This window comes from Centroberyx gerrardi, chromosome 1, assembly GCF_048128805.1.
Source record: "Centroberyx gerrardi isolate f3 chromosome 1, fCenGer3.hap1.cur.20231027, whole genome shotgun sequence".
In the NCBI taxonomy this organism is placed as follows: Eukaryota; Metazoa; Chordata; class Actinopteri; order Beryciformes; family Berycidae; genus Centroberyx; species Centroberyx gerrardi.
In genome coordinates, this window is record NC_135997.1 from 13,820,583 (window position 1) to 13,881,530 (window position 60,948).

Sequence of the window (60,948 nt, forward strand, 5' to 3'; positions counted from 1 at the left end):
ACTGCCCTAACCTTGACAGAAATGATGGCCTTTATCCAAAGGATCCCTCTTAGATATAAAGCCAGAGTTTTTTCTCTGCCACCACCAGTGAGAAAGTCATTTAGATATATCTAATAGGAAAATAGAATAGTGGTTGTAAAACATAAACGGTTTCAAGATAAGATAAGATTCCAATAGAGATCAAATATATATTTGTGAACCCCTCCTAGGGTCTTATCAGATAATCCAACAGGGTTGTTAGAGTCTCATAAGACTCACAACTCAGAACAATGAATATGGGAAATAACATTTTATTTTGCTTTCCCATAGTGCTGAGGGTTTACAAGTGAAAGGTTAGAGAGCCCCATTCCCTACAGCCCTGCTAGCCTCATTAGGCCCTCTTACTTCTTACCTCTCACCTGCAGCCCATGGATTGTTACCATGGAGACGGACAACCCTCAGACAGCAGAGCTCTGTGTTGTATATTTGTACATACCCTTTCCCCTTTATACAACCCAATCACTCAACCCCAAGTAGTCAAATCTGCTTCTAGGGCTTCCAACCTTGACTTATACTTAACCTTATCCTTAGCCTCTCTGAACCTTCAATAGGCTTTTCCACAGAGGGTTGACCGTTGTTGATTTGTTGTTGTTTGTTTTACCTTTGAAGGGGTGGGGCAGTGGGGGGGCTTCCGTTCTACGTTTTTCACTGTTGTGGTGTGTTGTTTTTTTGTGAGTGGACGTTGTAGGAGCTGTTGTATGTTTTTACCTCTCTCACCTCTTCCCCCAGTCGCTTTGTGTTTCTGCTCGTTCTTTGTCACTACTCCCACTATCACCCATAGTAACCTAAGTGCTATAAGCCCGCCTTATAGATAAGAATGATGTGACATTTCAAAGTTTGGAGAGATATGCCACGCTCAATTTCTATGGGCAAACACAAAAAAATTGACATTTTCTGTGGTTGCTTTTTCTGTGCTCTAATAATTTATGTGAAATGCATATGGTGTTGTTAATTGCCCATAACCTTTTCATGTCTGTCAAACAACTTCATAATCATTACAATTTAATTGGCTCAAAATCACAAAATGCTAACAAGCTACCAAACGTCTGTTCAAGAGAGGAGACTTTTTGGCATTTTGAGATTCAAGGAAAAAAAAAAAAAGATCATGCTGTTGTTTGACAACTGTGAAAAGGTAATGACAAATTATTTACACCGTATACATTTCACATAAATTATTAGAACACAGGAAAAACAACCACAGAACATTTTTTTGTTCATAGAAACTGAATAAGGTTTCGCACCATTCTTATCAATAGCTCTCCTCAGTCTGGTCTTCTGAGCCCTGCTCTGAAATAGTTACACTAATCCATCATCTGCAGCACAGCAACTAAGTGTTTGGATGGTAAAATATCTGTTTCTCCTGCGGTGGAAGAATAACTCTTATATCATCAACTTTTATGCCGTCATTTTGATGCATTACACATGTCACTGAGGTATTAGGGTTCTTCAGCCTGCTCCCTCTTATCCTCTCTCATTCTAATTACACCTCACTTGACCTATTTAAAACCACAGCACAATCAATTACTCTATATCTGTGCAGTGACATTGAAATTGTTGTAATAATAGCATAATATAATGATATGGTTGGAAATCACCGTGATTGTTGTGATTGCATTGTGTAATGTTATTGACATAATTATTTAGGTTTGAGTGGCTTTGAATATGCCTCCTGAAAGAAGTGAAAACGTCATTTAATCAACCTTGCCGCATTTCTACCTGACTCACCTCAATAACTCAATTCTCTTTTTATGGCTTAATTTTGACTTAATAATGCTGTAGTGCTGCTATGTGAGAGTATCCTGGACATAGACTCTGTAAAACCAAATTGTATCGCAGGTAACTTAGTGTTCAGTGAGAACTCATTCAGTTTATCTTCAACCCCACACTTAGTGTCTAAATGTCACACACATGTTGTTGAAAGTGTTGTCCTGCAGCTGTGTCCTGTCTGGTGTGTCCTCGCTGAGTGGAAGGTCCTATAGTGAAGCTGCAGTGTTGTCTACTCATCTACTCGTACTCGTCTCCGTGGCGTCTCAGTGTAGGTGGGCTAGGTTACACCATGAGAGAAGGAGAATGTGTGCTAAAAAATTTTGTCTGTGCTCCTCACAAATAGGTGCAAGTAATGTGTCTTTACTATGGAAACATTTAAAGTAAACAGCCATATTTGTTTTCATTACAAGCGGCAGGCTAGTTGCTGTGAGATTATAAAGACAAACTAACAATTAGCGTTATGTTGACATCAACTGCATCTGCGATTTTAAAATTTGAAAGATGTCATATCTGCGTCATTACGAGGCCATTAGAGATGTCTCAGTGTAAATTACTTACAATGAGTAAAGTAATCCATTGGCTGTGAATTTTGTACAGATCCGAACATTGCTATTGTACTTAGGAAGTAAATCTTCGCCCATACCTCCTCACTGCGAACCTAGCACCAGTCTCAAGTTAGTGACTGACTGGCTGACTGTCTGTCTGGTTGACCGGCTGGCTGCTGTCCCGAGTTTCTGTTGTGTGCCGCACACTTGTCGCTGGATGGAGAGCTCCCCTATTGTCTCACTTCGTCTTCTGCAGAGGGGTTCACTTATCGGTTTGACTAACCTCACTGATAATACTTTTGCTCTCCGACTCTTTCTCTGTCCGTCTGTCCGTCTCTCTCTCTCTCTCTGTATTCTCTCTTGGTCCGTTTGTCTCTCTCTCTCTCTCTCTCTCTCTCTGTCCGTGTTTCTTTGTCTATGATCCACCCCACCGTTCCTCCCAGTGGGGCCGTGGATAAGGGTGGGCAGGGAGGTGCTGGACCCTCACCGGGGACCAGTGAGAGTGGGGGTGGTGCTGGCTCTGGGACTGGGGCAGGGCCCAGTCGCAGTGACAGCGTGCGAAGCATGGTGACGGGGGGCAGCAAGGCCGGGCGGTGGCAGACGATCCAGAGCCACATGCAAGCCGGAGGCCTGCGGTGCAGCAAGTGAGTGGCATGGTGACAGCGATGGGGGCACGCATGAGGGGCAGCAGGGGGCACAACAGCGGCATGGTGTGGACATCAACGACAAGTGTGAGCTTGCAAAGGCGTCATGAATGATATGGTTGCATGTACTCAGCATCTCAAAGATTATTGGACATTAAAGGAAGGAATGTTTGACAGCGTGTAGAAAAAGAAGAGAGTATTTAAGGAAGGCTTGAAAGAGAGGCAACATATTTTTGAGCATGTACCTGTGATGCATGAGGATCTGTTGGTTACAGGCTCTGACTAAAGAGAGCATCCTCGCTCATCAACAAATACCACCATTTTTTGTGTCAAGTGCCACCCTTCCACCAGCTGATGTCAAGACAGTCTAACACAAAGTGAATCACTACTAACACAAAGTGAATCAGCACAGGTAGTGTACTCCTCTCAGGTCCAAATTCGCTGAGGGTTGTGACAATTGTTGTAAGAGTTTCAAGAATTTCAAATGAAACAGATGCTGATAGAAATTCTTCAAAAATAGCTTGTTTGTTCCTTTGAAGTGACTTTGATACCTCAGAGTGAGTTCTGGGATGAGCAGCATTTGAGTCAGTGTGCTCAGCAGGAACAGCATGGTTAGTGTTGAAATTGATAGCTGCAAATGTAATCATAAACATACTGTGAATCATTTGTAAACCGCTCAGATAACCAGCTCTTCCATGGGATGTTAGGAGCTTATGTGATTAAGCATGGCCTAACCCTAAATTATAACAACAAAGCTGTGTCAGTGGAAATTTGCCTATGTATAATGATAAATGCAGGTATTTATGAAATTAGGAAAGGAGCTAAAAAGAAGTCTTTAAACCAAACTTGACAAAACATTGGAGAAAAGTTACCAGCTTGCTGGTGGGATGGTATCATTTGGTGTTTATAACGCCCTTCCAAAATAAGATAAAGACATGGCAATATGGCTAACGACAAATTCTGTTGGTGATAAAGCTGCATGTGTTTGGAGAATACCAGTAGCACAAGGGAAAGGACAATGAATAACTGTTCATTAAAATCTGGCGTTGAATCTTGTTGATTGGAATAATGAACCAGTGTGGTTTTTATGATGCAAAGTGATTGTTTAGAACCCAATAGGTGCAAAAATCTGACTTCAAAATCTCTTGTTTGGACTTTTGACATCATAAATTGCTTCCACAAATCTTGAATGGGTCATTTTTGCACGTTATCCTGATTTGCGCAAATTTCTTAGTGAATCTGACAATTTGCAGCTTTTTAATTTTGGAAAAAAAAAAAAAAAAAAAAGGGAATTAGCTCTCACAATGCATTCTTTGAGAATATGGGTTTGAGTTTAAACTTCAGCTCTTCTGTTCTAATATTCTTCACTCCTTTCACTCCTCCACGTTCCTCCCTTTTTTCTCCCCCTTTCAGATCTACCCCTATTTCCATTTCTCCTCTGGAATTGGTTTCTATTTTTGGGCATTCACGTCTCTCTCCTCTCTCTCTCTCTCTCTCTCTCTCTCTCTCTCTCTCTCTCTCTCTCTCTCTCTCTCTCTGTCTCTCTCTCTCTCTCTGTCTCTCTCTCTCTCTCTCTCTCTCTCTCTCATTGTTGGTATTTGTTTCTCATTCTGCCTCTGCCTCATTGTTTTTCACCCCTACTCAACAATCCTTAATTAGAAATCACTCAAGGTTTATAGTCATCTTAATTGACTTTCAAGCAAGAAGAAATGTGAAAATCCCTCCCGAAGTCAGTGATCGTGATGGGATGCAGCAGATAATAGGGCTCATGGCCAAGGCATTTGAATGGCAGGGGTTGTACGTATTACAAATCCTGTGCAGGAGGTAGAGAGGCCAATAAAGATGCATTTGAATGTATTCAGCCATGAGCAAATATAGTTCAAAGAGTAGAGGAAATCACAGCAAGGAAAGGCTGCATTACAGAGTCTGAGCAGTAAAATCTTATGCCAAATTTATGACACAGAACAGACTGGCAAAATTTATTAGCACATGGACTGGCTCCCAGATGTCTGGCGTAATGCCACTATGAATCCAACCAGATTTATTGATTTATCATGATGTCAGTTATGATAAAATGTTTGTTGGGCTAAGAAATAATGTTCGGTATAGTGCTTTCTTTGTGTGCCGCTCTCCAAGGACTTTTATTCATTCTCCATATCTCCAGCCTACTCTACCATAGCTGGAGTGTCCTGTTTACATTCTCATATATACTGTCTCCATGCTATCTCCATTATATGCTTATCTCCATGGTTTCTTTTCACTGTGTTGCATTTCATTTTAATTTCCCCACATTTCATGTCTCTGTCTTTCCCGCCTCAGTCCACCATTCCTCAATGGTTTTACCAGAAGCACATTGCATACAGTATATGTGGAGGAAACGTAGGAGGTCCTTTGTGAAAGTGACCTTGTGAAAGTGAAGCCACAGAGTACATATCACCAAGAAAAAATAGGACTGTGACATCTTCCTGATAACACCCACGCTCGACACAAATCCAGTGACAGAAATATCATTCATTAATTCACATGAACTCACTCCAACATTTTGCACAGTTTCATTATCTTCAGAAAACACCTAATGCTGTACAATATGTGAGATGTATGTCAACGCGCGTGTGTGACTGTGTGTGTGTGTGTCTGTGTGTGTGCGTGCATGCGCGTGTGCATGTACGTGAACTCTTGTCTTGTATTTATTTGATCCAGCCATGCTCTCTGCTCCTCCAGGGACTTGTCTCCTGGCGCTCCAGTAGAGTTTCAGCAGAGTTCATGCTGAAGAGTCCTGTTGACACAAACCCTAGAGCTATACATCCTCATGCTGCTGCCACTGCACCGCCAGGCAGTAAATCCTCCCGCGCAGCATTAGCTTCGGACAGAGCTGTTTAGCACAAGCTTACGGTAATCAGGCAAGGCAGAGATTGAGGGGAGGATAAGGGGAGAAGCACTATTAAATGATTGTAAGAGTAGCGGAGAGGTAATTAGAGAGCGGGGGGGGGGTTTGAGAATGGCGACTGGAGGTGGTGTGGAGATAGATTGATGAGGGGGGGGGGGGGGGGACCAGAGGGTGAAGAAAAGATGAATGGACAGATGAGATGGAGAGCGGTCGAGCTCCGAAGCATAAAGGAGGTAAAGGGAAGAGTGTGGAGAAGAGCAGAAGGGCAGCAGAAAGACTGGTGGAAGCAAGAGGCGAGATAGGTAGAAGTAGGTCAAGGCAATTTAGGGAGAGGGGTAGAGCGTAGAGAAACAATTTAGCGCTGTAGACGGAGAACAGAGACTCACACTAAATGATGCTGATACTTTAACTCCAGCTTGAATTTAATTCTGCATAAGGAGGAGATCCGTTTGCGGTGCCTAGATCAGAGAATAATGACCCGAAAGCACTGTATGATATTATTGTGATATTGTTTACACGTTGCATGCCAGCCCATCCACACACTCTCATACACTGTCATACAGTAAACGCTCAGAATTCTATACGGTTGTTTTCCTTATTTTGATTTATAGCTGTTTGACTCCTCTCTGTTGCTCTCTTCCCCCCCCTCCCCCTCTCTCTCTCTCTCTCGCTGTCCATATTCTACTGATCTTCTCTGTTGTTGGTACTCTCTTGATCCTCTTTCCCTCTGATATTCACATTGCGTTCCTTCTCAACTACATTCAATCTCTGCTGTATCTCCATGTTTTTTTTATCTTCTCCATCTTTTATTCTACATCACCATGCCCTTACATTGTGTTATCCTTTTTTCTACACATCCATCTTTTCTAAATCCCTCCACTTTTCCCTGTCAAATCTACCTGTCCCCTCCTGTATTTTCCTTCCCATATCTCATATACTCTTCTCATCTTTAACTCTGTTGTCTTCCTCGTTGTTACCATCTCTCTCCTTGGCGTCTGCTCAGTTTCGGGGACGCCTCGCTGTCTTCTGCCTCCACCCTGGAGCACATACCGTCCTCGGCTGTGGCGCGCCCTCGGCCCCTGGTCCGGCAGCAGAGCCTCCAACAGCCCCTCACCCACCAGCCCCCACCGGGTCCCAACGACCCCCCGGCCACCTCGCAGAGCCTGGGCCAGCTGCACACAGGCCCAGGCGGCGGGGGCCACCGCGGGGGCCCGCGGGGGGTCCGGGGGAGTCCGGCTGGAGCCTCCCGGTACAGAGGGGCGGGGGCGGGCCGATCGAGGTCGAACCCAGGCAGCTGGGACCACATGATGGGACAGATCCGCAACAGAGGTCTGGACGTCAAGTCATTCCTGTAAGTGTCATGGTGTCTGCTCTTCTGTACTATGTTGCATCAGGCTAGCTTGACAGTCGATATATTCTAACTCTCAATTATCTCTCATTATCGCTGGTGCTATGTGCGTCACTTTCAAATTACTTCTGAAGATATCAGCCACCCTCCTGATCTTATTTTCAGGCTTTTGATGACTTTGTCATGTGTGTCATTATGTATCACAACAAAGGTCACATTGACCTCTCGGTTAGCACATAGCCTCTGTGAATATGCTGCACAATGATTTTTGGAGGGTGCTTCGGTCCTTATTTGCATTTGTATATATTTGTGTTTTTGTGTGTTTATGTGTGTGTGTGTGTGTGTGTGTATGTGCGCACCATAAAATTAAACTGGACTCCTGTACAGCTCAGTACAGGCATATAGATAGTTCTGTGTTTGTTTCTGTGTGATTCTGTGTTTATCAATTATTGCATGCGTGCATCATGATGGCCGCACAGGTTGAGCAGCAGCATGTAGGGACTATTAAAAGGTTAACCGCGACTATATTGATCTCTTGTGTCCAGAATCATGACAGTACAATACTGATGGATTAGTATCATCAGTGCAGAGGAGGTATGAAAAGGCACAGGTAGTTAGGCAGCATTGGCCAGTTATTTAAAGGATAATTGTCGTTATTTTCAACCTGGGCCTTATTTTCCTAGTTTTTGCCATAATGACAATTGATTGTGTTCAAAATTTCGTCATTACTTCACTGTAGAGCTTTACAGGGAGTGCTGCTCTCCAGTACACACCCACAGGGCCAAAGCAATCTCCAACAATTGAACCCAAAAAGCGACTGTGTTCAAAATGTAAGAAATTCAGGAAATAGGAAAATAAGGCCCAGGTTGAAAATTACTAGAATTATCCTTTAAATAGTGAGACAAATGTTAAATTTGTTCATTCAAATACATTTTAGGTATTATTGTTATATATACTTGTATTTTCACAGACTTTCACAGACTGTAGTTTGCATACTATTCATAATCATACCATCATCATACCATAGACTCTATCTACCATCCCCCTTGATACAGTTTCTCCAACAAGAGCCCAAACAGAGTAATGCATAAAAACATAATGTTGGCCATCAATATCCATAACCCTAAACCACACCAGAGTTCCAGAGAATTTTTTATTCTTTTACCCCCCAGTCAGACAAGATCGTTGCAGGATCGATGGTGTCAACGATTTTCCGATTGATCTGTTATTGAACAGAATGGCTGTCGATGTGTTTGTTTGAGATACCAGGCACGGAGCGCTCTACTCCTCTGCCTGAGTAGAATGATAGATTACAGATGATGCGCTCTACAAAGCAGCCTCCTGTTAACGGTACTCTCCTCCGACCACCTACACACAAACACGCATATATAGACACACACACACACACACACACACACAGACAGCCTCTACCCTCTTCCACTTTTACTGTCTGCCCCATTAACAGCATCTCCTGGCCAGTGACCTCCTTCCCCAGTGAATCATCATTCAAATAAGGCTGGGCAGATATATAGGGCATGGAGAAGTGGCCTTGCCCCTATCCTCATGAATCTCCCTGGACCAAACGCATCAGTTGTTGACCCCGGGGGGGATATACACAGCAGACAGAGGGAATACCATTTAATGCGTTTGCGATCAGCGGGGCATGAACAACCAAATACTATCTGTTATCCACCACTTTCAGCTGCCGCGTGTCTCCGGGTGCGTCGCACACTGTGGTAACTGAATCGCCCCAATTACATTTCCAATCAATAGAACTAGTGTAGGTGGTAATGATTCCACCGCCCTCCGGTTGAAGTGCGCCCTTCTCTTCGGTCATCTATCCAAATCCATTCAACCTAATCAATGAGCCTCATGTCGGCAGTGTTAACACATCCCTGGTGGGCTGCTGTCTCTCATCTTGTCACCGATACCGCTTCACCAAACAGCCGTTTGTTAAAGAAGGAATGCACCACAAGAGAGAAAAAACACTCAGATGCAAGCTAGGAAAATATGTGATTAAGACACAGAAATTGGATGAAATAGAGATAAAAGATGAAGTATTTGGATCAGAGAGAAACTGAGGAGAAACAAATGTGCTGCACATAAAAAACACCTTATATGCTAATGAGGATGCATGAAGATGAATCAGGATATTAGAATGATGTATATCTTTGTACTATTTCATATAAACTATGACTTTTATACTAGGAGACGTGGTGAAAAACACTTTTAGCCCCATTAATAATACACAACCAAAGATGATAGATAACACTTATTCCTGAAACTTCATGTCAAAACAAAAATAAAGAACAATGAGAAGCCGCACGGGGGAAGGATGATGATTTAAAACGTACTGTGGGAAAAGAGAAAAAAAGAGGAGGTTGGAGAGACAGACAGTATGGGAAGCCAGAATAGAATAACTCACCTCACTGCTTTACAACTTTATAGAATGCCAAGTAGAGGAGCCGAGGCCCTGAGGATACCCAGAGGAGTGTGTTGTGTATGTATCTGTGTGTGTGTGTGTGTGTGTGTGTGTGTGTGTGTGTGAGCGCGTGTGTGTGTGTGTGTGTGTGTTTTAAAGAACAGTTGTGTGCAAATGTCTATTCGTTAAGGTCACTGTTTGCATGGCCTCTAGAATTCATGGTGCAGCATACTTCAGTAATACTTAATTTAAATTACTTCAGGCATGTTTAGCTGCGGAATAATAGCTGAAAATCAACAGGATATGTTTCTTTGTTGTTGTTTTTTTTTAGTTCATGCCACCTCAATTTTCATGGATTTGTTTTGCTTTCACTCTTCTACTTTCTTTTCTTTTTTTCCCCCCATTTCATTTCAGTTGTCTACTTGTTTTTTTTTACTCTCAACCAATCCAACTACCTCTCTCAAGCTCTTACCTTTCTATTTTTACAACTTTCTTTGTCTGTGAAACAGAAAACAGAAGATGATAGAGCTGTGAATGCATCAGTGGATCTCAACCTTTCCGTTGCCGAGGCGCACACCTAAGCGAAGCAACACATTTTGTAAACACTGTCTGGCACTGCCGTATCTATAGTGCATTAAAAGGGCGCTCATAAAAAATTATAATGCACTCAAAATGCTCTATTGTCAGAACACATAATGTTTACTGATGCATTATATCACCACTCATAAAATATTATAACTTATAATGAATTAGAAGAACTTATGGTCTTATGGATGTTTATGATTAGTTATCTATCCGAGGTTGTCTGATGAAGGATATCATTTATTATCATCACTTGTATTCCAGTGAGACACCTTATGCTACAAAACCACCACCACCAAGTATTATACGTGCTTGTAGTATACTAACATGATCCATACAGCATCATAAGTTACTATTGTCTTTATTAAGAGAAGTGAAATGCAAAATAATGCATGTGAAATAAACTATGGAACATTTACTGTAAGTTTCCACTGTCTTCTAAAGTGATAATGTTGAGTGACAGATCTTAAAACATGTAACATTAATAAGATGTTTGTACTTATAATTCCTTATAGGTTACATCTACTGTTTGGCTTTGCTGATATAATGAATCAGCAAGCATGTGTTCTTATAAGCCTAGTCATAAGGCATTGTGAGTGCATCTTAATTCCTTACAGGTGTCCTTATAATGCACTATACATATGCCAGTCATAGAAAGTGTTACCTAAATTTCAAAGGCAGACAAGTATTGATTACCTGCATAATGCATGTAAAACCTTGTATGATCATACAAGGAGCAGCAGCACACGGTCTGCTGGATTTGACCCACATTGCATGAACTTGGAAGAAGATTAATGAAGACAATATTGTAATTTTGACTTCAAAATTAGTGTGAGCAAAATCTCAAAGCACACCTGAGCTCACTCCACAGCACACAGGTGTGCCTTGTCACACGGGTTGAGATGCACTGGAATGGACTGAGCCACTGTTAACTCAAAATAATATCTTCACAGCAGTTTACTACCTCTCCCCACTCTCTCCTTGTACTTGCAATGCATGTTTGTATGACTGTTGTGTGTCTGTGTCTGTCTGTCTGTGTGTTTGTGTGTATGTCGGCGTATGTGTATGTGTGCGCGCGTGTGTGTGTGTGTCCCTGTGCCTGTTTGCCTATATATCTGTGTGTCCTGTGTTGTGTTGTGTGTCTGTGTGTCCAGTGAGGGGAAGATGGTTGTTTTGTCTCTAGCAATTGGGCTGGCTGAACAGGATGACTTTGCCAACCTGCCAGATCTACAGGAAGCACCAGCATGCCAAGAAAACCAAACCACACCAGAAAAGAGGTACTGGCTGAGAGAGAGAGAGAGCGAGAGAGAGAGAGAGAGAGAGAGAGAGAGAGAGAGAGAGAAAATGAGAGAGAGAGAGAGAGAATGAGAAACCCTGGTGAAAATGAAATTGGGTTAGTTAGGCTCAAAAACAAGTTGCTGAGTTAGTTATCTGTCATAAAGTAGTGGAAGGGTGCGTCACGATGTAATGATGTAATGATGTGTAATATAAAGTATAATGGGACTATTTGTCTCTGTCGTGCCGCTGCAGTGGTCCACAATGGGGGATGACCTGGAATTCAATAAGGAAATGAAAAGGAAATGAGAGCTGATGCCCATTAAGTCAAGAGTTGACTGGAATGGCTGGGACGTTTTCATGTTACCGGCAACAAAACTGCTTTAAATATTGTTAATTGTACTCAGAGGAGGTATGAGTAGCAAAGCAGACCAGGACTGACTAGTTTTAACCAAACCAAACATACTGCTTTTTCACGATTTGAGTGTACATTTGACCGAGAAACAACTTTTTCATAAATATTTGAAAATCTTTAGTAAAGATATTAAAATGTTATTAAATAGATGATGTTTTGCTCACATTACCATTTCTGTCTTGTCTTGTCTGTCATATTAGATCGTTTTCTTTACCACTGCCTATAGCGTTGTTTTATTGCAACTGGACTTCCATCATTTATCTAATGGCTTTGCCTCAATCCTTTTCCTTCTGTTTACTTTTTCCCTTTGCCTTTCCATTCGCTTGTGTTTTCTCTAAAATTCTCCACATATCTCTACATGCTCTTTCCACTTCCAAATTTTGGGCCCTCTTGTCCCTTTCTCATATTCTCTAAGTCATTCATCCAGCCCTTCGTTAGTCTGCTTGGCTGCAGCTCTTCTTCACTGGCTCAAAGTGGGTTTGATCTGAGTCTTAGGCGCAGGAGTAGGGGCACGCTCATTATTTGGAAGTATGGTTCCTCGCATGAAACACCCGTCTAAAAATATGCCAACCTCTCATCTGCCAGTGATCCCACAACAGCTGTCAGAGACTAACACACGTTCTCTCAGCCAACTCCCTGCCGGGGGAAACAGTCAGGACCACCCTTATGGTGAACAAATGACTAAATAGGCTCTCCTGTTATCACACGAGACTGTTTCAGAGCTGGAGTGCCTCACCCACTGCTTCAAGAATGGTAGACTGAACATAAACCAACATAGACATCCCATCAGATTTTTCGGTGTGATGTGTTCTCGAGGATGCAGTGTGCTTTTTTTTTTCTCTAGAAGAGCTCCTTTTAAATTGTGAAGTTATATTTCTTAAAGTGTGCTAAGTTTTCTCGAAACTCCTCTGCATTTAAGTGTGCCGTTCTAACTAGGTCATCTGTGAATTTTTGGCACAAGAAGAATAGCTCTCTGTTTTAGAGGAAAAGATGAGATCTCTGTGAAGATGAATTCTTCATTTGTTTCATGTTCATGCAACGGCGGTGACCTTTTTTGTTTATGCCTACAACGATTCTCCGGCCTTGAAATGGCTGCAGCGTGGCCCCAGCGGTGAGGGCCGGCCTGCCCCTTGTTCCCCTCCATCCGCTCCTTCTCGCTGTATGGAGGTCTGTCAAGCACCTTAGCTTTAATCACAGCCAGCCGGTGCGCGCTACTACCCTCAGGGGTCGCGTGGGCCAAGTTGTCTAGTGTCCTTCCACAACTAATAACAACTCTCCATCATCATCTCTGTCCATCTCTCTGTTTCTCTAGTTACCCCTGTGAGCTCCCTGTGCCCCTCCGCTTGCTCGCTCCCGGCCGTTTGATAGAGCCCAGTGGACTGAGGATGATGGAACACGATGATCCCACCAAGAATATATGTGAAAAGACAGACAGTGTCAGACAGTGAGAAAGAGAGAGAGACATAGAGAGAGAGACAGAGACAGGGAGAGAGAGAGAGGGAGAGGGAGGGAAATCTTTGCTCTCAGCTTTCTAGAAAAATGTGCTGTGAGACAAAAATAGACATTCCCAGAGAGATTTGAGATTTTAATGCTTTATTAATGAAACCAAATACAGCTTGGAACACAAATATCTCCAAACACCAAATCTAATGATAGAAAAACAATAACCAGATTAAAGCATAATATAAAAACCCTCTGCACTTTTAGATCAAGTCTGTATTTGTTCAAACAGTCAAACATGGACAATAAAGAAGCAGACCGAGTGGCACCTTGTTGTCATGCAGCAGCTCCATCTCTCCCATTCATAAATGCAATAGTAAGAAATATTTAGATACAAGTATTATATGAACACATAATAAATGTGTCATTAGGATTCAATCAATAGTCACTAATGTGTCTTACAGCTGAAACTCTTAGGCATTATGATTATCTTGTAGTTCAAATAAAGAAACTTCTCGTCTCTCCCTGTCAGAGGGAAATTTGTTTACATAAATGGAGAGATAAATGCCTTGTCTATTCTTAGGGAGGGTCTGTGCAGCAGACAGAAAGACAGTGGTGTGCACTCAGATTTTGAGAACTGTTCAAAGCTTGGTAGGCAACATAACATGGAGGAATAATCTTTTATTTACCTCCTGTTGCTCAGTTAGAAACTAAAACTAATCAGAGTTGCAGCACGGCCCATTTCAGTCAATGATAGCTGAGCTCTGTCTGCTCACAGATACGTGTGCAAATCAAAGGGGTGGGGGTGGGGGGAAGGGGGGTTGACAATAAAATCACCCCTGAACAAATTTGAACAGTGTTCATTATCATCAAAGTATTGGGTTGTGTGAAACATTTAGTGTTAATCAAAGATTAGGGATGCAGCACCAACTATAGCTGTTGCCTACAAATGCTTTCTTCTGTTTACTCATAAGATCCCATAAGACACTGGAAGCTGCGATTAGTGGTAATTATGTTATTGTCAAAGGACACAGCTGATCTGTTATCTACTGAGAATGACAGTGTTCTTATTGCTGAGTGTTAACTGAATGCTCTTCCAAGCTGTTATGTGGAGCTGCTGTTCATTGAATTATGTAAGTCACTGCACTGGTGGCTTTTGGCCACTGTTAGACTGACCTAAGCCCCGCGGTTGACTGGACACAACCACCCACCTGCAGAGATCTATGATGGAAGCTCTGAAACTGTCAGTGTTATTATCATCTCAGAAAGCTGCTGTTGCATGGCAGAGCCAGGTCTTAATGAGCTTAGAGAGTCACCGCACACAGAAGCCCATCAGAGAGATGAACATAAATAAAGCTTATACTCAGAGAGCTGTCCTAGGTCTCCTACTGGCTCTGGACAACATCCATTCTGAAGGTTTAGTTTGTAGAAAAAGCTGCTGTGCACCAGTTCCTGAAGTGGAGCATATCAAGGTCTCCATTCCTACACAACAAACTAGAAATGTGTTGTGGCCATACAGAATGTGAATGGGATGTTTAAATAACCAGCTGGATAGAGTGTGGACCATTGTTCTCAAACATTGGTATACACTATAGGGCTGCACAATTAATCATAGATAATTATATATCGCAATTTTGTGTTTCCGTGATTAATAATCATGTATTTCGGCGATATCTGAAGTGTATTTTCAATTTCCCTGAAAGTCCCAGTGTGGTACAGTGAGCGCTTCCTTTGAATGATGAACCTGCACCAATGTGACCAAAGTGAAAGTTACACGGAGAAGCAGACAGCTCCAGTGGGAAAGAAAGAGAGAAACCTTACATAGACTGTCTTTGGAAAAACGTAGCTATGAGCAAAGTGGAAAAGAATGGATTGGCCTTTTCCCAAGTCTGAACGGGAAAATGTTGCTAAAAGTGGATCGTCCGTCATTTGGAGATACTTTGGTTTTAAACCAGATGATGACAAACAAGTACAGATTGTGTGCAAAGTTTGCCTTAGGGTTGTAGCTGTGCCACAAAGTAATAAAGTGGTAATAAAGTATTTAGTATTTGAGTTTTGTAAACAGTAAGAGTGAAAACAAGACTTTCTAGCTGCTGCTACTTTGAGAAAGACTGCACTAGACAAACTGAAAAAGTGCAGTTAAGGTTAAGTTAAGTTAAAATAATGTTTCCGGAAACCACAATTTGAGCAAAATAATCGGGATTATCTTTTTTGCCATAATCATGCAGCTCTAATACAATATATGCCATTCGATGGGTGCAGTTTTGCAAAGTGCCTTCCTACATTGTTAGTATGGGTGGCCACAGTGAGAATCGAATTTCCAGTCCTGGCATTATTAGTGCTATACTCCGCCCGTTGAGTTACACAACACCACACTGTACTGTACTGTATAAATCACGCAGGAAGTGGTTGCCACCCTCTATCAGCTAGCAGATCCAACCCTTTAAGTTGTGTGTCTGAGCCAGCAATCAGAGTGAGTCAAGCCTCCTAATGACTCTCCAGGCCGGCCACTGGTCCCCATGGCAGCCGCTGGAGCCGGCCGCAGCACAGGAGGAAAGATGATTGGGAAGGAGCAGCGATGTAGGTCAGCACAAACGAGGCATCTTTTTTAAAAAACCTGTCAGATCTATGTCTGGAGCTCATTCACCATTTCCCCGGTCGGTCGAGGCTTGTGGCTAAGAACAGAGAGCTGATTTAAGAGCGCCAGTTAAAGAAAAGTGAGGGGAACGTGACAGTAAAGGCGACTGGTGTGCAGTGGAAAAATCAACACCCTCAAACCCTTTTTCACCAACTTTTATGTTTATTGACTGGAAAGGATATGACCACTATGGGTTCTCTCTTATCCCTCTTTATGCATTGAGTGTGATTTGTAAAAGTCAATTGTTGTGTGCAGCTCCCAGGGGGATGTGGGTAAATTTCGAGAACAAGGCGGGAGAAGTGTATTCAAAGAGCATCAAGCGAGACGAGTGTTGTAGATGGCTCCATTAGTCGTATTAAGCTTGCGTGTCGAGGGGGGCGGCGGCCGAGCGATTTGTCCCTGTTGGCGTGGAGCGCTGAGTGGGCCGACATCGGAGCCCAGGCCTCATCCATCATAGGCACAGCGACCCCATATTGTATTGTATGGTCTCCTGGGGCAGCGTATGATCAGCAAGACCCATACATGTTTATGGATACACACTTCCAAGCCGGGCCCTGCTCTTAACCCTCATCCTTCATGTTCCCGCCCGTCCGTTCCCCTCTCCCTCCCACTCTGCTTCCCGTTCCTCTCACCACTCCCCTCATCAGCTTCCTCGCTCATGCCTTCCTTCTGTACCCCTCATTTTGTTTCTCACTAACAATCTGTCTCCTCAGCTCTCCCTCACTCCCTCTCTCCACCTCTGCCTGCCTTCTCCCTCAATCTCTCTTCCACGCTTTATCTAATCTTATCTATTAAACCCTTTTTTCTTACTTTCCCCCCCGTCGTTGTGTCACTCCGTCTCCCTCTCTTTCCCCCTCTTCCGTCGCTCTATCTCTTTATTCATCTAATCCACCCTCCCCTGGGGGTGTTGACTGGCGTTGTGATGGGATGATGTCAGAGCAGCGCTCCTCTGTCAGTGTAGATGACTGTCAGCTTGGCCAGACTTGGATACATCTGCATCATTGCTGAATATCAGGACAAGGGAATGAGATTCCCTCTGGACAGTATACACACATGGATATAGGCGTGCATTCACACATATCTACTCACACACATACAAACACACACACAAAGAAACACACACATGGGTTTGCTGTAACAAAATGGGATCACTTTTTAATCCCTTTGCTAGGTGTCTGCATTGATATTTGAGGTTTTGCTGCTATTGTATGTATTGAATATACAATATAATACTTAGTTCCGCCTCTTGCTTGGTTCATTCACTTGCATTTAAATGATAAAGAAGTAAAATATTATTTCCAGAGCATACTGTTTTCTCACATGGAGTCTGTCTGCCAGCTCGAAAAGTAAATGTAATAGATGACAGTCACTTCATCTCTTAGCTCATATCCTAAACCAGGTTAATTTAATTATGTTAGCATGGGGGCTAGATTATGAAAATTGAAATTGATGGAGTCTCCGTGCATTTTCTACTTCCATTTTTGGATCTAAGCACTTAAAGGAATATATCTTTGTTTCAGATAAGCTCTCTGATCAACTTGCCATTATTGGAGGCATGTTTTATCTCTCTGTGTTCAGGATTTTGTCTGCTATGGTGCTTTTGAAATGATTCAAAGCTAGCTCATACCACCCACTAAACATACACACTGTGCTAAAGCACAATATACTTGACACAGAGGTGAAATAGCTACCAGTCTTCTTGTTGCACAGTTTAAGTTGATCAAAGAGCTTATTTGTCAAAAAGTCAGATGTTTTCCTTTAACACTACTGTAATCAATGAATGATACATTTGAGCTGAGGTTTTACAGCAAACCGAACACTGCAGTTTCAACCACAAATTAAAAATTCAGCAAGTAGTTGTGTCCTGTCATGGAAGTTAAGGGTTTAGATTACAAAATGACTTGTGAATTTCTCATTTTGCATGATTTATTTGAAATGAATTTATTTTTTTATACACTTGACCGCAGATATTTCCTAGTTAGTGACATCAGAACTCAGTAAGTTCGAGAATTCGGGGTCCACAGCCATATGGACCTGAAAGCAGATGTAAACAGTATTTTCAAGTAGGGAACTCGTATCCATATTTATATGACATGAATACAGAATACGTTCACACATTGTGATTTTATGTAGTGTCAGGAAAACAAAGACCCAGCCACAATGTATCCATTGTTACAGTTGCTGTAATGTGAAATTGATGCTCTACTGATTGTTAAGACTTCTTTAGAGAAGGATATTGTGCATATTGATTCATTCAGCAGCTGGAAGATGAGAACATGCCACTGCTTGTTTGTTGTGCAGGTAGACTGTGGTTGCTATAGTGTTTACTCCCATTTGATTATAGCACTCACAGATCAGCACAAATAGGGAGGTAGCACTTTCGCTAATGGAACTGTTATTAGACCAGAGCTGTGAAGGATTGGTAACATTATAATATTTGTTATTACTCTAAGGCTAAGTTAACTTATCAGGGTTTCCCATGAAATCACAAGAACGATTCATTGGCAAATAACTAAGAAATTGTTAGAAGTGATGCCTAGTCAGTTGCAAAAAAAGTCAGATTTGGTGTCTGTGTAAAATCTACCTGTGGTGCAACCTGATACAAGGTGGCAGGATGTCAAAGGTTATCATTTTAGCACACTTTAATTCAGAGTTCATTTTAAATTTTTAGCTTTTGAACATAATATAATTTGCACAAATTGTAGACTCCCGTGTAGACTCTATTCTGCTATTGGTGGCATATTACACAATACTCATTCTGGGTATCTATATATATTCATGTAGCGTTGGAAAAATTAATGCAGTTTTTAGAACTGCTCAGAATCAATCAAATGGATAACTGAAAGCGACTAGCTGGATTCTGCCTGTGGGACACCAACTGAATCGCCCACTCCTTAATATTTGATCTAGATTTGCTCCCCTCAGCTCTCACCCATCAGACTGGCTAGATTTAGAAAATAGAAACTCTTCGTCTGCTCCACAAAGCGCACATTTGGATTCTTAAGTGCCATCTCTTAGCAAACAGACTTAAATAGACCCTCTCTTGCAGATGGCAGCTGGATGCTCCAGCACAACAGGCATCCTATTAGTTTCCTGTTACCCAGCTAGGAGGAAGCATGGAAGAGGACAATATTGTCACAATGAAGCAAGATTGGGATATATAACACATGTGTGTGAATACAGGAACACACTCGTGCAGCTTCCTGCAGGTGAGACGCTAACTGGGACTGCACGTCATCTTCCCAGCTTCCCTGAATCTCTGTGAAGATGTTGTCCTCTCTTGCTCTTCCTCCTTGCTGCCAGACCCTTGCTTGAATTTTAATTTTCCTAATCCATTCTCCTCTCCAGTAATCACTCACATGATATACCTTTATCACAGCTGGGTAAGTGGAGCAAGTTCTTTTCCCTTATTCAACGTTTTTTAATCATTGCTAAAAACCCATGGACTCCCCAATACACACACACACACACACACACACACACACACACACACACACACACATCCGTAGGAGGAGAGAAAATGTCTCTGTGTTGTCCCTGGGGATGTAACAAGCTGCTTTGTCCAATTACACGGTAGATGGCTTACATCTTTGTCCTAGATAGAGGTGATGAGGTCAGAAGTCAGAGTTTCAGCACTTCAAATCAAAGGGTTCTTTCTCTGGGGATGTTGCCCTGGACCTCCATAAAGTGCGTGTGTGGGTGGGTGTGTGCGTGTGCGTGTGCGTGTGCAATCATCTTAAGTACAGACGCGGTTCAGACTAAGGCAGGGTTTGCTCTGATAGCAGTGTAGCTTTACCGGGGGAAAGGAGTAACTCATAGATGCTCATTTCTGTCTTTGCCTGTTGTTTTGAGTATCATGGCCAAAGGTTATTCTGCACTTTTTTGGCATTTATGTACAATGAATCAGCCTTTTCCAGCATGAGCTCACATATGCCCGGAAGGGGGGTCGTGGTGTTTTTGCAGGGTCAGAGGGTTGGAGTGTAGGTATAAGGGAAGTCAAAGAGCCTTGTGAGTCTGTTTCAAAGTCTTTCATAATGTCTGGTCCCTTTGCCCTGGGGGCTTTTGCTATTTTCAATACACCTCTCACTATGGAAACTTCTTGATTTTTATTGCCCTCCTCTGAAGGTTCCAGTTACCATGGTTACTCTAACCCAGTGTAAAATACATGATCATGGTAGCGAGTACAACCTTAAGTGGGAGCGCACATTTCAGTAGTCATGGTTACTACAACCCCTAAAGGATAAATTATGTAACCGGTGTTGTGTTTTAGGCAAGGTAGTCGCGAGCGAGCATGAAGGGGCAAGTGGTCTGTGCATTTATTTTCCTACCTGCACAGCCACAAATATTTACCCTTCTATTTTCCAATAGCTCCAAAGTTTATCACTGTAGCTTTATACCTGTACAGCAATTCTTTACTTTTATTACATAGATGTGAATCGGGCTGTGTGTGTATGTGTGTGTATTAGTGAGTGGGGGTGGTCGGGTATCTCTTGACCAGCATGTGTGTGCATGGAATGAATGAGTGAATGCAGTGTGTATGTCAAGTCAAGTCATACATTTCATACACAGGAAAACTCAATGTGCTTTACACAAAAAACTATGAGAATAGCAGTAATAACAGCAAGAAATACATTTAAGATATAAAAAAAACCCTGCATATATTTAAAAAAATAATATAATTCAGCTATGTGTGGTGGGAATTTTGGGAATGGGAAAGGAGCTATTCTTCTTCTGCTCTCCCCAGCTTTACATAAGAGTGTTTTGCAACACGCCCCATTTTGGTCTCTAAACTGGACAAAGGTAATATGAGGATATTATCATGGGTCTGGATGAGATATTGAGCATTCATCATCCTCACCAACAGTGCCCTGCTGGTGTGTGCCTGTTTGTGTGTGTGAGTGTGTGTGTGTGTGTGTGTGTGTGTGTGTGTGTGCAGGTGTGTGTATCTGTACATATTTGAGTGTGAGTGAATGTGTACATTTACTTTGCATGGATGAACTCACCTCTCTGCCACAGCCAGTTGCCATCCCAATTGCTCTCTGTCCCTCAGGCCGTTGCCGTGTCAACAGTCCTCATTCTGGGATGCTCTGTGCAGCAGCAGGCTTATATCTGCCTCTCAGGGCAGCTTCATGTCACCATGGGCTCTATTTTCATGATGGTGCATGGCGCATGGCGGTGAAGTGGCATTTTCGTCCGGTGCAGACAGGTTTTTTTCTCACCTGCACCAGTTTTGTATTTTGGGCTAAGTGGGAGGAGAGGTGCAGTTGGGGGTGTGTCAGTAGCAATCAAGGGGGACAGTGCTATTTTGGTGTCAAAGATACCGGGATTTGCACTTGTGCCGCCCACCTGCTCTGCGCCCGCATTTAAAGGGAAGGAAAAGAGGTGATTTGATTGGTCATGATGACTCCAGCTCCTACAACACCTACTGATAATGTTTTCCTCCTAATCCCACCCCATTACCAGCTGCACCGCAGGTGCTTTGTGCACCTCTAGCCACGAAAGTCAGACGCTACGCCGCCGACTGCGGTTTGCGCCATTGATTTATTAAAATAGAGCCCCATATGTTAACATTCACATTATTGCGCAAAAACCAGGCTCTTGCACTATGCGCCGCTTTGTACAGCGCAGTGTTTACCCACTCCAGCACACTCGTGGTGCTGTACCAGCTTGCTAATAAGGAACTGTATGAGGCTAAATGATATCAGTAGCTAGATCTCTACCTGTAGGTCTACCCACTGTCATTGGCTGCGCTCTCAAAGGTCAGCGCATGACAAGTTCAAAGTTCAACAAATTTGAATTTTTGGCGCATACATTAGCACAAAGACATATAGCCAGCAAAAAATCTGTCTCCAACTCAATGGCCATGGCGCACCCAAAACCTTTATTACACAATAATATGAACACTCTTTCCTCCTCCAGGAGTGCAGCGTGTTTGGATAAGTGAGACAAGCAGATTATTGAAATATATTGAATTACTTGTCTTAAAATATGACACATGCATGTATTATTATTTTAATTCAATCACTTTGTATTTACAGCTTAGTCAAATTTGGGCTCTGATATAAAGAAATTCACAGAAAAGTCAATAAAATGTATACATACTGTGAAGAGACATTGGAGATGTAATTAATGATGTATTTTTAGTTGATGAATTAGGTCATCAACCTGAAGCTAGGGAATTCCTTTCCCCCCCTGGTTTCTTATTTATAAATCCTCTCTCTGGCTTTCATGTTCTAGTTCTTGACAGATCTCTCTTCCAATCCTCAAAGAATGAGGATATCTATAAAAATGGGAGACGCTTAATTGCTGTAACTGCATTCAGCTGCCTGCTGGACCAAATGACCAACTGTTTTTTTGTAGTTTGTATTAACTTTCATTGTATGTCATATTATCTTGTCTTTGACACACTGTTTTTCAATTATTCATCTCTTTTCCTGTCTCTGCCTGTTGAACTTCTGATCTTTTAACACAATCGTATCTGTCTGTTTGATCTTGAATAGACAGGACTTACAGTATCTTCATGTTCTGTTCATTTATTGTTCATTCAACTTCGTCCACTGGTTGCCTTTCCTATAGCAGTTGACTGTATTTGACTTAATGCTGTGAAATAACGATGCAAATGCTTCAAAGACAGACAGACGTGCTGGTTGAGTCTATGCCTCAGTAGACTGCAGCAGGCAACAAGCGGTGAATGTATGCACAGTTAGGAAAAGGCTTGCATAATATAAGCAGGCAGCAGCGAGTACATCAGTTTTTATTTGCGCTGTATAAGGTAGTGCATGTGCTTCTGGGCTGAGCTGATATATAGCCAAACCTTCACTGTAGCACAGTAGAGCGCGATGCAAGTCTCCACTGTAAATAATGGAGACATCGCCAGGCTGACTTTATGTAAGGTTCAAGATTGTTCGGGATTTATGTGGTTCCGCTCTTGTGTGTTGGGAGTTGATTTAGTACAGACCCACGACAGCCCAACCACACCTACAAGGAAGCATTTATAGACTCTTTAGGGAGAGACGGAATTGACAAGTATGTATTTATGTACTGTACAACCAAAGTGGCTGAAGGGACGTACACATAGCTGAACTTCAACTGAACTGAGTGGGTTACACATCTGCCAGCTAGTGGAGTTGGGCTGGAGAGCACAACGAGAGCAGTGCTTGACAAAAACAGAAAGGATAAACAGTAGGTTTGCAAGGAAAACCGTAATCAGCAGCCCCGATCTTAGTGTTGCCATCTCAGGAGAAATGAACAGCTGTTTTAAAACCTGACATAGTGACTATAGTTATTATCCTACATGCTAATATAACTGATTGAACAGAGCTTCCATATATATTTGACCAGGAATGGTGTGTATGTGTTTGAATACGGTGTATACAGTATGTGATGTTTTTTACTAGAGACTGTCTACATGAACGAAGATGTAGCTCCATCATAAAAACTGATACTCACCTGCACAAAAGTAGCATTAACCCTCACACTTGGGCCTTAATATATGTTCATATAGCACACAAATTTTAGTAGTAGTAACACATTGTAAAGTAACACATTGTTCAAGATTTATGGAGTCTCTAATGTGTTAGGGGTTGATACAATCGAATAACTGTCATTTTTAGCTTATAACGTTTACATTTTTGACTTGCTGGAAAAATGATCCAATCCTGTTTCAGACGTTGTTATCAGCAGATATTTGCATTAGTGACCTGTATCTGGCAAGTTTCCAATTACAACCCATTACATTTTGACTCCAGTCTACTCCTGTCTATACTGCACTATTAATGCTATGACCTGCAGATGAGAGGAAGTAAAGGCAAAGTGGGGAATCTCAATGTTTCCCTTCCACAACATATCGCTTTCTTCTCCTCTCTGCGTCTTTCTCTTTCACACACACACACACATCATACACTTGTTTGTCTCTTTGCTATACAACTGAGTCCATCTCCCTCCTCTCCTTCTCCAGCCCCCTTTCTATTTTGCTTGCCCATGTAATATGTCAATTTGCTTCCTTGTTGTGCTTTGGGGCTTGTCTCTCTGTACCAAAACCAAATCTAGTCTGTTTTGTTTCCAGGCTTTTATCCTCTCTCCCCTCCCTCGATTTCTCTTTCAGCTAAGACTTGTGTGTGTTTTGGTGTCTGGCGATGTCTCAGTCTCACATTAATTTGAGTCAGTAACCTCACTTTGTTCATTCTATTAATCCTCAGAGTCTTAACAAAGACAAATCCTCTCCACTCTTTCTCAACCTCTCTGCACAGATAAGTCTTCAAATCTATCTCTTCTTCTCGGCTCATCTTTCCCACAATATCCTCTCCTAATCTCACTTCTTCTTTTACCATTGTGTTTTTTTTTACAGCTCACCTGCTCTCTCTCACTATTTGTGTATCTCTGTGTGTCTCTCTCTCTCACACTCTCTCACTCTCTCTCTCTCTCAGAGATAAGTGCTCATTACTGTTGTCTTTCAGTATGCCTAGACTGGTGTCAGATGTTTGCCTGTTCCCTATTCATCAAATTGTTACACAATATGGGCCAGGAGCAATTCTTACCCTTCGCTCTTTTCTCTTCTCTATCTTTTCTTTCCAAAGAATGATTCCTGTTTTACTTTTCACTTTCTCTCAGTCACACTGGTGTGATTATTTTATATGATTATTATATTATGTTAAAGGTCCTTTAACATTCAAATATTACTCATACTGTAAAATAGTTTTTTTGTTGATGACATGGTTTTGTGCATGGGCAATCCTCAGTGTGTGTGAAGGGAGAGGTGGTGATGGATACACTTTCACATGTGTGTATGGTTGGGGGGGGGGGGGGGCCTCGCACATTTTTCTACACCTTCATACACCCAATTATGTGTGGAAGGTGTTTCACAAGATGTTGCACTGGTTGTGATCTGATTCCTAACACCAGCTGTTTGCCCTTACAGGATTTGTTGGATTATACAGTATATGGCAGAAATCCTACCTCATTTAGTAGAGGCCACAATGTTGATTCCTACTCAAGTATAGCAAGAAACTGTTTCTAGACCGTTGTTTGTCTATTTATTCAGTCCAGTACTGTGTCAGGCCACATCAGCGAGGCCCACTGCACTCTCTGTTGTTTGCGAGACGTGTCAACTTGTTGACTATGAGCATATGTGTGTGTGCGTGTGCGTTTGTGTGTGTGTGTGTGTGTGTGTGTGTGTGTTTGTGTCCATAATAACAGGACCCTGGGTAATAAGGCGGGCAGCAGCCCCAAAGGTCAGACCCCTGATGAGACCGGACGCCGCCACGGACCCAGCCACGATGCCAACTCCTCTGTTTCTGACTTGGCCAACTCCGTCACCAGCGACATGCTCATGGTAACACCATTAATCCAATATATTTACGGTAACAGCACTGACACGCCATGTTTGTAGCGATACCGTTTGGCACGAGACATGTTTATTGTCACATCACTAACTCATCCACCTGTCTGTTTGAACTCGTCTATCAAGTCACTCAGCAAGTCATGGTAGCACTTTACATTACGGTACACAAATGACAAGGTAATTACTGTGTAATTACATAGAAATTATGAGGAAGTAGCTAGTAATTTTTGGAAATAACGAGTAACTATTTGTGATTATAATGTGTTATTTCTCTGTTGAATGCTAGTCATTTCTGGTGATAAGTAATTATTAGCATGATAACAGTAGTACATTCATGTAGTAAGTTATGCAATCTTTATATAATATGCAATTAGTAATTAAGTAATTAATGTGTAATACTCTGGAAATATTTGCTTACTGGCCTTTCCAATACCTATTATGAAAGTGCTAGATAACACCATGGGAACTGTACTGCCAAGTAAAGTCAGACTTGACACCTCAATATTACACTGATTTTACTCTGTAGTTACTCTATTTATTGGTTGACACAACACTACCTCATCACCCTATTGAATTTTATGTAATTTGTGTACCGTAACGTAAAGTGCTATGAAAATCATAATAAATGAGACGGCTGCGAGACTTTACCATATCAGCATTCCTAATCTAAGGTGAGTGATACATACAGGTCCTGACATAAGCAAGGCCAGGGTGAGTGATAATATACTGTTTTGGTTCTGGAAAGGATAGTGAGAAAATAAAGCCAGCACACTGCGGTTCAGTTGAGCGTAGTCCTATGACACATGTTTCCTCCTCCTAAGTCTTTCATCACCAAAAAGGGTGTGAAGCCCTCACTCAGCTAACCCACCTGTAGAGCATTACAGTGACTGGAATTAATGGCCATATCTTACCTAACTGAAACATAATTATCACCGTGAAATGACACACACGGGGAGGGGGAAACAGGGTGAAGTATGCCTTATTCAGCAAAGTTGGGTAATTAGCAGTGGAAGAACATGCAGTGCTGGGAGTGCTGGGAGAATATGGCAGAGATGGGGATGAACAGTGTGTAATTATGTGGGTCTCTTGGTGTGTCTGAGGAGTTTGCGATGGCGATGCTTAATGATAATACTCATTCTGGGCGTTTTTTTTGCCAAAGGCAGCTATATGTTACACAACCCTTCTTTCATGCTGAAAATACCCATCCTGAACTCTAGAGCCACTTCTGCTGGTGTGAGAAAGGTAATGGCAATATGCAGACATTTTTCCGCAGAGTGATTTGAGTGAATGGTTGCTGTGAATAGGGGTCATGTCATTATCATAAGGTTCTTGTTAGAGTCAGGACAAGTACTGTACCTCTGCCACTGTAATGCCTCTGTAACATTACACTTTTGCATGCCTAAGTTTCTATGTGCATATTTGTATAACATGGTGTACAAGCCCTCATAACGGGGGAGTAGCTGCTGTTTCGTGCTGGAGGAGGTTTTGCATCTATTGTACGTGGGTTGTTTGGGTTTCAGAAAAAGAAGAGATTTTGAGAATTGAATGAGGGGGAGGACGCTGAGAAAAAAGAGAGCACCCAACGCAGAATAAGGAAAAAGCAATTTAGGCCAACTGTTGGTAGAGGAGAGCTGTGTAATGAAAGGCGATCGTATTTAGCGTGCAGAATGAGACTGTGCAACACCATCAGAGATGTGCGGGAGAATACAGAATTGGATATTAAATTCCTGCAACTGCACCTTGAGTAATGCCGCTGGCTCTTCCCCATCAGATAGCGCTCTTTTAACTGGATTTCTCTCCCTCCCTTCCTCCCTCCAGGCCAAGCCACTGTCAGTCAGGGGGTCTTCCTACCAAGGGATAATCTCCCTCTCATCTCCACACAGCAATGCACACTTTCTCCCCTTATCGCTCAGCAGACCCCGGCCATATGACATAACATTATGGTGGTTTTCCAGTCAGGAGCAGGGTTTTTATGGTGTTTAAGTGCAGAGTTAGTGCCCCCCTGTGGATTGGAGTCAGAGTTTCCCATTTAGTGTGGTACCACCTGTCTACTCGCCTGGAAGTGTTTAATCTGTGTGCGAACGTGCTGCGAATAGCGCCGACTTTGACCCAGTGGGCTGATGACGGTAGCTCCACTCTTGCGGTGCTACATGTACTATAGGCCTTATATCTATCCTGGTCCATTACATAACGAAAAAGCATCCTAAGAACAAGCTGATCTCTAGTAAAATGTGATTCAGTCTTGGCTAATATTGCTGAAGTGTGTTCATTATAAGCAGGGATAAAAGAGGAAGCACTGCTATACTTTTTCCCCTCTCACACCTCATGAAGTAAAACTGATTTCTAGTTATTCACCTAAAACATCTAGAAAACGTTTGGCAAAGTATCCCATTTCAAAATACAATAAAACCAGTAATAAAACCACATACAGTATGTATGTCTCTTACAATGTCGCTAAAAAATATCAAAGACCTGGAATGAAGTGAAAAAACATATTCTCCTTTTCCTCTTCTTCGTCTTTCTTCTTTCTCTTAGTTGTCTCCTGGTTCTGAGGAGGATGAACATGAAGGTCCAGTGTGTGAGAAGCTGGGTCGGATCCAGTTCAGCGTGGGATACAGTTTCCAAGACTCCACCCTCACCGTCAAAATCCTCAAGGGCCAGGATTTGCCTGCTAAGGACTTCTCCGGCACCTCCGACCCCTTCGTCAAACTCTACCTGCTGCCAGACAAGAAGCACAAGTTGGAGACCAAAGTGAAGAGAAAGAACCTCAATCCCCACTGGAATGAGACCTTTCTGTTTGAAGGTTTGATGGATTTTAGTACCTAAAGCACGTACTGTGCAAAATAAATACTCACAGTAACAGGCAGGCACACTCTAGTATGCTGTTTTCTGCTGTTTCATGTCTGTGTGCATCAACGCCTGGGGGCTGTTATGTGGTTTTATGCCTGTGGGTCTGTTTCTCTGTCAGGTTTCCCCTACGAGAAGGTGGTCCAGAGAACCCTCTACCTGCAGGTTCTGGACTACGACCGCTTCAGCAGGAACGACCCCATAGGAGAGGTGTCCATCCCCCTCAACAAACTGGACCTGGCCAACATGCAGACTTTCTGGAAGGAGCTGAAACCGTGTAGTGATGGCAGCGTGAGTAAGGAAGGGAGGGGAGGGGGAGGGGGAAAGAGGTAGAGGAAAGAAGAGAGGGAGGAGCGGAGAGAGAAGAAGATGGGACAGGATGTGACTGGTGATGTCATTCCTGGCTGCCGTGGCTTTCCCAGGGGAGATGTGGGCATGTGCTGCTGGTGGGAGAGGAGGTAGAAACAAAGAGAATATGGAGAGAGGCTGACAGGTAGATGGAGAGAACGCAGGCAGACCGAGGCAGAACAGAGACACACAGCGGGTTAAGGGTGGGAAGAAGCATTTGGGTGGGGGGGGATTAAGTGATAAACGAATGACTGTTGTGTTTATTTTCTTCCAGGGGAGTCGAGGGGATCTGCTGGTGTCTCTGTGCTACAACCCCACAGCCAACACCATCACTGTGAGCATCATCAAAGCCCGCAACCTCAAAGCCATGGACATTGGAGGCACCTCTGGTATAGATGCTCCTTCATCTTGTTGTTTCCCTTCCACATCCCAGCCTTCATAGTCTTCCTCATAAAATAAATCTGATAAGCAATATCCAGAAAATTAAGGTGTTTTTTTGGAAGAATTGTTGTTTTTTGTTCACGGGTAATTGGGGAAAACGCTGTAAAACGTCCATCTTAACAAGTCATTTAGTCTCATATTCAGCCTTCAAATCTTATTTTTCTTAAACGAAGACAAAAATTCTGTCAAAGTTGAGATCACTCTGCTTGTTTGCAATGCAGTTTCACTTGTTTCAGGAATTTTCTAGAAATGAGTGTCAATATCTTGAAACAAATCAGAAAAAGGCAGATTACTGCACTACTTTCAAGAAAATGGCTCTAGATTCTACAAAATTCTTGAAAGAAGTTGATTTGTTTGGGAGTGCAAGTGAAATTATCTAACCCCACTGGCAGATTTCTTCACTTATTTTCAGAAAAAAATGTCAATTTTAGGACTTGATAAAAGACTAAATGACTTGTTAAGATGGAGATTTCTTGCAGTATAGTTTCATCCTACATTGCACTCACCAGTAATGTGTCCAGTGAAGGGAAGCAGGAATGATACTGTCATTTGTCAGCAGCATGCAAACAGGCCCATTTCCCTCTCCCCAGACCCCTATGTGAAGGTGTGGTTGATGCACAAGGACAAGCGTGTGGAGAAGAAGAAGACGGTGGTTATGAAGCGCTGTCTGAACCCTGTTTTCAACGAGTCCTTCCCCTTCGACGTGCCCGCCCACGTGCTGAGGGAGACCACCATAATTATCACCGTCATGGACAAGGACAGGCTCAGTCGCAATGATGTCATTGGCAAGGTACCTCCTTCCCTCTTCTTTGCTCCTTCCCTCTTCTCTTCCTCTCTGTTTTCCGACTCCCAGACCAGACCGTCACCGCCGGATCACTTACCCAGTCTACACTGACCCCTGCTGGAACACACACACTCACAACTGACAGGCAGGCAAAACAGATGCAGGTTCTCATACATAAGTATGGTAAATCTGTCTGTCTGATTTTTCCATTTCAATAAATTTAGAAAATGTGCCCGGATTCCCACAGTTTTAACTTTGAACATCACTTCCAATATTAATGCAAGGAACAGTGTATTATCTCCCAATTGTTGCCTGGACACTTGTATATCTGTGAATACTTTCATGAGCAGAACAAATGTATTGACCTGAGGAGAAGATTCACATTTTCTGTGTTTTTCTGCAGACTGCATGTTATTTGTGGGCTTCCCGTGACTTCTTGAACTGCAGTATCACAAAAAAAATAAAATACATATATATATACAAATAAAAAAACATATACATGCAGCTATGCAACACATTTCAAGCTCTTGCTCAGGCAACATTTACTGCAGAATCACAGCCATTCCAAATTTCTCAGGGATTTAGTACACACACTATGGCCAAGACACATAAACAATACTTTGAACAGCTTGGTTGTTGTATAACCAACAGATTTTTTTCATAATAATTCTGTGTCTGGCAATCCACTATTTAATCCACATCCATTTTGTCTCATATATGAGTCTACATATCAGCAGCTTAAAGCTTGAGAAATGGTATAGTCCATTATATTATTGATGAAGTTGGGGAAAATGAACATAACTATGCATCTCCACCCAAACAGAGAGTATAAATACAACTTGAAGATTCAGGCTTATTATAAACCTAAATGGCCATCTTCTGCCTACCTAAAATACTGGAAGCACCATCAACCCATCCATCAAATATACTAACCCTGGGATATATTGCCACTGAAAAGTTGTCATACATCCTTACCCACAATATGCTCTTTGATTCTCGCACTTAGTTAATGACACAAGGAGATTGATACCAATTGATTCTGTGGCTTGTTTGCAGCTCCACAAGCCCCGTGCCACTGATTTCGTCAGACATTGCAAGGCTAATCTTCCAGCCTCATACTGTATATGGATGAAATATTGAGCTTTCTGTCATTCATATACACCTCATTCAGCACTCTTACCCATCCTAGCCAAATATATTAGCTCCCTAGACACAGCAGTCATAATATGTTGCCTATTATACCACACTCATAAATATCTTGGAATTGGCTGGGGGACAATGAAAGCTGCTCCCGCATTTACTGTGCCCATGTACAGATCAGCAGCTTGGGACTTTGGTTCTTTCTCGCTACATAAATGTAAGTATTATTTTTACTTAAAAACTCTGGGTTTAATCTCCATTAGTGTCAGCATTAGCCTTCCTCAAAGTGTTGCAGCAAGTGAAATCTCTCCCTCTAATGGCTCTTTTCCCGCTCTGGATTTGAGTTAAATTCCGATTAGAGTGGCAGGCTTAGTGGCGAAAGCACGGCTCAACTTAAGACTCACCGTGAGGTTTTTTTTATTTATTTTTTTCATCCCACTGTTGTTTTGGAAGGCTTTCTACAAACAACATCAATCTCTGTGTGACAGTAGATACCTGAGTCTCTCTCTCTCTCGCTCTCTTTCTCTTTCTCTCTCTCTCTCTCTCTCAGATATATCTGTCATGGAAGAGTGGCCCTGCAGAGGTGAAACACTGGAAAGACATGATGGGTCGCCCTCGTAACGCCGTGGCCCAGTGGCACGCTCTCAAGGCCTGAGACACCCAGCGATCCACCTGCCTACAAGTCTTCTCCCTCCCCCCACGACTCGGCATCGGCCTCAGCCCCTCCCCCCTCAGCACATATCTCCTAACCCCATACTGCGGTCTTTGGGCTGCTAACTCCGCATGTCATCTCTTAGTTCTCAGGCCTCTTTGATATCCCTCGCCCTCAGTCCCTGTGCCACCATCCTTAAATTTCAAGTCCCAAGTCCCACCAGACCACTCTAACCCCTCTCTCTCTGAACTTAGAGTGTCTTTGATGTCTCAATTCACATCCTCCTCTCTTCCTCCTCATGCCCTGTTTCAAAGGGATTTGTTTTTCCTCGCTACTCCTCAATAATAGATTCTTTCCTCCACCTAGTCCTGTCAGCCATTCCCACTGCTTAACATCTGAGCAGTACCTCTCGCCACCCATGAATACAAACTACCAACCAAAAAAAAAAGGATCAAACTGATGTTCCAACCATTCGTTCACTCTGAGGCGGCAAAGGGGGGGGGGCTGCCCTCAAATACACATCAGTGTGTGTGAATGAGGCACTGACCTGTGCGAGCCATTTACCCACAGGTAATGCTGAAGTCTTCTTTGCATCCACGTTGCGGCGAGGAGTCTTCCACTCTCCTCCTCTCCTGCGGTCAGGCTGCCCTGGCACTTTGTTCATGTCCTCTTCCGTTACCGTCACTCTCCTTCTGCACCCTAAAATGTCACCTGAAAAATCAGGAAAAAAACCGTCACAGGCAATGGAAGAGTGATGGACTGTATTCACAATGGAATCGGACTGGAATTGGACACTGTCACTCAACTCGTGTTTGATCTCTCTCTCTTTTTCACTCTCTTTCTCTGGCACCGCTGTAATAATTCTCCCTTGGCTGGAATCCCTCGTTGTCTGTGCGTGCTGTGGGTGATGTGCTGTAACCCCAAATGAAGTTCTTCAACAAAAAAGGATAAAATGACTGAACATTTAACTCTGGTCCATAGGGGGAAGCGTAAAAAAAAAAGAGACTATTTTCTCGGAGAAGAAACCCTTATGGACAGAAAAAGAGTAAAGTGATTAATGTTGTGTTATATTTTTGTTTTTAAAAGAACTTAATGAGAATCAACATGTTCTTCCAGAGACAGAAAATAAGCAAAAAGCCAGCTTCCAAAGGTGTGTATGTGAATGAGTGTGCGCGTGTGTATGTGTCTGTGTGTGTGTGTGTGTGTGCGTGTGCACGTGTGTGTGCATGAGAGAGAGGGAGAGAGAGCACACATACGAGTGTATTTGTGAAAGGCTGTGTGTGTGTGTGTGTGTGTGTGTGTGTGTGTGTGTGTGTGTGTGTGTGCGTGTGTGAAATGCTCAAGTGTGAGTATTTTGGGCTTGCACTGCTAAATTAAAAATACTGATGAAAACAGCATTGCCCTTGATAATGATAATGAAAATAGGTTATTGTTAGAATTCATTGTGTTGAAGGGAGCTGCAGACTTGAGGAGGTCACTGAGGTTAAGATCTCAGGCAGTAAATGACTTTGTTACGAGTGTGGCTGGCAATAGATTGAGAAATTAGATGGAGATTAAATAAATAAATCATTCAGAACGAACTGCCCCAGTCACCCAGGTTAGCAGCTGTCTGCCAACTGCAATCTGTGCAAATGACCTGGAATAAACGTCTCAGAACACTGTCAAGTTTTCATTTCGCTGTTTTTACAGAGAGCACTGAGTCAAAGGATGACATTACCTTTGGGATTACTTACCCAGATGTACCTGACCTTGTCGTTTTTTTCGGTCTGTAACTGATTGCGGGTCAGTCTTCCTGTTGTTTTCTTCACTGCTGCAGACAGAACCTGAATGTGACCTCCCCCAAGTCTCATGGACTCTTGATAAGTGGATGAATGACAACATACTAGAGTAATAATATCTGGAAAAAAAAAAAAAATCTTTTTACATTCCACTGTTTGTTTTTGTCTACTGGATGTGTGTGTGTGTGTGTGTTTGCACTGTGTATGAGTGTCAATATTTGAATGTTAGTTTGTGCGACTGTCTGTATTTACTGTGAGTCCCTCTGTGTGTATATCTGCACTGAGTTCTATTTTGCCAGTTTAATACAGAACAACATTGTTTACTGTTTATATTCTGTATGAAACGATACAGATGTACAAAGAGATATGTTATGAATTTTGTTTTTTTTCTCGTTTTTTCTAAGTTGTCACAGATTGTTCTAAAAGAATCACTGCACTTGTTGACTACAATGCTGGAACAAACCTCTCTTCATAGCAGCGTTATTTTCGTTTGGTGTGGTTTCTGGGAGGTTGGCTTTTGGGAGGAGGCAAATCTGTTAATACGTGAGCGCTGAGTGTAAAGAGTAAAGCGAGAATGTCACGAAGGAGCTTTACAACAAAACCCAGATAAAACATCAGTAAGACAGACAGAGCTTGAGTGTAGACAGAAGCTCCTGTCAACATTGGGTGTTAGTTATCAGGCGTATCCTCTCCCTCCAGTCCGGCCCGACTCACTGACACCGTAAAAACGAAGGGTGGCTCCTTAACGTCACGGCTGACGTTGCCCCAAACGCCCCGTCGTGCACACATGCTTTTTTGGCACAAAGTGTTCTGTGTGTGCCTTACGAAACCGCACCCCGCCCTGCTCTCCACCATATGCGCTCTCTCACCAAGTGTCAGGGAGAAAAAAAGGTGAGACAGAAGATGATCATCACCTCTTTTGCATCACTGTTAGCTACGTCTCAGGTCAGAGCAGAGCATCAGAGCATCCCAAAAATAACTGGGAACACAGTCACAATCTCTCTTTCCTGCTGGTCCTGTGTGTGTTAACAAGGCATTATTCTGAGTGCTGCTGACAAAGCATTACATTCCAACGGCTCAGTGAAAAGTCATTGTAGGACTTCAATGCAACTTAAAATATTGGTTAAATAACAGTCAGGGTTTGATACTTTTTGCTTTTGACGAAACTGAGCTAGAATTGTCTTTCTAAGATAGTCACACTCTTCACTGGTCTAATAATAGTTTAAGATACACTGGTAATTTTTACTGGACTGCTCACATTTCTGATCGAGGGCATTCTCTTGGGGGGGATTGCTTGAGACATAGAGAGGTTAACCAGCAAATGACAAAGTGTAATGGATATAGTGTAAAAATGATTGTGAAGTGTGCTGTATGTAAAAAAAAAAAAAAATCATCAGTATTAACTGGGGGTGTTGATATCTGTCTGTCCTTGGTATCTCTCAGCCCCCTCTTTCGCTCCCTTTTCTCTTTGTAGTTACACATTAGTGGGGTGCACAATGTTATATATCAACCATTTATTTTTTTGAAATCTGTACAGTGTATATAGATATATAAATGTGTATATAAAAAGAAGATACTACTGGGATTGTTATGAATTTTTCTAAAGCTTATTTGTCTTATTTCCCCAAGCTATATATTTGCAAACCTGTTGCAACAAAAGGTTTATTCAGGAGCTGTTCTGCACTGCGGTTGGTTCTGTACTAAGGATTCACACAACCCAACACCCACCGACTATGAAGCTGAAGAGTGTAAACTGAGAGCCTTCAAGTGCAGTATCATCAAAGTCACAAATTTCATGGAGGAGTGCATGGCTGCTGACTCCCTGTCAAATCCAGTTGGCTTACTTTGTTTGATTTTGGGTGTTGATTACCAGCAAATTCTTCTTTTGTAGAAGTTTAATTACAATACAAGGGCCAACTGATAAAGCTAATTAACACATCATAATTAACCTACCATTATTGCAGACACTGCTGGAAATACTTAGCCATATTCTCTCTCTCTCTCTCTCTCTCTCTCTCTCTCTCTCTCTCTCTCTCTCTCTCTCTCAGGCATGAAATAGGACCTAGATTTTAAGGGTAATTAACAAGGATCTTTAGAATTGCTGCTGATCTCTAGCATTAAGGAAATTGCCTACGCTCTGCCTCCTACACACTGCCTTTTCACTGCAACGACAACACATGATAACAGATCTTTTATCTTTTCTTAGATACAAATTGTGGGGCCGGGGGGGGAGTTGTTTCATGTTTCCTCCTCTTGCACGACACTTGAACTAAGTTGAAACTGGAAACTCTGCTCTCTCACCAGTGCCACCAGTCTCGCTTTGCACCGCTCTGCTCTCAGCTCATGGGAAGAGGAGATGAAGGCTGGGATGCTGGTGATGGGGAGAGAGGGAACAAGAGAGAATAACATAAGATTGAAATTCCAAGGGAGCAGAGGGTGACGGCAGGGCTAAGGATAAAAGGGAGAGCTGTCACGACACAGGAAACAGCAGTGGAGGATGACAGGAGCGCAGGTCTAGAGATAGGCAAAGTGGGTGTGCGTGGGCAACAGACGAAAAACACACTCCAAACAAGCTTCAGAGGAGCCACGGCATGAATTCCGCTACCCATGCATGTGGAAGCCACAGGTGCCGTCATTCTTCTTCCCGAGAAGCGCGGGGGGGAAAAGACTAATTGTGACAGACAGCAATGTTCACAAGAAACCACTCTCAAAGGAATGGTAAAGCGTATGCACATATTTACACACATAGGTGATACAATATGGGGTTTCAAGTTCCATGTTTGTTATAGACAAGAAGATTTCTTTTATATGAGACAGATGGCAGGAGAGCAAAGAGCACACAGAGGGGAACCCTTCTGACATCACTTTGGTCTATTTTAGGACAAGCTGAGAACGTACAAATGAAAGGCTGACATTGCCTTCCTCAACATGATATTTTGCTTCTGATGATGATGCACATGAAGAACATTTTGTGGACTTGGAATTGTAAGGTTTATTCGAATTGAGTTATCCGCATATTCATGATCTTTGAATGTTACTTTATGCTTGCGTGGGGTTATTTATTTTTTTTTAACAAAGAGCAGGTTAAAAAGAGGTTAAATACTCAAAAAGATATAAAGTTTTGCCAGATGAATGTCAAATCTTTGACGCTCAATATCTCAGAGCTGCACTCCACTCAGATAGACCCTTACAATTCCAAGCTCACGATTTGTATTTGTCCCATGCTGTAGAATAACTGCTTTATTTATGTAACACTTGGGTCATGAGTACATTATAATTCTACGGTCATACACAAGCAGACGGAGGGCTTGTCATCTGTATTGAGATTCTGTGCACATCCCCTGGCCAGAGGGCACTTCCCTTCTGCTCTCAGAACAAGGTTCCACTGAACTGACATGACACACAGCCAGGCAAGGAATTTTCCCCATAGTCAACACACTCTGATCCAGCGGGGGGTGGGGGGGTGGGGGGGTAGAGAAGGAAATATAACCTTGTTTACATGGCTAGGGGCAAAAATATCCGTAATTTAATTGGAGACTTGGCTTGACAGTCTGAAAAAATTCACTAATGCTCTCTCGCAAGTGCAGTAATAAAACACACACTGCATAGCCTATAGCCAGCATTCCTTGCATGCACAATATGACATGCACAAAAATAAAGTTATTGATTATTTTTGCGCCTTACGCCTCAATTTTTGACATCCCTAGAGCCGGTATGTAATGGTTCTCAACCCATGTGTCCAGGTTCACTTGTCACTGTCAGATGGATGCCGAGGAATGTCATCTTTTCACATTATATTGTGCGATATTGTGTTGCATAAACCACCGGCTATGTGGAGTATAATGAACTTCATAGGAGGCGACCCATCTGTCACAGAGATTAGTGATCAGCAGGTGAGACAATGGGCAGTCACAGAAAGAGAAGAGATCTACTTCCACCTGGTGTTCATGTATTGACACTACAGTCAACACAATCTCCATTATGTAACTTGCATTGTTCCTACCTTTAATCATAACATCTTCCCCTCATGCTATTCCACCTTCTGGTATGTGAAATGACTAATTAAATAAACGAAAATAAGCAGCAAGTCACACTACAGGATCAACATTTATTAAATAACAACCCACAAGCATTATAATAAACACTGTAATGTACTGTACACAACTATGGCCCGACAATTCAACAGGCCATGCTAATATCGAGTGAGCGAGTCTGTGTGTTTGTGGTTTATTGTCTAGTCTAGAAACAGATAAGCAGCTTGTATCTCTTAATCAATCAAAGATGGCTTATTCATTATGCCTCTTCCAGCTGACAGTTCAGTCAGTTCAGCTTCCGATCAGTTTTCATTTACAATCATTATTCATGTATGAAGGGATTGCACCTAAAGGTTTACAACACATCGAGTGTACAAAATGTCAAGAACACCTTCCGAATATTGAGTTGCATCAATCTTTGCCTGATCCATATCTTAATTGTCTCAGGGGCTAAAAACTCCTGAACTTGTCTCCTCTCCATCCTCATCTCCCCATCATGATTGAATGGATTTAACAGATGAAATAATAGATTTTAATAACAGACCATATCTTTCATGTAGATTTACCTGGTCAGTGCATTTCATGGAGGTAGTAAGTGTTCCTAATATTTTGTACTCCACAATATTTTGTACACTTTTGTACACTCTGCTGTGTATAACTGGAACAGAGAGTTGGCTTGATAGTCTGCTGGAGAACTTTTCTGGTGGGTTACGACACTGAAATTGCATCCAATGCCCCACCTAGCAGCAGTCTCTGAGAGGGTCCAGAGGGCCCAGAGCCTCATTGGCTTTCCTTGTCCAGGTACTCCAAGTTGGGGGCATCCAACCTCTGTTCATGGTCGCGATTCTTTGTGAACTCCTTTAGCAAATCCATGATCTCTCCTTGGTAAACATCTGGAGTGGGCTGGGCCTCTGCCGGCAAAAAAAGCAGAACAGAGATTTTATTATTTTCAGAAGGTACGTGGGGGCAAATATATATTACACAGTGGCACATCTGGCTGGTACAATGTCCAAAGCCAATGTAAAACCCTGAAAGAAACCCTAGTCCACCTGAGACCAAACACTGCAGTTTCATCCTCTGTGGAGGACATTAGATTCTGGTCTTGTCTCTGAGTGCTCACCTGCCATGATTCCCCTCGACTCTTTTAGGGGACATTAAGAGCTTTTCATTGATATGGCATGTGTAGGAGTGTTCAATTTTCAGTTTATGGATTTCAAAATGGCAAGTTCCATCTCAATTAACAATTTTAATGGCAAGTATAAAACTAACTGCAGATTGGCAGTTAAGTTCAAATGAAGAATCCCAACATTTTTCTTCCCAGAGTTGAGCTGCCAATTCGATAATGAGGCCTCAGGGTGAAGTTAGAGCCAAAAGGAGCATCAAAAAAACATCCAATAGGATATGTCAACAAAATTGAGCTAAAGGACTGTGATATATGTAGGACTATGATTAAATTCAGCATCAGCCCTAAAAGTTAGCTATTTACAAAAAACAGAATTTTCTCCCTGCATGACTTTTCCTGCATGTTGAGGTGTTACAGCCTGAATTCAAAATGGATTAAATTTGGATTTTTTTTTGTCACTGATTTACACACAATAACCTGTAACGTCAAAGTGGATGTTTTTATTAACAATTTGTTTTTACAAATTCATTAAAAATACAAAGCTGAAATGTTGCGAGTCAGTAAGTATTCAACCAATTTGCAGAGTGAAGGTGCATCCAAATTCCCTTAAATGTCCCAAAAATGAAAATTTGGTCATTATCTACTAAGCCTCATTTGAGACACTGGTGAAGTTCATATGTCAATATAACACACAGTTTCAATACATTTGCAAACATTTCTGAAAACATATTTTCACTTTGTCATTCTGGAGTATTTTCTGTGGATTGTTAATAAAACATCTCAGATTAATCCATTTTGAATTCACCACCATACCACAACATGCAGAAAAGGTAAAGGGGGTTGAACACTTTCTGAAAGCATTGTACAACTCAACTTATCTTACAGTCTACAGCCAACCTTATGACCATTCTATATTTTTTATGTTTTCTAAATGTTCCTATGACCTCAAAAGTCATCATGTGTTCAGCCTGGGAGTGTCAGCCCCAGGGTTGAGATCCACTGTGCAACTCCAAAAACATGCGGACCACATAGTTGCTAATAAAACAGGAATATTTCCCCTCACCTGTTGCCCAGTAGTAGATGTCCCAGTCGTTGCTTGGTTCATTAATCAGTCTGTCATACTGCAGCAGCTGGGTCTCACTCATTGTGTTCAGGTACCGCTTTGCAAAAAGGCTACAAGGGAGATACAGAATTTCATTTGAGCCTGTACACAAATCAGGATCCTTACCCCTTCATGACAATAAGCATGCAGAATTAAACCCATAATCCACATTTGAAGCATGTCATCCCTAGTTGAAACACTATTGCCAAACTATATAGCTTTGTTTTGATTAATTGAAATAGAATACCTTTTTCACTCACAAATTAATTAACTAAGCTGTTGATGAACAGACTGCATACTGGGGACTTAAACATTAGAAAGTGGGGACAGGACGTGCACAAGAAACGTCTCAAACTTGGATCTTGCAACCAAAATTGCCCCCACTCCCCAGATCTACACAAAAACTCTGCAGGAAACACAGCACAGTCTACCAACCTGAGTAATATGCAGTTCTCCAACATGCCCCTCTTACGACTCTCATAGAGCAAGCGGCGCCTCTTGATGTCAATGGGCTCTCCTATCTTCTCCTCCCAGGGGGGCAGTGGGATCTCAATCAGGTCTCCCTTGCTGTCCTCCGGCGCCTCTCCACGGTAACCACGACGAGGTAATATCAGCCCGGTCACTGCTGGCCTCCATGCTGCCTGCCATGCCCCATTCACCAGCTGACCAGCAACAAACACAGAAACTTCAGCACTAGAGGACCTAATAGCCTGGTACATCACATTCTCTTTCCAATACAATAGAAAATAGTCACAGATTGGGGCTACAGAGGACCAAGCACTAAATTTAGGCCTAAATATGGCCGTAGAAAATGAGAGAGGTGCTATTATAACAGTTCAGCAACTACTGACAGGACAGACCAGCTTTGTTTGTTGACCCAAGTTACTTTTTTCTATGATTTATAGTAGAACTAAATATGTTAAGGACAAAACACAGCCAGTGTGTTGAAAGTTTAATAACCACACACATACAACACAGTGAGGATTGTCCATGATAAGTACCTTACATGTAGATTTGATGATAGTATTACTGACATCCCAAAAACAGAATTACACAACTCCAACAGTGGCAAAAGGAGAGTTGCATAATATGTGCTGCCCTCTTGTGCCTCATGATTGTACAACTGTTTCTCCAGGCTTGTACAACTGTCTCTACTTCCTTAGACAGGACACATTTACACACAGTACAAAATTGAACTGCAAAACTCACATTAGTTACTCACAAGAATACATAGCAAACTAATTAACTGTTTAAGATTACATTTAGCTAACACAAAATCCTTTCAAGAGTCCTCAACAAGCTCTACAGCGTTACAGTTGACTAGCTAGCTCTGTGCTACAAACAACAAGCCTGCTCGGCAAACAAATCTGCTAATAACTGTGTGATTACTCACTCTTTTCGCAAGAACAGAAGATAGCATTTTAAACGTGTTCCTTGTAACGTTAGCTCCTAGCTGAAGTGTGTATCCACCTTGACAATGTGACTGATACCGGAATGCCAGACACACACACAGTAAAAATTACACAAGCAGATCTCAACGTCACAGCAAACGAGAAACTGAGGGAAGAGAAAAAAGCTGGACACACACTGACGCCATATTGGTGAGGTAGCGTTAACTGGGATCTGTACAAAACACAAATAATAAGCGTTGATGCTATAGCTGCAGTTTACTACTGGATTAATTTATTTGTAATTATCTTGTACAAATCCTTTAATTCGATTTGTCCTCACCACAGAATAAGAAGCGACGCTACGCATGGGAACCAACATTTTGTGTGTTGTTGTTAACCGGTACAATATCGCCAACGCACTCAAATGTTAACGAATAGATAGATTAGCATTTAGCTGGAAAACAGAGCGAGTCTAATGTAATCGGAAATTAGCTGTTTGTGTTCTCAGACAGGAAAACGTGCATGTATCGCCATACTGTCCGTTGGAAGATTATTTCTTGACCGTTGTCCTCTTAGCGGATAGTCGGTTTATCGTTATATTTCACGACTTCCATCATTTTCCGGGGAGTTGAGAGAGATGCGTTAGTTAACTAGCTAGAACCAAAACATGGCAAATTACCTGTCTTAGATACTGACAGTGCACCTATTGTTGTTATGTATCGATGATTGCTACAGTGTGTATGTGCCAGCTACATTGAAAATAAATTTAAAACAAACAGCCAGCTGCAGTGCCATCTCCCAGATCAATTTAGGCCTTCAGGATGGCTGCTGCACAACCTGCAGCCGGTAGTAGCTCTCAGAAGGATCTCATAGATCTCTACGGCGACCTAAATCAAAACGACGAGGTTAGTGGGGTTGACGTGTTGGGAAAGACAACGCAGCAAATGCATCAGGAACAGTACGGGAATATAAAGTTGATGATTTGAAAAACTATTTGGAAGTGGGCGTTTAAATTAAGACTCCTGCCCTTTTTCACCTGATTTCATAAAATCTGTGATGGGGGTGTCAAGCAATGATCGTTTCAGCAAGTTTAATTACAATATATAATTATGTAAGTTGATAACAAATCTTGTAGTGTAGTGTTATTGATTCATTTTCCGATCACCTGCAACCTTGCTCCGGCAGAGTTGAAACACCTTTGACTGAATGGAGGCTTATATATCGACATAATGGGATTCATACTCCTAACCCTGGCAGTGGCGTTGCCATGCTCTACAGAATATACAGTGTGCAGAATATAACGTGTATATATATTATAGAAATGACTGTTGCTCATTTCAATCCCATAGGATGGTGATTTCGACAAAAGCGCTGAGGCAAGTGATCTTTATGATGCTGTTCTGACCGGCTCAGTCGATCAGGACAAAAAGGAAGTGCCTTCGAATGTGGTCACCCCTGCCTGTAAGGAGAAACCAGCTAAAGAGGAGAAAAAAACACCAAAACCGAACACCCACAGTGGAGGAAACTCATTGAAGAAACTTGCTTTATACGTTGGCAATTTCCCCTGGGTGAGTCGCACACGAAAGGACCTTTTTGCCCACTTCTCTTTCTTAGTATTTGTTATTAACCCTCCATTCATTCTCTCATCCTCTCCCTCTCAACACCTGCTGCTACCTCCAGTGGACATCTGACAGAGACCTTATTACCATGGCCCAAACTTTGGGCGTGAAGGACGTCACAGAAGTCAAATTTGCTGAGAACCGAGCCAATGGCCAGTCGAGAGGGTGAGTAATTATGGAGACGGCACATTCCCTAGACTCTCGTGGGACAGCTCCTGACAAAATGTTTGCAGCATGCCTGGCTGCGTGCGGGATCAGGTGGGCAGATGACACAGCTGCTAACAGAGATTTCAGTGGTCTGTGCCATTAGTGTTGCACAATCAGTAACCTATTTCTTCTCCCCCATGTAATCCTCTCATCAGTTTTAGTGTAGGTATGGTTGAAAAATCCATGAGCAAACTTGAGCATGTTTCAATCAGTGAGACACAGCAATTTTAAGACATCACTCTGGGCTGTGGTAACTTTTGATGGGCAATTATCATTATTTTTGAACATTGACATTTTATAGACTAAATGATTAATCAATCGAAGAAATAATCAAGATTTATCGATAATGAAAATAATTGTTAGTTGCAGCCTTACAGTCTTGTTTGTTTAGATGTATCAAAGATGTGGCTCTTCTTTCTGTGACATGGCGCATGTTCTCTCCTTTACTCTGTAACACAGCTATGCAGAAATGGTGGTATCCACAGAAGAGTCATTGAAGAAATTGTTGGAGAAAATACCAGAATGTCAAGTAAATGGGGAGAGGATAAACTGTCGCTTTGCCACTCGCCAGAACCTCGCTATGTTTGAGGCCACAGCAAATAAACGTAAGAACACATCATGTCAGAAAATATTATATAAATATATAAATTACATCATATTACAAAATTGCCATATGTAATAACTATTATGCTTCCTTTAACTATAAAAACAATGTGCTCTCTATAGGTATACCCCTGCGTGTTAATTCGAAGGACTCCAAGGACTCTGAAACTACGGATAAGATTCCCTCATTATTATCACAGGAGTCCAGCCCTCCCCCTATACCCCCCATTTTCCCCACACACCCTCTTGCAAATAAGTTCCCCTCACTATCCAGCCCTTTCATTCGTCACCCGCCTCCTCCCTTCCCGCATCTTCCACCAAACATCCCTCCGCCCCTGGCACCCCACCTGTTCCCCCCTCAGCCGGTCCATGTTGCTAGCCAGCCGTCTCCCAGTCTTCACATCAATCCAGCGTTCTTCACCCCGGGCCATGACAGCCACAGCAGCAAAGCTTACAGCCAACAAAAGTGAGCACATCTACTGTTTGTTTTTTACGGGTATTGCAAACTACAAGAAACATGCATGGTTTTTTAATGAGATGAGATGAAACTTGACCCCCTTAGGGAATTTGGATAGTTGCTGCATCAAAAGACAAGGATATGGATAAGAATACAATAAAATAGAACATATGAAGATAATAGAGCAAATACAAATGTGTTGAAGATGATACAACAAATAGAACATATTGTATACAAGGATTCAGCGTCTTTGTCATGCAATGAAACAATTATTAATTAAAACTGTTAAGGTAATGGGTTATTTGCAGTACTAACAACTTGCATGGATGTCTAAAAAATGCTGTCAGCTAGTGTGATAACTGATCCTTGTTTCTTGCAGACACACGCCTCAAACTTCAGATGGAGATTTTGAGGAGTTAATGAACAGAAATAAAGCCGTTGCCAGCAGTGCCATCACCAAGGCTGTGTCTGGAGCCACAACTGGTAAGTACAAACAGCGCAGTGGAAGAGAGAACAAAATATTAGGAAGGCACAAGTAATCATGTGGCCATTCAGATTGTGGTATTATTGATGAATAAATAACCTTAGAGTTGGTAATTTTCCCCTAACCCACCACAGAAGTGGGAAATCACCACTGCAGATTCTTTTGATTTAAAAAAATAAAAATAAAAATCAAGAAAACTTCACCAGTACCGATACAGTAAAGCGACTGTTAACACATAGCTGTCCCTCATGTGGTAGCCACATCTGTTTTAGACTGTGTAAGCCATGTAGGGAAATGACTGGTCCCTTCTACTGGCAGGGTGGGCCTATTCCTTATTATTGGCAAAAAATTGAAATAAAAATCCACTTTCCTGACCTCTTCCCCACCCCATTTAGCTTAGTAATAACCATTTTCACTCTTTGGGTATGCATGGATGTTTGAAATGTTCCTCACCTTCATACCCGAACAGCTTGCTGCTGGGATGTGTACATGCACATGTGTAAATGCTAACTTTTAAACAAAAACAGTATTTTATTATCAAGACGTGTATTTCAATGCTGGGAATTGCTGCAAAACGTAATTTAATTTGTGTTCAATTTCTTCAAGATTGTTCTTACTTTAAAACACCAGTGAAGTGCTTGACTACCTTACAACAACCTGTCTGTTCCTAATGCAGGAGACTTGCGGGTGGCCATGGAGACTCTTTTGACTGCCATTGCGGTCATTAAGCAGTCCAGAGTGTATGGAGATGAACGTTGCCAGGCCCTGGTCACCTCACTCAAGGACTGTCTAGTCTCCATCCAGGGCAACTACGGCTACAGGTTTTTATATAATTGTATTTCAGGACTTCCATACATGATGCATCTTATTGTCCATGCTGAAATCATTCTGCTCCCACTGTTTTCTCTCACACTTGCAGTTGGTATAGGCGTCCAGATCAGTCAGTTCCATGTCAATGTGCAAACACAAGCAATGTCACAATATTTCTCTGCAGGGATGGCCATCGTTCTTGGGACAGAGAAAGAGAGCGGGACAGGGGTCGTGACAGAGAGCGAGACCGGGACAGAGAACGGGACAGAGAGGATTCCTACGGCTGGGAGGGGGCAGGAGTGTCCCGAAGACAGAGAGAGCGTTCCTGGAGCGGAGAGAGGGACAGGGACCGCATGCGGGAACGGGACAGGCATAGAGATCACAGAGACCGATACCGCTAGCTTGGTAAGCTTCCTCCTCGTTGTTATATTACTTCCGTTTTTAGCTCATCCTCACCAATCAAATCTGTGTTTCTTTATCAATACACATCTTTGTGGTTCTTTGTATCTTGGATCAAATATGCAAATCCTTTTTCAGCCTCCTCTCACTTAAACTTATTTAACACCCTCCAAACTTATTGACATTCTTGGCAAAAACGAGCTAAAAATGATAAACACAAGTAGGGCTGAAACGATTCCTCGAGAAACTCGAGTAACTCGATTACTAAAAATCATCGATGCAAATTCTTTGCATCAAAGCTTCGTTTAATCCATATAACTATATACACGCTCAGTGTTTCGCACGGATGATTATTACTGTTGCACAACGCGCTGGAGAAAGAGAGAGAGAAAATAGCGAGGGGCGAAGAGAAGAGACAGGCCAGAGAAAACGACAGAAAGTGTCCAAAGTTTCGGATCCAGTGTTGCCAACTTGGCGACTTTGTCGCTAGACTTAGCGACTTTTCAGACCCCCCTGGCGACTTTATTTCTCAAAAGCGACTAGCGACAAATCTGCCGACTTTTTCTGACCATGGGAAGCAATGTTAATGTGTTGAATCCCAAAGCATTTGGCAATAAATTGGTTCGGCTGATGCCGGTTTTCTCTACTTGCTTGTCTAATCCAGAGAGGTCTGACGGTCACAGCGCTTCCCACACACAGCGTAGCTCCTTCCCTCCGCTGAGAGCAGGGACTGTAGGATAGGGTCCACTTGTAATTGCTACCGGCTTACGCCGAAACTGGCCGGGTGGGCGGAGTCAGCACTTAATATTAAAACGGGATGAGATGAAGGCTAGTAAAGAATGCACGTTAATTATGGCTATATGTAATGGCTAGTTAAGAACGTAAATCAATATGGTGGCTAGTTATGATGTCCCTAAGTTAGCTAAGTTTTGCTGAAGAAAATAACCACAGAAAATAAAATGCTGCAGTCAATTTGTGAAAGCCTGAGCTTCATTCATGTTATTATTATGATAGTCACACACACACACACACACACACACACACACACACACACACACACACACCCCACACACACACACACACACCTACTCCCCTCACAGTGATGCATAAAATACCCCAGAAAGCAAAATATCAGGTGGTGTAAGTAGCAATTGGAGCCTAAAATGCACCAGTCCAATACAGCAGGTATATTCAGTTTAGTTTGATTGCAGTGAGTAGGGTCAGCAGGTGTAGGGCAACCCTTCAACATAGTAAATAAATGTACATTAGCCAGTCTTATGAACTTGTATGATATTTAGGCCTAGTAATAAATATCAATAATAATTATTATTTCACCTCGTTTTCAGTAAATCACAGTGTCGTATGGACAGCTTCGTGCGGACAGCTTTTCTCTTTTGTATATTTACTATTGCTCTTTAATAAAGCAAAAGTATTTCTTATCCGATTACTCGATTAATTGATGGAATAATCGGTAGAATACTCGATTACTAAAATAATCGATAGCTGCAGCCCTAAACACAAGTAACAGCTAAGGTAATGAGCTACATTCCAAGCACAAAAAGTTGAAGAAATTACATTGTTTGGTTTATACATATTGAAAATAATCTTTTGGATTGGAGATTCCAAAACAAATGGGTGTCGCATTCAGCTCTGCTTAATTTACAAATGTTATGATTCAGTGATATGACCTGGTTGATATGACCAGTTCCACCCAGAGGACATGACTACCTAAAACAACATTCACCTGTCATGTTATAAGACATAACCAGGCTGAGATCAGCTACACTAGATGTAGTGACAGAGACTCTCTGACTGGAAAAAGTAGTTTCGCTGGTAGTTGTTTCATACTGAGCTTCAGCTGAGTGGCATTAACCTCCATAGGAAGTCAGCGAAGCTTCTGGAACTGGCTCTCTCCTAAATGGTAAAAGGTCAGAGGCCCAGCACCACTCAGACCACACCTGCAGTTTGCTCCTCCAAGATCCAATCTGCAAATAAAGCAGTGCCGAAATGGCATGGTCAAAATGGCATTGTATCAAGCTGTATGCCAGAGTAACTTCAGAACGTCCCTCTCGTGAATCTGGCAAAGAAGTTACTTTTTGCTTTGACTTTCTGTGTTTGGTCCATGAGAGATTATCAACTTTTCGCACCTTGAGCTTTAACTCCGGTGTTTTATGTACATTAGGTCTAGAACACAACAGAATGGACTCAGATTTCCAAAATGTAAGAATAGTTTATTTTCAGAGAGCCATACATTGGCTCTGGTTAGTTTCTCTCACAGGACACCCTGAAGATTGCTTGCTTATAAGACTCCATTTATGCAAAATCATTAGCATACAGGAACAAATCTGTTACAAGCTGCTTAAGTGACATTAATATACAGTAATAACAACAGCAGGCACGTGCACAGATAGACCCCAGGTGGTGCTCAAGCACCTGCCCCTTTGGCCTCTGACTAGATAAGTGCCCTTTTTGCAAGACATTTGTTTTCTATTTCTTTTTCTAATTTTATATTTTAGTTTTTAAATTTGGCCCATGGCATCAATTCTCAATTAAAAGCGTGTTGTAATGCCCGACAACTGCATTTGAGTTCTGATTCTGCGAGACCGCACGAGCCCCTGCCCCTCCCTCTTCCACTTCCCTTGTCACAGCCACCACAGTTAACGCACGGAAACCTGCGGAGCAGCATCACGTCTCCCTGACCTGCCTTCATTGGTGACAGCCAGGTAACGATAGTGTTTGCCCTAAACCTCGGCATTGTTTGTCACTGTTGTGAAATTAAACCACTATTAAAACATCTCAATACAGCCAGCCTAACTTAGGCAATAGCCCACCATTAAGCTTAACAACAAGCAAGCTAGTCTGGCTAAAATAGCGTCATCAATGAAAACGAGTGAATTCCGGTAGGCTAGTTCCTTTGTCAGGCAACTGAAACAAATAAATATGCATTACGTGGTTAATAGTCTATGCAATCATATTTGGATATCAGAAACGTTAGCCGACCTGTCACCCGTCACAAGAAAATGTGCAAATATATGATTCGTCCACTGTACATGCTCATACTGATTAGCAAAAGCTTTAAGATATAGCTTAGTAAATTATCGATTCTTACTCCTGTGACACAAAATTTACTGTAGGCAAGCCAACTTATTGTCATTTCAATACAATAGTCCAGGGCCTTTACAAGCTCAGATTTGAAAGTTTAACTGTTCATCTAATGTGATTGAAATCTTATTATAGGCCCACAATGTATTTTAACTACACAAAGTGGTTTGGCGATTCTAAATCAGACATGAAGCTACTTTAGCTGAATATTAGTATTTTGTACTAACCTTATATAAGTTAGGTCTACATTACAACACTTGCAGTAATCTATATCACGTATTTACCTTAAATATTATTAAAACATTGCCAAATGACAAATAGTTCATTAACATTTGTCTGCAGAAAAAGTAGCTATGTGGTAGGGTACTTGAAGTTGGGCCACTGACAGTTACAGTCTGGTGAGGCTTAAGCCTGATTTATGGTAGGGCGCTCAACACCTTTGATAAGTGTCGCTCGACAGAAATGACGTATTTTCAACAGAAAAAAGTGTCTCGACACTTTCCCAACATGTCGCGCACCTGGAGAATTTTGTTATGTCGGGGACACCGTCACATTTTGTCGCGCAATGTGATTGGGTAGTCACATTGCGTCACACTAACGTCGCCATGGAGATTGTAGTTTTCACTGAACTGAACGTCCTTACTGATATTTTGGTCTGTAACTTTTTTGTCCTTGCTGTTGTAATGCATCGACTCTGTCACCAGCATTCTTACCCAAATAAACATCATATCATACTGTTGGTCTATTTTTGGGAGATTAACCCTTAAGTATCATGCGCAACATTGATTTTGCTCATTTACCAATTGCAGCATAATGCCAAAAAAGGACAGGCTAAGAAAACAGAAAGAAAGGGAGCTACAGCAGGCAGCCCAGGGTAGCAGCTCTCTTCTATCCTGGATCAGGCCATCTAGCAGTAAGGAGGATGAGGGAGATGTATTGCCACCTGATACAGAACCCATCACAGATACAGAACCCATCACAGATGTAGAAGAAAGGTCAGAGTCCAGACCAGAGTCATGTTGAAATAGTCATGTAGAAATAGTGAATGCTAAAGACCATCGTCTCTGTGTGAATTGATACAGTAATTTTGTAGAAATCTGTTGAGTATTAAACATCTTCATGAGTGTATGGGTATTGAAATAAATAAATACGTAAGTAAGTAAAAGATGTGCTACTGTATGTAACTTTATTTTTTATAAATAATTATGAGAGGGGTGCCCTTTTTTTTTCGCTTGAGCACCTGCCCCCCAAAATGTCTGTGCACGGCCCTGAACAACAGTGCACCATCCCCATAACCTTGAGGAACCACAAACTACAGGAATGGTAACTGAGGTTGTGTCACCAACCTCAACCCTCTGATCTCTCTCAGATGGGATGTTAAGACTCCAATCATGCATTGGATATTTTCGGTCTAATAATGACTCATTGTATACGCTATCAAAACCCTTCTGGAAGTCCAACAGACTGCCTCACAACTTCCCTTAATCTTTTTTTTCTGATATAATCAGGGAGGTAGAGAATCATGAATCACTGGAATTTGACTTTCTGAAACCAGATTAAAAATCATGTAGGAGGTTGAAGTGGTTAACAATTTTCTTTTCACAATGTAGAATATGGCAGAATACATGCGGACACTGTGTTCTTGCTCAGCTTTATCAAGGGTGCCAACAAAACCTTTCTACAATGTGTTAGTAGTTCTGGCCAAGCAATGACTTAAGTCCAAGAGGTGTTTTAGCCACGTGAATAATTTCCATAAAGCATTCTTGATTTCTCTCGTTTTCTTCCCCATGCTCATTATTTTAGCTGTGAAATGAAGGCAGCATACTGTCAGCTTTATTTTAAGAGTATGTTAAGCTGTATCGGATGATCAGTTTAAGAACTACAGGCCTTTTTGTTCCAGCTGTTCTGTTTCAGCGTACCCAAAACCATTTGGACAGATTAAGGTTCATTAAGGTCAATTTAAGTAGTTATTTTTAGTAGTCAACCATTTTTACTGTGCAATGATCTGTAGAAGTCTGCAACACAAACATCACCAGACTCTTCATACCGTATTGTCATATCTTTCCTGCCTTTTTGATTTCAGTATATGGCTATAAACTGCTCTGAGATAGTATGATAGTGAGGCGGAGTAAATGAGAACATCATGCTTCTTCTGCAGAGCTTTAAGATGAATACAAACATTGATACGAAGAGCATGGAGCCAAAACAACAAATGCCTCCAAATACTTTGAGCCCAATGTACTGTATGTATACTACTTTGAAGAAAGTGTTTCAATCAATACAAATGTTGATAAGCACTGTTAGAAAACCATAATATCAGTTTAGAGGGTGTTCTTTACTGTGATTATGGTTACAGAAGTTTGAAAAGTGTGTCCTTTTCTCCCCAGACTGCCCTGGCCTTGTCTCTTTAAGTGTGAAGCAGAATGAAGACAGGACTTTTGTTTCTGCACCAAGTTGTACAGGCATCTGGGATTATGGAGGAGGAACTGATGGTGAGACTGATATATTTCCAACGCATTTCATTGTTCTCCAGTCGTCTATGAGCACACTTGGACTCTTACCTGTTTTATGAAAAGATGTGGTTGGTTTGTGGTTGGAAAAGTCAGTTTTCCATACTTGCACGCGCAGGAGACCTTAATTACGTATAATATACAGTGTAATGTCTTCATCCCTTTCTTTTGTATAAAGATGATAAAATAACATTCCCTGAAAATATAATTTTAGTGTGTGATATTTCTTAAGGCATTGAACAGTTTTGTTGCATTTGCATACCAAGGGCTGCAAAGATGTTGCAGGAGGTTCCAAAAAGACCATTTGTGAATCTAACTTTTGAAACTGTATTTGCACTTTGTAGCAGTCTTCAAAATCTTAACGACTACCTGTTGCTAATCAGTGATAATTCTGATGCTGCCTGTGTACAAATAGCAGTACCTTTCCAAAACACACAATGTAATGAAATATCAGTTGAACAGATAAACGGGGTGTTTTCAGTAGCTTTTATGCTATTTTTTTGTAAACAACTGCCCTCAATAACATAGGACTCCTCTATAGAAAGAGGCTCCCACTGAGAGGAACCACATGACCTTATCAAGAATGCATTTATTATGTGCCATCAAATGGTCAGCACCATAGCCACTCTGTAACTTACTAACCAGAAGGCAGGTCATGACAAAATAGTTAACTATTTTTTTTCATCTAATGAAAAATTTTTGGTGCACCCATTCCTCCAAAGGCCTGGTCTAGGTCTCTTATTTTTCCCCAGAGGATGCCCAGCTTTGTCGCAGGCCTTAGATCTCTGAAGTTGAAATCCAAACCAAATGTAAACCTGGAATATGAATGGAATACAGCTTTGATCATAAGAGCAATTTACATTTTAAGCATTTGACAGTTGTATTCAGAGTGACTTACAATAAGTTTTGCCTTCTCCAAAACAGTGAGATGTTGCTTTGTCAGCTGGCAGGTGCACAGCACATAGGCAGTTTTGTTTAAAAGTACAGACATGAAAATTCTTTTTCATCTCAGAACCTTTTGATACTAAAGCTGGACAGATAAAACATCACTGCATAATTACAATTGGGTCTTAAACTTCCAATAGAACTAGACTGGTAAAATCTCTGCACCACAGGGAATATGATTTTGATAATCAGACAAGCTAGGAATGCAAGTAACAATGTCATTTAATAGCTTTATTTAGAAAAACAATGTCAAATCGGACACCCAAACTAAGAATGTTACAAAAATCTTCACTGTGGCCGCCGTTCCATCTCTGCAGTGCTACACACCAGTGTGATAATGTATTGTGGAGGCACTCCGCCTGTCCATGCCACAACCCAAGTCAGTCCATCTAACAGTTCTTGACGGTGGTCCTTCTGGTGAAGGCGGCCAACAACAATCACTTCTCCAGGGGAGCATAATTCAACAACTTCTCGATAAGATCCACGTGAGCGAGGAGCATCCTCCGACAACAGTACCTCTTCAAACCCAGGGCATCAAGGGCATCACTGCAAAGTAATAGGGGAAGAGAGGAGAATGGTCAGGAATAATGCATGGCATACAGATCGGTTAATGATGGAAGTGCACACGACATGTCATTGCAGAGAATAAGTCTGGGATGATGGTCTAAATGGCCTCAAGCAGTCTCCATTATTCATTTGTACTTGCATCTTGAGTCTGAATGCAGACAATGACAAACCTTGGAGGAAATCAGCACACCATGCGGCAAAAAGTGGATGGGCAAGAAGGCTTTCATGTGATGCTTCCTCCTCGAGGATATAGAAAGCATACGTTTGTTTCCTTTACTCGCTTATTCATATTCAGGGTTACAGGATGCTGGAGTCTTTCCCAGCATGCATTAGGTGGAAAGCAGGCAAACCACATTCATACCCATGGGCAGTTAATAGTCTAGTCAGAGAATCCACCTGACTTGCATGTCTTTGGAATGTGGGAGGAAATATGAGCACCCAGAGAAAACACACGCAAACACTAGGAGAGCATGCAAACTCCATACAGAAAGGACCAGGACTGGGAATCAAACCCTTCTTGTTGTGAGGAGACGGTGCTAGCCACCGAGCCGCCCTGATATAGAAAACAGCTCAATGTAAAAACTCAATCAAATGCTTGATTTCTTTATTAATAAAAATTACATTTTGAATTTTTCAACACTCACTTCCCACAATCCCCGACATACAGAAGAGGATTAGGGACAATCTTTTCACTTGTGGCCCTAATCTTCTTCCGTACTGACAAATTTGATGCCTGCTCTCGTTCAAATGAATAGAGAGCATTACCACACCTGCAAACTTAACTTTTCAATGGATATTCAGCCTTATTGAGTTCATTTTGAGAATTAAATGGGTTTAGAGTGACTTTTCTTTACACATCTGTTTTCTGTGTCCTCATACTGAAATTAGTTTTTCAACGCTGCTTTGGCTGCACAGAACGCAGTAAAGATTTCCCAAAAAGGTTTCTGCGGTTGGACTCAAGATGCAAGTAATCTACAGCGACATCTTGAGGCCGTTCGGGTGTGATTACAGCAGGTATTTGTCTCACCCTTCAGTGTACTCTGCTTGCAGCAGGCCGAGGTATGCCTCCCACTTGTTACCCACGATCTTTCCGCACGTGAAGCACCGAATTGGGATGATCATTGTCGGACACCTGTGAACAGAAGCACATCAAATTGTTAAAATCTCTGACCGGGGATTATAACGCTACATATAACATCACTCGATTAGATGTTAGATTACCTAGCGAACATGTAACGTTAGTTTGTTGCATGCTACACTTGTTTGCTAACGTCACACACCAGCAACTAAGTAACGTTATCGAATATAGCACAATTTGCGCCGAAGTAGAAACTTGTCTAAATTGTCTCATTAGGCAGCTAAAATATTTTTGATTAAATGCTACGTTAATACTCATCTCCCAGAGACGACTTATGATCAAACTAGAAGCAGGCAATCGATGTCTAGCTAATAGCTAGCGGTATTTATCTAGCATGCATGACGGTTGCGTTCACATTAGCCAGCATAAAGGTAGCGTTGAAGTTTAAAATTTATATATTAAATGGTCTGTTAATGGCACTAGCGGTAGTATAATTAATCAACGATTAACCAAGTTTGATAATTACAATAAGCACAATTCCTCCTTGTGTTAGTAAATTGACCTAAACGATGGGTTAGCTAACTAACGTTAATGTAACATGCTATCTTTCCCGTAGGTTAGTTGACTTAACGCCAAAGTTATTTAGCCTACTAATCAGGGACCAACACAAAGAATAATAAAATCAAAACTGTATTTGTTACTCACCACCGTCACCGACTAGTTTAGTTAGGGATGTTATATTGTGAGATAAATAATGCCAGATTTCCCACACCGCTACGCGCTAACCAACCACACCTGTGCCAAACCCGGAAGTATAAATAAATTACTTCCGGTAAATGTTTTTCAAAATAAAAGACGCCAGGGACAAACGCGTATTGGAAGGTTTTATACAACTTGTGGTGTGACAGATTCATTCCAAGCGATAGAAGCCAAGCTACTGGTCCAGTGTCAAAATTTACTAGATCCAAATCCTGGCGGTTGACGCTAGAAAAATGCGACAACGCATTGTTTCTAGTGGGATACTTATAATTATTTAGCACATAACGTATATGTAAATGTAAAAAAAGATATGCAAATAGACTGTTTCTGGTGAAACAGAAATATATTTGATATAACCCATATAATAGTCAAACGCAATATTATAGCCAATATATAAGTATTTATATAATACTATATACTATATAATATATAAACATATATATATATATATATATATATATATATTATATATATTTTAGTTTTTTTGGTAACCAACTAGGTAAATGTTATATAACCTCTTGCCCAGATTATGATGATTTACACAGAATGCATTAAATCAATATTACTTTGGCATGATGGGTCAGGAAATTAGGGCAATGGATAATCATAACGTTATGGAGTTGGTTCTCTGTGTGTAGCAGGTAGAGAGTCACTCCCTCTGATGTAGCTTCTCTTTTATAAACCCGACACTGAATCAGCAAACAACAGACCTTCTGTAAATATATAAACTATCTCTGCCTATTCACGTTAAGTCTGGAGATTTCTTGGTAACTGTGCAAAAGTATAGCTTTTAATACAAATTTGCAGCAGCTGGCTGTTTGTTTGATAATGAATGGGCTATTTGGCAGCTGTAAGCCCATTGGTTAGTCAAAGGCCCTCTAGTAAAAGTAAAGTTTCCCTCTATATTGACAACAGCAGTACCTTAGGTCCATTTTTTCTCAAATTCGACTTTGTTGTTTATGGAGCATATAACACACACACATTTAATCTAACAGTTGTTTCAGGGATCATTCCTAGGACATGGAAGGCTGCTCATGTGCTGCCACTATATGAGGGTGGCGATTAAATAACTACAGCCCTATCTCAAAATTGTCCTGCTTGGCTAAAACCCTGGAGGCTTTAGTAAACACCTCAAGGCCTTTCCCATTAGATGTTCTATGTTAAGCACTTATCAATCTGGATTCAGGGCTGAGCGTAGCACCTCTGCCACCTCTCTAGTTGTCAATGACATTGTGTCTGCTGTGGATGACAGACAACATTGTGCTGCTCTTTTTGTTGATTTGTCAAAGGCATTCAACATGGCTGATCATTCATTGCTGTTGAATAGACTTTCACTCATTGGTTTTGACATTGTTGCTTTTGTGTGGTTCCGACGGAAAGATCTCAATGCATAAAGGTGGGGGGGGTGCATTCAGAGTTTTTAAAGATAACTAAAGGGGTTCTGCAAGGATCATATTAGGCCCAATCCTTTGTACTATATTGACATTGCCTCTTTGATAAATGGCTGTAATGTACACTTTCAACACTTTTGAGAATTGGGCTCTTATTAGTCTTTAACTTGTGTCGAATGCCTATGAAACAAAATATATGTTGTTTTCAGAAAACTTGACTGTAGCAATGTCCAGTAATGTCCGGATTTGCATTCTAAATGGCACTCGTTGAGTGTGTCCCTTATTCTAATTATCTGGACATGTGGATTAATGATAAATTCACTCAAAATCCATATTGGAAATTTGTTCAGAAAGTTGTGGATGAAACTTGGCCACTTGACCAATGACTCAACGGTTACTTCACCAACTGTTGCTGAGATTTCTCACTTTCAAAGCTCACTTTCTGGCCCATACTTTTATTTTGGGGGGAAAAAACTCCCCACCCCTTGAATTTTCAAGACACTCCCAATAAATAAATAGAACAATTATACCAAGAGCTGAGGACAGTGTAAGACAGTTCTGCTACTATAGCTTTGGTGGTAGGCATGAACGAGTGAATCTTTTTGAAAGAATAATTTTTGACCCAGTTACCATATGCTGAATGAACTGATCGGCCTTGCTCACTTGCTTTCGGTCAAACCACACATCACACATTTCCTGGTATGCCAGCAAGAGATTGTGGCAAATAGCCACTTTCCAACTCAAAGTATAATCATATCAGTAAGCATACCTGCAGTAAATTATTGTATTTTTACACTGTACATGTGTACCATTTGTGGAATCTGATCAATCACTGACATTTCATTTTCATGATTGCGTTTTGAGGAAGTATTTTAAGAGCCAAGCCTAATCAGTATATTGAAGTCATCTAGTGCTGAAGAAGACAATACTGTGAAGCTTGCAGGTGAAGACCAGGCGATGTCAGAAAGCAGGTCATATACCGCACAGGGTATACACATCAAATAGTATACAATATGAGTAGTTTACATGTTGAGTAGAAGGATAATTGTACTCACTGAACAGTAGATGTACCAGAAAACATATAATTTGCAGAGATACACTGCTTCCCTCTCTATTGCAGTTTTAACAGTCATATTTAATTGTCACAAGGCCTAATGATTTTATCATGATACTGATTTTGTCTTACTGTTTCATTATTATGTGTTTGTTTTTTGTTCACTGATTGAAGATTGTCAATGAAGGCAATATTTATGACTTTATGACCTTAAGGGTGAAAAAACTGAATTTGACCAAGATATTTGCATCTGTGGATTAGTGATTAATTTTGCTCTGTGTATCCTACATGTCTATGTCTGACAGAACACATAAGACAACAAAATTAATATTTGGCAAGGCCTAAAGCTTAGAGCCAGAATGCTAAATAGTGAACCTCAAAGAGAGCGTTTTAGCATGCTAATCTAAAATTACACCCTCATTATTGTTTCTCTCACATCTCAAAATCTAATGAATGATCAGTTTGATAGAGACTAGTCTACTATTGATTAACTCACAAGAGCTGAAGCCCTATCTGTAAATGCATGATCCCTAATTCTGAATAATTATTTCATTCAGAGCACATTGTTATCAAAAAAATGTCGACTTGGCTGGTTCATTGCCTTTAATAAAGGTCTGATTACAAGGGAACCACTTCTTTTTTTTTTTACATTTAAGAGCTTTGGGGGCAGAGGAGAGTGTGCATAAGGAAAATATGTTGTAGGAATATATCAAGAATATATCATCACCATCATCATCACCATCATCATCACCATCATCATCATCATCATCATCATCAACATTATCATCATCATCATCATCATCATCATCATCATCATCAATGTCAATTAACTTGCTACAGCACATGTGCTAAAATGAGGAGTCCTATCTGAATTATTGCATTTATACGCTCTTGAAATAATGAAAATAAATAAGAGATTTTTTTTTTATTTAGTACACTGTATTGTACAATGTAAGGTGAAGGTTGTTTTGGTGTTGGCAAAGTATATTTTGTAAGTGCTAGGGGTGTTGACTGTGGTGAAGTATGCTCGTAATCGAGCAAGATTTTTGGTCACTGATGAGTTGAAAATCCTAGATGCCCTGACAACTATTTTACAAACCAAGAAAGTGCATTTGTCAGGACTTCCTTCTTGCTAAGTACCGATGTAACAGGGACATCCCAATGAGCTGTACATGTGAGCGGACTATATTCTGTGCAGCGACAACATGGGGAGCGTTCAACAAAAATAGTTTTCCTCTACATTAACTATACAACAGTATTTAATGTAAACCCCACTTTCAAAACAATCTAGGCTGCCTATGTTAGATATGGCTCATGTGAGGTTGTGAAAACAAGGATTTTTCCTAATGCCACATGAGGGGAGCACGGTGAGCACAGACAGAACTGTCCCGTTCTGTTAAAAACCATGTGTTTGGCAGCAGGTTTAAACTCTAACACTGCAACTCTACTGGCTGGTCAGGCTGCTACAGATAACTATCTAAGATGTAAACAGTTTGAACCAGCCATAACTTTGACTGTTGTGTAATGTATAAAGGATTATAGATTTGTGACATAATTTGACTGTGAAATGGAAAGCTCTCGCTTATTCTACAGTAAGAAGTAACTTCTCTATTCTTCTCTGCCACTGGCATATAACAGTAAACTACCACATGTTTTATCTCAAACGTCCACCAACAATCCATTCCTAATCCAGTGCATGCTCATGTTTTTTTCTCACTGAAAAAGTTGACTTATAATTGCAAATTTGCAGTTCTCTGTTGGACTAATTAGATCTGCAGGGACCACATGTCTCCCTCCCTGAACTCTGGAGGAAGGGGAACTGAATGCCATAACTTAGGTATTGTTTTAGCCAAAATGTATTCAAGACATCACAATGCACAATCCCAGCTATTTTTATGCTGACCTTGTCTATTTTTTCATTTAAAAGTAAAATCAAATCTAGATGCCTGCAACTCTGAGAACTAGTTTTAATCTCTGGCGAAAGAAGTTTCAGTGTTACAAATTCACTTTTTGAATAACTCTTAGCAAAGTGAACCAAGCTCATTTCTGGTGCAAGAATGAACAAATATTGTGTACTTCTCTCAATATTTGTGCAAACTGGATTAAACAAGATAAAGCAGTTGAATAGGCTAGCTTTAGAGACTTTAGGCATGTAAGCTCAGTACTACAGTGTGAGTTTTTTTATGAAACAGAATGAAGTGAAGCAAATTCATGCATATACTAAGTATACTTATGTCCCCATATAAGCCTTGTTCAAATCTTGTATGATTCAATTCACTACAAGCGAAGTCAGACTGAAAGAAACATAAGATGCACAGTGGCTCCCCATCCCCCATCTCTACCATGATAAGTCTATGAACCAATCGGCAAGTGACCCACTAACCCACCAACCAATAAATAGCTTGTGATAATGAAATTGGTTTTAATTTCTCCTCGCCAGTAGCAACACTCCCAGCAAGATGGCTCCCGCAGCAATGACCGCCCCGCCGATGAGAAAGGGCTTCAGGTGTTCCAGAGAGTCTGTGCCGGAGGCCGTGGCCTCATCGGCCTCCGTCGTCACCTCAGCTTCTGCGGCCCCATCCTGGGCGGGGGGGGCCTCGGGCTCGGGGGCCGCGGGGGCAGGGTCGGCCTTGCGTGGGGCTGCTGGCTCCTTCTTCTCTGCTTTAGGTGCCGCCTTGGGCGCTGGGGCCCCGCTCTTGGCCTTGGCTTCCATGGACTCAGGAACAGAGGTGTGGTCTGGTCAGGAGGAGACTTTCTGAGGTTGGCACTGTGCTGCTTCACTGAGGAGAAACAGCAAACACACACAGACAGATTATCCCTCTGAATTAGGCTCAGACAGCATGTCATCAGTGTTGAGATACTGACACGCAGAAGAGCCTTAAAAATCCTTGTATTCACTGTACAGTAACAGCAGTTATGTGCCACTGGGGCCTTAAATGTGACCTTGGAAAAAGACGACATTGGCGATGACATCCTGATGCTCAGAGGGACAGAGGGTTGTTTATTTTGGTCAGAGCAGCTGTGAAATAAACTTCCACTGAAGAAATAATGTTCCGACAGCTTCCTGTGCAAAGCTTTCTCATGGGATAATCTGCTAGTTTTGTAATGGAGGAAGGGAGTATGGCACACTGCAGCTGCAGAACAGCTCAGTCACAGTCGAGGACTGAACCTCTGTTTCTGTCATTCTGACCATAGCCATCCCTAGATGCAATAACCAAACTGTACATTTAATCCCTCTCTATTTATCTCCTTCTCTCTCTCCCTCTCTCACTGTAAAACTGTATGAGTCATATGAGCTATAAATGGAGGACAAGATGGAGGGGAGAAATAAGGAGCACAGTGACTGCAACAGAGGAAATCAGTGATGTCAGAAAAAGTGAATGAGAGGAATAGAATAAAGAGAAAGAAATACTGCTGAAATGGAATGAACACATCATAGCAGCTTGGATGAATCTCGGCAGCGCAGCTCCTAAAAAATGCCTAATATCAAATATTGCAGTGATCTGACAAGAGGAAATACAAGCATCACATACCTCTCCAACAGCTGTGTAGAGATTGCAAGAAGACTGGATGGAATGATTTTTAACACGGCAGTCGCTGGAACTCTGAATGTCCTTAAGATAAGCAAATGAGAGAAAGCGGAGAGATGGAGGACACAGTGAGAGCTGGAGGGAGGAGAGAGAGAGCAGGAGAGAACGGGATGTACCATTTGCTCCTCAGCAGAGGGGGGTGTCTCTCTTTGAGAATACATCCTGGAGTTTTTTTATGGCATTTATATCTTATTATTACTATGAGTTTTTAGGGCTGCAGTGAGTGTTATTTCAGTAAGGCAAAGTCCAGATATTTGAACATTTCTCCAGTGATGGGACATAGTGCAATTTACAAATAGGACATTGTTTGAAGAATTTGTTCTTCAGCATATCTGTCACGTTAATATATTACTTGATGTAAAACCTAATACTGATATACACCACTAATACT

The 60,948-nt window shown here is 41.6% G+C and overlaps 4 protein-coding genes and 1 long non-coding RNA gene across 5 annotated transcripts; 2 read left to right on the top strand and 3 right to left on the bottom strand.

Annotated features, from left to right (window-relative positions):
- Positions 1-7,186: 7,186 nt before the first annotated feature.
- On the top strand, positions 7,187-31,557 carry syt7b (synaptotagmin VIIb). Its single transcript, XM_071917195.1, has 8 exons — positions 7,187-7,233; positions 11,389-11,511; positions 25,198-25,333; positions 27,878-28,145; positions 28,311-28,480; positions 28,812-28,926; positions 29,569-29,768; positions 31,453-31,557. Exons 1-8 carry the CDS (start codon positions 7,187-7,189, stop codon positions 31,555-31,557), a joined length of 1,164 nt encoding a protein of 387 aa, XP_071773296.1.
- A 5,869-nt stretch (positions 31,558-37,426) lies between these two features.
- Positions 37,427-41,103, bottom strand: sdhaf2 (succinate dehydrogenase complex assembly factor 2). Its single transcript, XM_071917189.2, has 4 exons — positions 40,985-41,103; positions 40,027-40,253; positions 39,553-39,662; positions 37,427-38,277 (listed from the first exon to the last, which is right to left on the bottom strand). The coding sequence occupies exons 1-4, from the start codon at positions 41,009-41,011 to the stop codon at positions 38,147-38,149; spliced, it is 495 nt and encodes a 164-aa protein (XP_071773290.1). The 5' UTR covers positions 41,012-41,103; the 3' UTR covers positions 37,427-38,146.
- Positions 41,104-41,409: 306 nt separating this feature from the next.
- Positions 41,410-51,724, top strand: LOC139925707 (cleavage and polyadenylation specificity factor subunit 7-like). The gene is made up of 9 exons (XM_071917188.2): positions 41,410-41,887; positions 42,332-42,550; positions 42,663-42,766; positions 43,268-43,413; positions 43,535-43,877; positions 44,248-44,351; positions 45,029-45,173; positions 45,347-45,567; positions 51,051-51,724. Exons 1-8 carry the CDS (start codon positions 41,804-41,806, stop codon positions 45,561-45,563), a joined length of 1,362 nt encoding a protein of 453 aa, XP_071773289.1. The 5' UTR covers positions 41,410-41,803; the 3' UTR covers positions 45,564-45,567; positions 51,051-51,724.
- Positions 51,725-52,334: 610 nt separating this feature from the next.
- Positions 52,335-54,565, bottom strand: polr2l (RNA polymerase II, I and III subunit L). The gene is made up of 3 exons (XM_071917211.2): positions 54,469-54,565; positions 53,713-53,817; positions 52,335-52,664 (listed from the first exon to the last, which is right to left on the bottom strand). Exons 2-3 carry the CDS (start codon positions 53,805-53,807, stop codon positions 52,556-52,558), a joined length of 204 nt encoding a protein of 67 aa, XP_071773312.1. The 5' UTR covers positions 53,808-53,817; positions 54,469-54,565; the 3' UTR covers positions 52,335-52,555.
- Positions 54,566-57,609: 3,044 nt separating this feature from the next.
- On the bottom strand, positions 57,610-60,620 carry LOC144539503 (uncharacterized). The gene is made up of 2 exons (XR_013504992.1): positions 60,501-60,620; positions 57,610-59,747 (listed from the first exon to the last, which is right to left on the bottom strand). It is a non-coding gene; the product is annotated as an uncharacterized LOC144539503 (long non-coding RNA).
- Positions 60,621-60,948: the final 328 nt, after the last annotated feature.

What these genes read in the sequence shown, in the direction of transcription:
- syt7b (XM_071917195.1), top strand. Translation starts at nt 7,187, where the DNA reads ATGATGGGACAGATCCGCAACAGAGGTCTGGACGTCAAGTCATTCCT. An exon ending in TGAGACCTTTCTGTTTGAAG is followed by an intron (nt 28,146 to 28,310) that starts GTTTGATGGATT and finishes TTTCTCTGTCAG; the next exon opens with GTTTCCCCTACGAGAAGGTG. An exon ending in AACCGTGTAGTGATGGCAGC is followed by an intron (nt 28,481 to 28,811) that starts GTGAGTAAGGAA and finishes ATTTTCTTCCAG; the next exon opens with GGGAGTCGAGGGGATCTGCT.
- sdhaf2 (XM_071917189.2), bottom strand. Translation starts at nt 41,011, where the DNA reads ATGCTATCTTCTGTTCTTGCGAAAAGA. An exon ending in GAGAACTGCATATTACTCAG is followed by an intron (nt 39,663 to 40,026) that starts GTTGGTAGACTG and finishes TCTCCCTTGTAG; the next exon opens with CCTTTTTGCAAAGCGGTACC. An exon ending in CATCTACTACTGGGCAACAG is followed by an intron (nt 38,278 to 39,552) that starts GTGAGGGGAAAT and finishes TTTTGCCGGCAG; the next exon opens with AGGCCCAGCCCACTCCAGAT.
- LOC139925707 (XM_071917188.2), top strand. Translation starts at nt 41,804, where the DNA reads ATGGCTGCTGCACAACCTGCAGCCGGTAGTAGCTCTCAGAAGGATCTC. An exon ending in TGAGGCCACAGCAAATAAAC is followed by an intron (nt 43,414 to 43,534) that starts GTAAGAACACAT and finishes TGCTCTCTATAG; the next exon opens with GTATACCCCTGCGTGTTAAT. An exon ending in TGTGTCTGGAGCCACAACTG is followed by an intron (nt 44,352 to 45,028) that starts GTAAGTACAAAC and finishes TTCCTAATGCAG; the next exon opens with GAGACTTGCGGGTGGCCATG.
- polr2l (XM_071917211.2), bottom strand. Translation starts at nt 53,807, where the DNA reads ATGATCATCCCAATTCGGTGCTTCACGTGCGGAAAGATCGTGGGTAAC. An exon ending in CAAGCAGAGTACACTGAAGG is followed by an intron (nt 52,665 to 53,712) that starts GTGAGACAAATA and finishes ATTACTTTGCAG; the next exon opens with TGATGCCCTTGATGCCCTGG.